The sequence below is a fragment of the Lampris incognitus genome, chromosome 3, assembly GCF_029633865.1.
Source record: "Lampris incognitus isolate fLamInc1 chromosome 3, fLamInc1.hap2, whole genome shotgun sequence".
NCBI lineage: Eukaryota > Metazoa > Chordata > Actinopteri > Lampriformes > Lampridae > Lampris > Lampris incognitus.
Genome location: NC_079213.1, coordinates 100,395,454 through 100,467,542, shown reverse-complemented (window position 1 = coordinate 100,467,542; position 72,089 = coordinate 100,395,454). Strand labels below are relative to the sequence as shown.

General features: G+C 45.3%; 2 protein-coding genes across 2 annotated transcripts; both read left to right on the top strand.

The window, feature by feature from the left end:
- The first annotated feature begins 28,304 nt into the window (after positions 1-28,304).
- zranb2 (zinc finger, RAN-binding domain containing 2) lies at positions 28,305-34,688 on the top strand. Its single transcript, XM_056277165.1, has 10 exons — positions 28,305-28,423; positions 29,469-29,521; positions 29,635-29,743; positions 30,087-30,169; positions 30,255-30,331; positions 30,540-30,698; positions 31,083-31,261; positions 31,816-31,875; positions 33,131-33,274; positions 33,508-34,688. Exons 1-10 carry the CDS (start codon positions 28,368-28,370, stop codon positions 33,563-33,565), a joined length of 978 nt encoding a protein of 325 aa, XP_056133140.1. The 5' UTR covers positions 28,305-28,367; the 3' UTR covers positions 33,566-34,688.
- Positions 34,689-35,943: 1,255 nt separating this feature from the next.
- On the top strand, positions 35,944-65,489 carry ptger3 (prostaglandin E receptor 3 (subtype EP3)). Its single transcript, XM_056276890.1, has 2 exons — positions 35,944-36,789; positions 65,145-65,489. The coding sequence occupies exons 1-2, from the start codon at positions 35,944-35,946 to the stop codon at positions 65,487-65,489; spliced, it is 1,191 nt and encodes a 396-aa protein (XP_056132865.1).
- Positions 65,490-72,089: the final 6,600 nt, after the last annotated feature.

Below are 72,089 nucleotides of genomic sequence, written 5' to 3'. Positions count from 1 at the left end.
AAAGATTGGTCCAAAATCTTAAGAAATCCCTTGCAAAGAATAGAGCCATAGGCGGTATGACGCTTGAGCACTGTGTAGCGAATTTTCTGATTGGGTACAGAAACACACCCCATACTAAGACAGGAAAGACCCCAGCTGGGCTATTTCTGAGAAGACAAGTGCGAACCAGGTTGTGTCTTATCAAACCAAAGTTCTCTCAGAGAATGCAGACCGAGTCTGAACCAAATCTTCCCCGTGTTAGGTCTTTTAAGGTGGGTCAACACGTGTTGGTAAAAAATTACAGGGGAGGGGAGAAATGGTTGAATTGAGTTATAAGTGAAGTGTTGGGTCCTGTCACATACAGTGTTGAAGTAAATGGAAATTGTGTGAAAAGACATGTGAACCAGATGTTGGGTGTCAAGGGAAATCCAGATCAGACTCAAATGGGCTCTTGTGATAGAGCTTCTTGGGAGATTGATGATTTCAATGCAGACACTGATGTGTCAGAACATCCTGAACCACAGGTTGTGGAAGAACGACCTGTAGAACCACCACCGCCAGTTGTGGAAAGGAACGATCGTCCTGTGAGAGACAGACGTCCTCCTGATAGACTGAACTTGTGACTGATATGCAGATTGGTTATTAAAAAAAAAGAGAAAAGAAATCTGTTGTTGTTGTTGTAATGGTGGAAGGAATAAATGGTGCACGTTGTGTAGCCGAAAGAGAAAGTTGTCACGACTCCTGCTTGAGTTCCTCTACACTGGTGACCCCGACGTTTGTCTCTTGGTAGTTATCAGAGACAATCTTTCGAACGAACATGGTTGACGAAATCAACGCGGTTTCTCTCAAATTGCCAGAGTTCTGGGAGTCATCGGCAACGACATGGTTCGCCCAGGCGGAAGCGCAGTTTGCTATCCGCAAAATAACGGATGATGCTACTAAATACTACTACGTGGTATCGGCGCTCGGATGTTCGACTGCAGCTAGAGTGGTGAGTCTCCTTACAGATCCTCCGGCGGCAGACAAATACAAGGGGCTCAAAGATCACCTCTTGAAGATTTTTTGACTTTCCGACGCCGAGAGGGCCCCCCGTCTCTTTTCTCTGCAAGGCTTGGGTGACAGCAAGCCATCCGAGCTCATGGACAAAATGCTGAATCTGCTGGGACCGGCGCACACACCTGATTTCCTCTTTGTCCAACTGTTTCTGCGACAACTGCCTGCTCAGGTGCGGACCGCTTTGGCTAACACCAGCATTACCGATTGCCGCAAGCTAGCTGAAGAAGCTGACAAGTTCTTCCTGGCCAGCCAACAGCAGCACTGCGCGTCCGCGCTCACCCCTGCCCACCCCCACACGCCACCACCTGGTGACTCAATGGTGGTCGCCGCGGCAACCCCCGGTCGGCGACAGGAGCCCGGCCTGTGCTTTTACCATACAAAGTTCGGGGCCAAGGCGAAAAAGTGCACCTCCCCGTGCAATTTCAGCTCGTCGGGAAACGCCAAGGCCGGCGCTCACTAGTGGCCATGGGCGTCGGCGTGGAGGACAACAGGCTGCTTTTCCTGCGAGACTCCATCTCGGGGCGGCGTTTCCTATGCGACACTGGGGCGCAGAGGAGTGTTGTACCTGCATCCCATGGAAGCTGCTAACGGCAGCTCTATCCGTACGTACGGCACGAGGCACATTGACATGTGTTTTAACGGACATCGGTTCAGCTGGGATTTTGTCACCGCCGACGTGGCATTTCCCCTCCTCGGTGCAGATTTTCTTTGTGCTCATGGGCTGCTGGTGGACGTCAGGAATCGACGCCTGATTGACGCCGTCACCTTCGCTTCACACGCATGTGCACTCAGCGATACAGACTCCGTCAGGCTGTCCAGCATGCTCTCCAATGAGGACGTGTTTCTCCATCTTCTCTCCGAGTTCCCTGACCTCACTCAGCCCACATTCTCGTCATCTACGACCACATCGTCACCACCGGCCCGCCGGTGCACGCCCGAGCTCGGCGCCTCGACCCGACCAAGCTCTCTGTCGCCAAGGCGGAGTTTGAGAACATGGAGCGCCTCGGCATCATCCGTCGCTCCAGCAGCCCGTGGGCTTCGACCCTCCACATAGTGCCTAAGCCTGGCGGTGGGTGGCGTCCATGTGGTGACTACCGTCGGCTCAATGACGCAACACCGGACCGCTACCCGGTCCCTCACATCCAAGATTTCTCCGCCCACCTGGCTGGGAAAGTGATCTTTTCCAAGGTGGACCTCGTCCCTGGATACCACCAGGTGCCCGTCCATCCCGCTGATGTCCCCAAAACGGCTGTGAAAACTCCGTTCGGACTGTTCGAGTTCCTGCGCATGCCGTTTGGGCTTAAGAACGCAGTCCTTCCAACGCCTCATGGACTCAGTGTTGCGGGACCTGCCTTTCCTCTTTGTGTACCTGGATGACATCCTGGTCGCTAGCACCTCCGTGTCCGAGCACTTGTCCCACCTCAGAGCCCTTTTCGAGAGACTCAGCCTGCACGGGTTGATAGTTAACCCGGCCAAATGCCAGTTTGGTCTGAGCACCATCGACTTCCTGGGCCACCGGGTCACCAAGGACGGGCGGCCCCCCTTCCATCTAAGGTGGAGGCCGTCGCAGACTTTCCACGCCCACACACGGCCCAGTCCCTCCGGGAGTTCATTGGCATGGTGTCCTTCTACCACGGTTTATCCCCCAGGCTGCCGATCTCCTCCGCCCCCTATATGAGGCTCTGAAGGGCACAGCCCCAAACACGCTGTGGACTGGCCTGCAGAGAGGGACACGGCTTTTAAGGATGTGAAGGCCGCCCTGGCTGACGCGGCGATGCTGGCACACCCTGTGTCTGGAGCGCCCATTGCCATCACGACGGATGCTTCGGACTACGCTGTCGGCGCGGTTTACGAGCAGTGGGTGAGCAGTGCGTGGCAGCCGCTTGCCTTCTTCAGCCGGCAGTTGAACCTGAGAGAGCACAAATACAGCACCTTTGATCGTGAGCTGCTTGGCCCTTTCCTCGCTGTTAGGCACTTTCGTTTCCTACTGGAGGGCCGTCAGTTCACGGCTTTCGTCGATCACAAACCGCTGGTGTTCGCGATGGCCAAGGTGGCAGAGCCGTGGTCAGCCCGCCAGCAGCGACAGTTGGCCTACATCTCAGAGTTTACCACCAACGTGAGGCATGTCGCTGGGAAGTCCAACCCGGTCGCTGACTGTCTCTCCCGGGCCATCGCTGGTGCCGCCCATTTGGAACTCGACTACAGCCAGATGGCGGCTGATCAGGCCGCTGACCCAGGAGTGCAGGCATGCAGGACCGCCGACACAGGGCTGCAGTTGGAGGATGTGGCTTTCGACGACGCTGGCGCCACGCTCCTGTGCGACGTCTCTACGGGTCAGCCCCGACCAGTTGTTCCGACTGCTTGGAGGCGACGGGTCTTCGACGCAGTCCATGGGCTGTCTCACCCTGGCAGAAAGCCTTCACAGAGGTTGGTGGCGGCAAAGTTTGTCTGGCATGGACTCAAAAAGGATGTGAGGGACTGGGCTGACACCTGTGTGGAGTGCCAACGCTCCAAAGTGCTCCGGCACGTCAAAGCGCCCCCGATACCTTTCACGGTACCTGAGAGGAGGTTCGACCACATGAATGTGGACCTGGTAGGCCCCCTACCCCCCTCCCGTGGTTTCACATACCTGCTCACCATGGTCGACAGGACCACGCGATGGCCAGAGGCCGTCCCGCTTTCGTCCACGACAGCGCCTGAGGTTGCCCGAGCGTTCATCGGAACCTGGGTCGCCCGCTTTGGCACCCCATCTGACCTCTCCTCGGACAGAGGGCCGCAATTCACGTCAGCGCTCCGGGAGGAGATCGCCGCGGGTTTAGGGGTGAGGCTCCATCGCACCACAGCATATCACCCTCAGGCGAATGGATTGGTCGAGAGGTTCCATCGCTCAATGAAGGCCGCATTGCGGGCTACCCTCAAGGACGACCGCTGGGTCGACAAACTGCCTTGGGTCATGCTTGGGCTCAGGACGGCTCCCAAGGAGGACCTCCAGTCCTCATCCGCCGAACTGGTCTACGGACAGCCACTTCGGGCCCCGGGGGATTTCCTTCCCACCGCCACAGCTCCCTGGTCCGCCAGATGCCAACGGACTACGCTGAAGGAGGAAGCCAGGGCTTTTGCACCGGTCCCCACTTCTCAGCATGGCGGCTCTCAGTCCTATGTCCCCACGGAGCTGCGGTCGGCGGAGTATGTTTTCATCCGTCACGACGCGCACCGCGCACCGCGGTCCCCTGCAGCCACCCTACGACGGCCCATTTCGGGTACGGGACACTGGAGATAAGCACTTTGTGGTGGAGGTTGGCAGCAGGCTGGAGCGGGTTTCTGTGGACCGCCTCAAGCCTGCTCACCTGGACTTAGACCGCCCTGTTGGTCTTGCCCTGCCCCCACGGCGGGGGCGCCCCCCGGCTCTGCCCCCCTCCCCCGGCGAGCCCCCCCTGCTTCCCCAGCCCCTCCCTTTCCCCGGTCCAGTTGTGAGGACTCTGCTGCTTTGCCTGCGGTTAACCAGCCCCCAGCTCCTGTTCAGCGGAGCCGTTGGGGCAGAGAGATCCGCCCCCCTCGCCACACTGACTTTTCGTATTAAGGCGAATTCTGGGGGGACGTGTGTAGTGGTTGTAATGGTGGAAGGAATAAATGGTGCACGTTGTGTAGCCGAAAGAGAAAGTTGTCACGACTCCTGCTTGAGCTCCTCTACACTGTAATGTAATGTATGGTTACTGTTGAAGAAATACTGTACATGGTTATGAGCTTAAGAGCAAAAAGGATATGTTAGAATCCTAGAAAAAAAAGAATGTTTGAATTTACAGGGGAGGAGCTGTGGTGTTCCCAACACAGAATATTAACCAGTGTGGGTTGGTTAGTTTTGAATGTGCACATTCAAATGTGATTGGTGCTGAGTGAGGTGGAGGTCAGCTATTGGTTGTTCCTGAAGAGTATATAATGCAGAATCGCCACCAGGGCGTTCTCTTGGTACTCCGCTCTACTCGGGATAGCTAGGTTGTTACAGCGTAAAAATAAATACTACGTTACTGTCATAAGTCTGCCGTGTGCACTTCCCAGTTATCTACTTAAACAGTTTAGAACAGTATTTGTATTTCATACACGACAGTGCACATCCTCATCGTTGAATAATAACAACTTTATTTGTAAAGCACTTTTCTAAAACAATGTTACAAAGTTCTTTACAAAGGAATTAAACCAGACAAGGCAAAAATAAGAATAAGACCAAATAAGTAAGAGTAAAAATAAAAACAGTATCTACTACTACTACTTTCGGCTGCTCCCGTTAGGGGTCGCCACAGTGGATCATCCGTTTCCATTTCTTCCTGTCTTCTGCGTCTTCCTCTGTCACACCAGCCACCTGCATGTCTTCCCTCACCACATCCATAAACCTCCTCTTTGGCCTTCCTCTTCTCCTCTTCCCTGGCAGCTCCATATTCAGCATCCTTCTCCCAATATACTCAGCATCTCTCCTCCACACATGTCCAAGCCATCTCAATCTTGCCTCTCTTGCTTTGTCTCCAAACCGTCCAACCTGAGCGGTCCCTCTAATATAATCGTTCCTAATCCTGTCCTTCTTCGTTACTCCCAGTGAAAATCTTAGCATCTTCAACTCTGCCACCTCCAGCTCCGCCTCCTGTCTTTTCGTCAGTGCCACTGTCTCCAAACCATATAACATAGCTGGTCTCACAACCATCTTGTAAACTTTCCCTTTAACTCTTGCTGATACCCTTCTGTCGCAAATCACTCCTGACACACTTCTCCACCCACTCCAACCTGCCTGCACTCTCTTTTTCACCTCTCTACTGCACTCCCCGTTACTTTGGACAGTTGACCCCAAGTATTTAAACTCAAATGCCTTTGTCACCTCCACTCCTTGCATCCTGACCATTCCACTGTCCTCTCTCTCATTCACGCATAGGTATTCCGTCTTGCTCCTACTGACTTTCATTCCTCTTCTCTCCAGTGCATACCTCCACCTCTCCAGGCTCTCCTCAACCTGCACCCTACTCTCGCTACAGATCACAATGTCATCCGCGAACATCATCGTCCATGGAGACTCCTGCCTGATCTTGTCCGTCAACCTGTCCATCACCATTGCAAACAAGAAAGGGCTAAGAGCCGATCCTTGATGTAATCCCACCTCCACCTTGAACCCATCTGTCATTCCAACCGCACACCTCACCATTGTCACACCTCCCTCATACGTATCCTGCACCACTCCTACATACTTCTCTGCAACTCCTGACTTCCTCATACAATACCAAACCTCCTCTCTCGGCACTCTGTCATAAGCTTTCTCTAAATCTACAAAGACACAATGCAACTCTTTCTGGCCTTCTCTATACTTCTCAATCAACATTCTCAAAGCAAACATCGCATCTGTGGTGCTCTTTCGTGGCATGAAACCATACTGCTGCTCGCTGATCGTCACCTCTCCTCTTAACCTAGCTTCTATTACTCTTTCCCAAATCTTCATGCTGTGGCTGATCAACTTTATACCTCTGTAGTTGTTACAGTTCTGCACATCGCTCTTGTTCTTGAAAATCGGTACCAGTATGCTTCTTCTCCACTCCTCAGGCATCCTCTCACTTTCCAGGATGGTGTTAAACAATCTAGTTAAAAACTCCACTGCCATCTCTCCTAAACATCTCCATGCCTCCACAGGTATGTCATCAGGACCAACTGCCTTTCCATTCTTCATCCTCTTCATAGCTGCCCTCACTTCCTCCTTGCTAATCCGCTGAACTTCCTGATTCACTATCCCTACATCATCCAACCTTCTCTCTCTCTCATTTTCTTGATTCATCAGCCCCTCAAAGTATTCCTTCCACCTTCTTGGCACACTCTCCTCGCTTGTCAGCACATTTCCATCTCTATCCTTGATCACCCTAACTTGCTGCACATCCTTTGCAGCTTGGTCCCTCTGTCTAGCCAATCGGTACAAGTGCTTTTCTCCTTCCTTAGTGTCTAATCTGTCATACAACTCACCATACGCCTTTTCCTTTGCCTTTGCCACCTCTCTCTTTGCTTTACGCTGCATCTCCTTGTACTCCTGTCTACTTTCTTCATCTCTCTGACTATCCCACTTCTTCTTTGCCAACCTTTTCCTCTGTATAATTTGCTGTACTTCCTCATTCCACCACCAAGTCTCCTTGTCTTCCTTCCTCTGTCCTGATGACACACCAAGTACCTTCCTAGCTGTCTCCCTCACTATTTCTGCAGTGGTTTTCCAGCCATCTGGCAACTCTTCACTACCACCCAGTGCCTGTCTTAACTCCTGCCTGAACTCCACACAACAGTCTTCCTTCTTCAACTTCCACCATTTGATCTTCGGCTGTGTCTTCACTCGCTTCCTCTTCTTGGTCTCCAAAGTCATCCTACAGACCACCATCCGATGCTGCCTAGCTACGCTCTCCCCTGTCACCACCTTGCAGTCTCCAATCCCTTTTAGATGGTGCCTTCTACATAAGATATAGTCCACCTGTGTGCACTTTCCTCCACTCTTGTACGTCACCCTGTGTTCCTCCCTCTTCTTGAAATATGTATTCACCACAGCCATTTCCATCCTTTTCGCAAAATCAACCACCATCTGTCCTTCCACATTTCTCTTCTTGACTCCATACCTTCCCATCACCTCCTCATCACCTCTGTTCCCTTCACCAACATGTCCATTGAAGTCCGCTCCAATCACCACTCTCTCCTCCTTGGGTACCCTCTCCACCATGTCGTCCAACTCACTCCAGAATTCTTCTTTTTCATCCATCTCACACCCAACGTGCGGGGCATATGCGCTGATAACATTCAGCAATAAACCTTCAATTTCCAGCTTCATACTCATCACTCTGTCTGACACTCTCTTCACCTCCAGCACGCTCTTGACATACTCTTCCTTCAGAATTACCCCTACCCCATTTCTCCTCCCATTCACACCATGGTAGAAGAGTTTGAACCCACCTCCGATACTCCTGGCCTTACTCCCCTTCCACCTGGTCTCTTGCACACACAGTATGCCTACCTTTCTTCTTTCCATCATGTCAGCCAGCTCTCTCCCTTTACCAGTCATAGTGCCAACATTCAAAGTTCCAACTCTCACCTCCACATGCCTACCCTTCCTCCTCTCTAGCTGCCTCTGGACATGCTTTCCCCCTCTCCTTCTCCTTCGCCCAACAGTAGCATAGTTTCCACCGACACCCTGCTGGTTAACAGTACCGGTGGCGGTCGTTGGTAACCCGGGCCTCGACCGATCCGGTATGTAAGTCTTATTTATGATCCGCATATTTGATTTGGCAAAGATTTTACGCCGGATGCCCTTCATGACGCAACCCTCCCCATTTGTCCGGGCTTGGGACCGGCACTAAGGATGCACTGGCTTGTGCATCCTCAGTGGCTGGGTTAAAAAATAAAAACAGTATAAATGAATAAAAACAATTATCAAACATCTGTAAAAGCTTTCATAAAAAGAAAAGTTTTAAGAAGAGATATAAAAAAAGAGGCTGGAGACTTGGTTAGTCTTAGTTCGACAGTAAGAGAGTTCCATAGTGTGGGGGCTCTAACAGCAAAAGCCCGGTCACCCTTTGTGACAAACCGAGATCTAGGACGAACCAGCAGGGCTCCATCTGCGGATCTTAATGGTCAAGAGGACGTATACCAGGTCAATAAATCAGAAATGTATGTAGGAGCAAATCAATTTAAAGCCTTAAAAAGTGAACAATAACCAAACACAGGGATCGCCGGTTCGGGCGTCCCTACAGACACAATTGGCCGTGTCTGCGGGTGGCAAGCCGGATGTGGGCATGTGTCCTGGTTGCAGCACTAGCGCCTCCTCTGGTCGGTCGGGGCGCCTGTTCGGGGGGGGGACTGGGGGAATAGCGTGATCCTCCCACGCACTACGTCCCCCTGGCGAAACTCCTCACTGTCAGGTGAAAAGAAGAGGCTGGCGACTCCACATATATCGGAGGAAGCATGTGGTAGTCTGCAGCCCTCCCCGGATCGGCAGAGGGGGTGGAGCAGCGACCGGGACGGCTGGGAAGAGTTGGGTAATTCGCCAGACACAACTGGGGAGGGGAAAAAGGAGGGGGGGGGGGTGAGCAATAAAATGTTTAAATAAATTCGAAATATAACAGGGAGCCAGTGTAGGGAGGCAAGCGCAGGACTGATTTGGTCATGCCTCTTTTTGCCGGTAATGAACTGAACAGTGGTGTTTTTTACCTCTGCAGACTGTGGAGGGAGTCCTTGCTGATACCAAAGTAAAGTGAGTTACAATAGTCAATCCGAGAATATATAAAAGCATGTAGAACTTTTTGCAGATCGGCAATTGATAAAAATGACCTCATTTTGGAGATTAGCTTGAGTTGGAGAAACCATGACTGAACAACATGTTTGATTTGATTATCAAAACCGAGGTTAGCATCAAATATTACCACAAGACTCCTGGTAGCCTGTTTAAGATGAGCTGACAGACCACAAGAATTAGTAACAAAAGGGCTGATGGAATTTTTGGGACCGAACAGAATGACTTCAGACTTATCATCATTAAATTTGAGAAATTTTTCAGACATCAGAATCAGAATCAGAATACTTTATTCATCTCTGAGGGAAAATTGGGTTTTATCATCCAGGATTTAATGTCAGAGAGGCAAGTTGTGAGATTTGCTGGAGAGCTAGGATCTGTGAGTTTTTGTGGCATGTATAACTGAGTGTCATCGGCATAAAAATGGTAAAGTACATCGTGATTTTGAATGATCTGGCCAAGGGGCAGCATGTATATACAAAAGAGAAGGGGGCCAAGAACTGAGCCTTGAGGGACATATTTCAAAGCCAGGAAAACGCCCAAACAGTGCACCAGCCGATCGAAGAGAGGAGAAGGACAACAGCTGCCTAAACGTAAACCAGTGATGATTCCATATGTGGCGGGAGTGTCTGAACAGTTGAGACACGTATTTTCCAAACACCGTGTCTCAGTCGCTTTCAAAACCCCAAAACACACTGCGCCAGAAATTGGTCCACCCCAAGGATAAGCCATCAGCTACAACATGAGCCCCATATTTTTAGGCTACATTTGTTTACATTTTGGAAAATAAAATAAGCCTGATTAGCTATTATGAGTTCCTGTTTGCTATGTACCATTAGATGCACTGACAATTATCACTGACTGATACTCAACTCAACTCAAAACTTCATTGCAGACTCAGGGTCAATAAACAAACAGACAAGGTTCAAAAAAATTAAAAATTAAAAAAAACAGAAGAAGAAAGAATAAAGCTATAAAAGATAAGAACCATTGGTAAAAGACAAACACTAGACAATACATAAAGTAAACACAATAAAATAACATAAAAGGAACAAATCAGTTTCTTACAAGGAGGCAGCTACCGATAGTCCCACTGCCGGGATTGGTGGCGTGTGGCACTTAATCTTATATTAGTTAAACCCTTCATGATTGCATTATCAGAGTCATTGAGCCGGCAAATAAATTTATACATGAGATTTCTTAGAACAGCCTGAAAGATATTGGCTCCTGCAGCCACAAACATTTCACTTGCACCACACCATCTAGGTCTTTTTAGTAGTATTCTTTCTGTAAGCTTGCTTTTTTGTAGTTTGACCACAGGTGTGCAATATAAAGTGGTGCACAATATGCTCTGAACAGAGACATCTTCATACAAAGTGAACACATACCAAACTTGTGTGAGAGCGTGTTTGCTTGTGCATACATCATGCACATTACCTCTAAATATCAATCGTCTGTCATTTGTTCAGTAATATAATGTCCAAAATATTTCACCTTATTACATACACCTTATTATCAGACAATTTAAAATTAGGAAATTTTAGATAAATTACCTCTTTGGTTCTGAAGATCATGACAACACTCTTACTAGCATTGTATTTGATATCATGCTCTGCACCATATACAGAACATACGTATATTAAGGAGCTGCTTCGAAACGTGATGATTCCCAGGTAAGTTCTGGAGTTACAAGGAACTTTTTCTAAGCATATTTATGTATATTTATTTGCATCGGACATAATCCTCTCTGTGCATAATTGTAGTCCATTAACTTCTGGTTTCTACTGCAGCGGTCATACCAGTTTCCTGTTGTCAGCGTATGCTATTGACAATGGCATATTTTTCGCGATGCCTGCAAGATTTGCCATGGCTAAATGTCAACGACATGCACAGAATTGTCGACAAACTTTCACCTGCACCTACCGGCAAACAGGTGAAAAGTTGTACATATCAACTTATGTCCGTCTGTCCATCCGCTCATCCTCATTATTGTGGATGTAACTTGATATGTACAACTTGAAACTTTTCACCCATTTGCTGCTAGGTGCAGGTGAACGTTTGGCGACAATTCTGTGCATGTCGTTGACATTTATTCATGGTAAATTTTGCAGGCATCGCGGAAAATATGCCATTGTCAATAGCACATGCCAACAAAGAGGAAACTGGTATGACCACTGCAGTAGAAACCGGAAGTCAGTGGACTACAGTTATGCACAGAGGCCAATGTATTCTTGGAAAGTGTAAGTCACACTGAATCTAAAAATATCTGTATTATGTCTGTATGGACAAGGAAGGAGGAAAAGAGAACAGAGTGACCAGGAGTAGCTCAAATAAAGTCTACTACTACTACTTTCGGCTGCTCCCGTTAGGAGTCGCCACAGCGGATCATCCGTTTCCATTTCTTCCTGTCTTCTGCGTCTTCCTCTGTCACACCAGCCACCTGCATGTCCTCCCTCACCACATCCATAAACCTCCTCTTTGGCCTTCCTCTTCTCCTCTTCCCTGGCAGCTCCATATTCAGCATCCTTCTCCCAGTATACTCTCCTCCACACATGTCCAAGCGATCTCAATCTTGCCTCTCTTGCTTTGTCTCCAAACCGTCCAACCTGAGCGGTCCCTCTAATATAATCGTTCCTAATCCTGCCCTTCTTCGTTACTCCCAATGAAAATCTTAGCATCTTCAACTCTGCCACCTCCAGCTCGGCCTCCTGTCTTTTCGTCAGTGCCACTGTCTCCAAACCATATAATATAGCTGGTCTCACAACCATCTTGTAAACTTTCCCTTTAACTCTTGCTGGTACCCTTCTTTCGCAAATCACTCCTGACACACTTCTCCACCCTCTCCACCCTGCCTGCACTCTCTTTTTCACCTCTCTACTGCACTCCCCATTACTTTGGACAGTTGACCCCAAGTATTTAAACTCAAATGCCTTTGTCACCTCCACTCCTTGCATCCTGACCATTCCACTGTCCTCTCTCTCATTCACGCATAGGTATTCCGTCTTGCTCCTACTGACTTTCATTCCTCTTCTCTCCAGTGCATACCTCCACCTCTCCAGGCTCTCCTCAACCTGCACCCTACTCTCGCTACAGATCACAATGTCATCCGCGAACATCATCGTCCATGGAGACTCCTGCCTGATCTTGTCCATCAACCTGTCCATCACCATTGCAAACAAGAAAGTGCTCAGAGCCGATCCTTGATGTAATCCCACCTCCACCGTGAACCCATCTGTCATTCCAACTGCACACCTCACCATTGTCACACTTCCCTCATACGTATTCTGCACCACTCCTACATACTTCTCTGCAACTCCTGACTTCCTCATACAATACCACACCTCCTCTCTCGGCACTCTGTCATAAGCTTTCTCTAAATCTACAAAGACACAATGCAACTCTTTCTGGCCTTCTCTATACTTCTCAAAGCAAACATCGCATCTGTGGTGCTCTTTCGTGGCATGAAACCATACTGCTGCTAGCTGATCATCACCTCTCCTCTTAACCTAGCTTCTATTACTCTTTCCCAATCTTCATGCTGTGGCTGATCAACTTTATACCTCTGTAGTTGTTACAGTTCTGCACATCGCCCTTGTTCTTGAAAATCGGTACCAGTATGCTTCTTCTCCACTCCTCAGGCATCCTCTCACTTTCAAGGATTGTGTTAAACAATCTAGTTAAAAACTCCACTGCCATCTCTCCTAAACATCTCCATGCCTCCACAGGTATGTCATCAGGACCAACTGCCTTTCCATTCTTCATCCTCTTCATAGCTGCCCTCACTTCCTCCTCGTTAATCCGCTGAACTTCCTGATTCACTATCCCTACATCATCCAACCTTCTCTCTCTCTCATTTTCTTCATTCATCAGCCCCTCAAAGTATTCCTTCCACCTTCTTAGCACACTCTCCTCGCTTGTCAGCACATTTCCATCTCTATCCTTGATCGCCCTAACTTGCTGCACATCCTTTGCAGCTTGGTCCCTCTGTCTAGCCAATCGGTAGAAGTCCTTTTCTCCTTCCTTAGTGTCTAACCTGTCATACAACTCACCATACGCCTTTTCCTTTACCTTTGCCACCTCTCTCTTTGCTTTATGCTGCATCTCCTTGTACTCCTGTCTACTTTCTTCATCTCTCTTACTATCCCACTTCTTCTTTGCCAACCTTTTCCTCTGTATAATTTGCTGTACTTCTTCATTCCACCACCAAGTCTCCTTGTCTTCCTTCCTCTGTCCTGATGACACACCAAGTACCTTCCTAGCTGTCTCCCTCACTATTTCTGCAGTGGTTGTCCAACCATCTGGCAACTCTTCACTACCACCCAGTGCCTGTCTTAACTCCTACCTGAACTCCACACAACAGTCTTCCTTCTTCAACTTCCACCATTTGATCTTCGGCTGTGTCTTCACTCGCTTCCTCTTCTTGGTCTCCAAAGTCATCCTACAGACCACCATCCGATGCTGCCTAGCTACGTTCTCCCCTGTCACCACTTTGCAGTCTCCAATCCCTTTTAGATGGCGCCTTCTACATAAGATATAGTCCACCTGTGTGCACTTTCCTCCACTCTTGTACGTCACCCTGTGTTCCTCCCTCTTGAAATATGTATTCACCACAGCCATTTCCATCCTTTTCGCAAAATTGACCACCATCTGTCCTTCCACATTTCTCTTCTTGACTCCATACCTTCCCATCACCTCCTCATCACCTCTGTTCCCTTCACCAACATGTCCATTGAAGTCCACTCCAATCATCACTCTCTCCTCCTTGGGTACCCTCTCCACCATGTCGTCCAACTCACTCCAGAATTCTTCTTTTTCATCCATCTCACACCCAACGTGTGGGGCATATGCGCTGATAACATTCAGCAATAAACCTTCAATTTCCAGCTTCATACTCATCACTCTGTCTGACACTCTCTTCACCTTCAGCACGCTCTTGACATACTCTTCCTTCAGAATTACCCCTACCCCATTACTCCTCCCATTCACACCATGGTAGAAGAGTTTGAACCCACCTCCGATACTCCTGGCCTTACTCCCCTTCCACCTGGTCTCTTGCACACACAGTATGCCTACCTTTCTTCTTTCCATCATGTCAGCCAGCTCTCTCCCTTTACCAGTCATAGTGCCAACATTCAAAGTTCCAACTCTCACCTCCACATGCCTACCCTTCCTCCTCTCTAGCTGCCTCTGGACATGCTTTCCCCCTCTCCTTCTCCTTCGCCCAACAGTAGCATAGTTTCCACCGACACCCTGCTGGTTAACAGTACCGGTGGCGGTCGTTGGTAACCTGAGCCTCGACCGATCCGGTATGTAAGTCTTATTTATGATCCGCATATTTGATTTGGCAAAGATTTTACGCCGGATGCCCTTCCTGACGCAACCCTCCCTATTTGTCCGGGCTTGGGACCGGCACTAAGGATGCACTGGCTTGTGCATCCTCAGTGGCTGGGTTAGTAGCTCAAATAATGTAACGTAAGATAATAATATATGTCCATGTTGTTTATCCTGTTATGCTATTCCCCAAAGGAATCTAATATAATTTGAGTAAATGTTCTTCTGTTGGCCTAATGTTCAGTATCGAAGACCACATTCGTTTGGCATTGTTGGAGATCCTTGATTTGCAGTTAGTGCAGTCCAGATTACTATTATGGCATGGATTCAAATGTGCAGATTTGTCAGCTAAATAGTTATCCTGTAAACTCTTCTCCATCATAGTATAACAAAAATAGGTTTCAAGATTAATAACACTGTTTATGCCAAATTAAACCCCTACCTATGTTATGTAACTGAAAGATAGTAACATCAGACAATTTTTGCCTCTTTTTAGGTTGCAGGAGTGAAAATTAGTCATCCTCCACGTTTGTTGTGTTGTGGTTTCAGAATGATGAAGACAGCTGGAGCACAATTAGATACTAAACAGAATGTAGGCTCTACAGGAGGATTGATTTCCTTGGCAACTATCATGTTTTTCCCAAATGATGTACAGATTTTTAGGCATTCTATTAGTTCAAATGGCTTGAAAAACAGTGCATAGCTGCTGTAAATGGGGAAAAAAAGATATTCCCCGAAGGAGCATGCCCCCAGGGCCCCCCTAGCTTTGGGCTATGCCCCAAATGTTTACAACGTTTGGCTCCACCCCTGGTCAGACTCACCGGTGAAAGGAAACTTGGGCCTGAGGGTGGAGGATCTCTGTCACTCCCTTCTAGAGCAATTGTCATTCTCAGCGAGCCCTCGGTGGGAGCAAGCTGCCGAGAGGTAGGCGTGATGGGCCCAATTTAACGCTCCATTATGCAAATTGATCATCTCAATTGACCATCGCTCCGGTAATGGGACGGGCCGACGGTGTGGAGGTGGGGTGCAGTTATGAGGTGTACCTTTTATAAGTTTGTGGAAAAAAAGAAACAGGCAAACCCAAAGTCCTGAGTGCTGAACGTAAAGGAGGTGAGTAAAAAAAAAAAAAACACGATAAAAAAACAAAAACACAAAGAAATGACTCTTTGGTCAATGAGGCGTGACGGTGATGAGTGACAGGAAGTTAATGGTGGTCTTGGTGACCTCTCCGACGACTGATCACATCTGAAAGTCACCTGTCTCCTCTCCTCAGACAGTGGCATAGACGTTGATGCGGTGGTAGAGCATTTGCATGATAAAGTTTGCGCCCCCACCTTTTCTCCCATTGGTGAAAGTGTCCCACTCAACTTCCCATGCTAAACCAACTCCATTATCAGCATTTCCCCAATTGATCATTTGTAAATTCTAAACAAACAGTATAAAACACGAATATTTGTATAAATTTTAGTTAAATTTGAATAATAGGCACTGGAACAAATGCAAACCTAAAAGGGATGTTTGCAGTTCTTCCACTAAGCCTCTCACTCAAACTGAAGAGAAATCTTTTAGAAAAGCTCTACAATATGGCCAAATTAATTTTGTCAGTCTCTAATTGTATTCATTGGTCCTGCCTGGCACCTCCTAATCCTGGATTATAATGATGCATTCACAGCTGTGACTGGCTGTTTACAAGGCATTTATCAGCCGGTGTCAACATAATGAGACAAACTCCACCTATCACATTAATCACTAGTCTGTTAGGACTGTGTCACTGCCAAGAGCCATACCAGATGAGACACAGGCCATAGACACACCAAGGCTGAGGCCACGTCTGCTTATTTCCCTGCACTGGTTACCAGTCAGGTGACCCAATAGGCAACTGCTTATCAGGCCAAAGATGAGGTTGTGACTTGAAACTTAAAGTGGATGAATTTAATTTTTAATGTTTTGGTGGATTTGGCATCATATGGTGGTCAAAATAGTTAATTTTCATGCCACAAATTCCAGCGTTCCAGTCAAAATGGATGCGATCCTAAGCTCACAGCAGTGGTGGAATGTAACTAGGTACATTTACTCAGGTACTGTACTTAAGTACAATTTTGAGATAAGTGTACTTTGCTTGAGTATTTCCATTTTATGCTACTTTATACTTTTACTCCACTACATTTCAGAGGGAAATATGGTACTTTTTACTCCACTACATTTGACAGCTTTAGTTACTAGTTACTTTGCAGATTTAGATTATTAATACAAAGTATAGATCAACTAATAATGATACATTTTTATAGACTAAGCTACCCGGCAGTATATAAAGTAATTGAAATTAGGTCCACATTTACTTTTGTACTTAAGTACGATTTTGAATGCAGGACTTTTACTTTTAACCAAGTATTTTTACACTGTGGTATTGCTATTTTATTTAAATAAAAGTTCTGAATACTTCTTCCACCACTGGCCCACAGTTGAACGTCCACGTGCAGGCTGTGCACCACAACAACAGAAGGATATGGAGTAGACAACCCTGTGGTGGCGTGTGTGTTTTGGAGGAAGAAGACTGATCAACAATGCCACCTGACAAAGTAATGTTGAACAGCAACACAAGCCATATCAAATGTTTTAAATGTGAGATGATTTTTTTTTTTTGATATGCTTTAAGGATCCTCGTAGGGAAATTCCTCTCTGCATTTCACCCATCCTAACTGTGTAGCTAGGAGCAGTGGACCAGCCGCTGTGGAACCCCGGTTCGGCTTGCCATGCCTAGGTCAGGGGCACAGACAGGAGTACTAACCCTAACATGCATGTCTTTTTGATGGTGGGGGAAACCGCAGCACCTGGAGAAAACCCACTGCAGACACGGGGAGAACATGCAAACTCCACACAGAGGACGACCTAGGATGACCCCCAAGGTTGGACAACCCCGGGGTTCAAACCCAGGACCTTCTTGATGTGCGGCAACAGCATTAACCACTGCACCACTGTGCCGCCCAACAATGATGTTTAGTTTTGTATTTTAGCGCCATCACTACTAGTACTACTACTACCACTACTACTACTTCTTTTTCCTTCTTTTTCTTCTTCTACTTCTTCTTCTTTTCCTCTTTTGGAGGAGTAACTACAGATTTCTAATACGCTTGAATAGCTGTTGCTGAAAAAAGGACAGCGGGAAAAGGTACCAAATATGTCATTAATGATACAGAACATTATGAATTGCATCTCTAAATCCAGGGAAGAATGGTTCAAATAAAAAGAGGTGTAAAAAAATAACTGAAGGTTAACTTTGGAAGGTGTACGGCTGAGTGTGGCAAATCAGAAAAACAAAACAAAACACAATTTCCCTACATAGTGGCTGCTAATGGATAATGTCAGGCCATCTAATTAGAGTCTGCTTCTCTTAAGCTCTCTCTCTTCCCTCGTCTTCTTGCTCGCCCACCTGTCTGTTGTCTCTCTTTTCCTCACCTATTTACATTTTCTTTCTTTCTCTCATGGCGAGGTGACGCACCTTTGGAGAGCTATCAGAGCTTTGTGTGTGTGTATGTGTGTGTGTTGAGCCCTCTATGTAAAGATGCATCACACTGAGCCAGCGGTATGAATATTAGGTGGGCCGCGGGTCCAATGGTGTTTTATAACTGATGACCTTCAGGCTTCTTTTATTACCATCTGAATGTAAACAGCATCAGGCGAGAAAGAGAATGTCTGCGTTTGAATATCTCTCGCGTCTATCCACAGCAAACCTGATGCACCTTCTATATAAAGCTCAAAATGTCGCCCAGTCATGCAAAATATGTTTCATTCTTTTGAGAGCAGCATTTTCTTTTCTTTTTTTGGGGGGGGGTGCTCCCTTTTTCTACCCAATTGTATCTGGCCATATTGTTGTATGTGGCACAGTGGCGCAGTGGTTAGTGCGGTCGCCTCACAGCAAGAAGGTTCTGGGTTTGAACCCCGGGGTAGTCCAACCTTGGGGTTGTCCCGGGTCATCCTCTGTGTGGAGTTTGCATGTTCTCCCTGTATCTGCGTGGGTTTCCTCCGGGTGCTCCAGTTTCCTCCCACAGTCCAAAGACATGTAGGTCAGGTGAATCGACCATACTAAATTGCCCCTAGGTAGTATGTGTGTGTGTGTGTCTTCCCTGTGATGGCCTGGCGGCCTGTCCAGGGTGTCTCCCCACCTGCCGCCCAGTGACTGCTGGGATAGGCTCCCGCATCCCCGCGACCCTGAGAGCAGGATAAGCGGTTTGGATAATGAATGAATGTATCCGGCCAATTACCCCACTCTTCCGAGCCATCCGGGTCACTGCTCCACCCCCTCTGCCGATCCGGGGAGGGCTGCAGACTACCACATGCCTCCTCCGATATGTGTGGAGTCACCAGCCACTCATTTTCACCTGACAGTCAGGAGTTTCACCAGGGGGACATAGCACGTGGGAGGATCACGCTATTCCCCCCAGTCCCCCCCCCCAAACAGGTGCCTCGACCGACCAGACCCAAATAGCAAAATTGCTGTGGCCCGGACCACCCCACATCCGACACTTCATCCAGCCTACATACCGTGTGGAATGATGGCACTTGGGCCGTCCGCTCCTGTTTTCCAGATCTGGGCCAGAACCAAGCCATAGCAATGCCACATGTGCCACATATTTGCCAAAGGTGGCCCATATTTGTTTTGTGATATTTGGTCCATATTCACCATTTACCACACGGGCCACTTCAGGGTCACAGCCAGATCACATGTTGCCGAGAGCACCACATCTTTGCCAAAAAAGGCCCACATTTGATTTGGCATATTTGGGCCATATTTGCTATTATACATGTGGGCCACTTCAGGCTCACATCCATTTTGTCAGGGCCAGAAGAAGGCCGTCAGCGCCACATCATTGCCTGAAATGGCCCACATCCGGATGCTATCTGGGGAAGAGGCGCTAGTGCAGCAACCAGGACACATACCAACATCTGGCTTCCCACCCGCAGACATGGCCAATTGTGTCTGTAGGGACACCCGACCAAGCCGGAGGTAACACAGGGATTTGAACTGGCGATCCCCATGTTGGCAGGCAATGGAATAGACCGCTATGCTACCTGGATGCTCTGAGAGTGGCATTTTTTGATGTTATGTTTTTTTCTGTTAATTTTACAAATTAACTCCTCTAATAATAACTACTCTACTAAACTCTACTAATAACTGCGGACTCCTCAGCCAGGAGCGCTCTGTTCTCTCATCACGTAGGAAATAGGTCACGAAACAGATGAATTCACTGTGTTGTTCTATTCTACCGTCTATTCTGCCAGCCTCTTCAAAACATTGTAATTTAGTTTTGGTAAGAATATTAAAATTAGTTCCTCCAAACGGTTCTCCAGTCCAGTCGGTTTTAACTGATTAAATATGATCACAGAGCAGGAGTGTGTGAGCCCCCGGAGGACACCCACGCAGACACGGGGAGAACATGTAAACTCCACACAGAGGCCGACCCAGGAGGACCCCCAAGGGCGGCACGGTGGCACAGTGGTTAGCGCCGTCACCTCACAGCAAGAAGGTCCTGGGTTCGAGCCCCGGGGTAGTCCAACCTTGGCGGTCGTCCTCTGTGTGGAGTTTGCATGTTCTCCCCATGTCTGCGTGGGTGTCCTCTGGGGGCATTGGTTTCCTCCCACAGTCCAAAGACATGTAAGTCAGGTGAATCAGCCATGCTAAATTAGGTATGAATGTGTGCGTGTGCGTGTGTGTTTGTGAATGTGTGTCTGTCGGTCCTGTGATGGCCTGGCGGCCTGTCCAGGGTGTCTCCTGCTGGGACAGGCTCCAGCATCCCCACAACCCTGAGAGCAGGCTAAGCGGTTGGGATAATGGATGGATGGATGTATTTTGCAAAGCAGCATGGCTGGTTTGAAGGGACGGGGGAAGGTAATACTGAGATGCTTCATCCTTACGGGGGGGGGGGCTCTGTATTGACTTCTACGCCCTTTCAGGCAGTCCCCCCAAAAAGTGACGCATAGCAATTAAACAGGAGCCCACATAACAGGCTGACAAACACGTCTGACAAACGACACTGGAGAGAGTCCCAGTGGCCTTGCCTTCATGGAGCCTGGCAGTTTTTTTTGGATATTGCGTTTTTCGTAGCCACACAGCAGTCGTCGTTTGAGATCGCTTTTCAATCCGTGAATCTCTTTATCTGTGGAAGTCCCCGGGTTCTGCTCGCAGAACAAAGTCTGGTCTCAGACAGCGTGCCAACTTCACTCCTCCAGCTCTGTGTCCTGTCAAAATCTTTGTTGAATCTGACACATCAATGGTGGAGGAGACAAACGATAAAAAAATCACATGCAACCTCAAAGCAACAGAGAGAACACAAACCCCTGCAAAGGGGGATTCGCAAAAATCGGCTTCACACAAAGACGGCCTTTATGGAAGCTCAGCCAAAAGACGGTTTTATTGAATTTGGATAATCTGCAAAATAGTAATTTAGAAGGAGATGGAATGATGCCAGACAGATTAACAAGAAATTCCCAAATGACAGACTGGTGTCGGGGCTGGTTGTAAACCATTAACCCCAGAGGGCCTTGACAAAAGATGCTATTTGAAGCCAAACCAGCGAGGCTTTGTGGGGAGGGAAGCCTCTTGCGTTCCGTTTTATATGTGTACTTGTTCTGTTTCTTTTCAAGTCTACAAATACTATATTGCATTTGTTTTTGTAGACATCTTCTCTTTTTTTTATACAAATGTTGGAAAAACTGGAATAGTAAGAGGCATACTGTCTGCATCCGCTTTAATATAAGTGCCCATGTGTTCAGGGGCAGATGTGCAGGAGCGTGCAACGGCACATCTGGCTGAGCTCGCTGCTCGGCTGACTGCTGCTGTGGCTGAATAGTTCTGGTGAGGTCTGCTGGTGTCTCTCAGTCCACTCATCACTGCCAAAGTGTGAACACGGGGTCACACTGTCCTCTGTTCAGCACACACACACACACACACACACACACGTTGTTAGGTGTGTGTGTGTGTGTGTGTCAGTGTGTGAGAGAGAGAGAAAGAGAGAGAGAGAAACAACAGAGATTTGAAACAAACTGCAGGAAACATGTTATTAAATTTCAACATTCCCTGAATTATATATGTGTGTGTGTGTGTGTGTGTGTGTGTGTGTGTGTGTGTGTGTGTGTGTGTGTGTGTGTGTGTGTGTGTGTGTGTGTGTGTGTGTGCTGTTCTTGTTTTCTTCGTGAAAGCTTAAAATGTGGACGGGGCTGTCCAATATCCCATGCTATTACATGAAAGACAGAATCTGTTGTGGACGTTACAAACGTGGGAAAATCAAGGTGTGAGTAAAGCATGATGCAGAATTGCTAAGTCTTCTTTTTTCCCCAGTTAGGTAAAACTGGGTCAAGTGGTGTAGACGGTTGTGACCATTTTTTGGCCGTTCATACAGTTCTTTTTTTGTTATGTAACATTGTAATAATTGTGGGCAGCACGGTGGCGCAGTGGTTATCGCAGTCGCCTCACAGTAAGAAGGTCCTGGGTTCGAGCCACAGGGTAGTCCATCCTGGGGTGTTGTCCAGGGTCGTCCTCTGTGTGGAGTTTGCATGTTCTCCCCGTGTCTGCGTGGGTTTCCTCCAGGTGCTCCGATTTCCTCCCATAGTCCACAGACATGTAGGTCAGGGGAATCAGCCGTACTGAAATTGTCCCTGAGTGTGAATTTATCCAAACCGCTTACCCCGCTGTCAGGGTCGCGGGGATGCTGGAGCCTATCCCAGCAGTCATTGGGTGGCTGGCGAGGAGACACCCTGGACAGGCCGCCAGGCCATCACAGGGCATTTCTTTAGCTATTCTTCTCAAGAGCCTAAAAAACCCCTGAAGCTGAAGCTAAAAATTTAACCTTCAATCTCAGTCTGTGGAAGATCCAGAGTATGAAGAATGAGCAGAATATGTCAAATGCCCACTGTCCTCAAAACTCACAACACCTGCATCTAACACTTGGACTAAATCATTGGCTTTTTTCCCTCATCAATATTGAATGTTCATCATTCTAACTTCATTATTTAGAGCTAATAAGGAGTTATCAATTCATGTCAGATTGTAACTGACAACTAATGCTCCACATTATTGGAGACTGCATCTCGGGTTTGAGAAAGCATCCTAAAACTGAGGGCATGAATTGGGGTAACACAAGTTCAATAAATACAAACTACTATATGCTGTAAAACACAACACTAGGGCATCATGAAAACAAGCAGACAGCATGAATTGAAGATCCTTCATCACATCTCTTCCTGTCCTCTGACTTCATCGCAGCTTCTAGGAGCAGGGGGGTATTCTGCTGCGGCCGAAGCTGCTAAATACGGTAGTATGAATTAACATGCAAATATCTGCCATATTCAGTCTGCTCATTGAAATGCCTGCTCAAGATCTCCCAGCTTCTCATATACCATAATATATATATATATATATATGTGTGTGTGTGTGTGTGTGTGTGTGTGTGTGTGTGTGTGTGTGTGTGTGTGTGTGTGTGTGTGTATATATATATATATATATATATATATATATATATATATATCAACACAGATACAGGGGAAAAAGTTTTAATACACTGCAGTGTATAAAAAAAGTTTTAATACACTGCAGTGTATTAAAACTTTTTTCCTGTATCTGTGTTGATATTCTGCTCCTCATTAGTTGAGCACTTATAACACCATTGACGGTTTCGGGAAAAAAATTCTATGTATATATATATATATATATATATACACACACACACACACAAGCAGGTGCTGGCTAACCAACCAGACATTGTGGTGGTCGACAAGGGACAGCAGACAGCAGTAGTGATCGATGTAGCAATCCCAAGCGACAGCATCATCAGGATGAAAGAGCACAGGAAGCTGGAGAAATACCAAGGGACGAGGGAAGAACTAGATCAGATGTGAAAGGTGAAATCCACAGTAGTTCCAGTGGTAACAGGAGCACTAGGGGTTGTGACACCCAAACTGGGAGAGTGGCTCCAGCAGAATCCAGGAGCAACATTTGAGATCTCTGTCCAGAAGAGTGTGGTCCTAGGAACAGCTGAGATACTGCACAGAACCCTCAAACTCCCAGGCCTCTGGTAGAGGACCCGAGCTTGAGGAAGACACACACCACCCAAAAAAGGGTGACAAGGAGACTATATTTATAGATAGATAGAGCGATAGATAGACAGACAGACAGACAGACAGACAGACAGATAGATAGATAGATAGATAGATAGATAGATAGATAGATAGATAGATAGATAGATAGATAGATAGATAGATAGATAGATAGATAGATAGATAGATAGATAGATAGATAGATAGATAGATAGATAATTAGATAATTAGATAGATAGATAGACCACCAGCCCTGCTGAAGTTTTCGTTGCATGTGGGGGAAATCTGTTCCCTGGTTTGTGCTGAATCATGATGCTGAGATGGGAGAGATGTGCTGCAGAGTGCCAACTTTCCTCCAAAAGAAAAAAAAAGCTGTTTAGGAACGACTCCCTGCCATCTGTCAGTATTGGAGGGCCCCGGTTGGCTTACAGCAGTATTTTTTTCCGAGCCTACATCCACGGCTTCCTCTTCTTGTCAGGGATGCAGCTGTGTGTGAGCTGCAGAACCTCGGCTGTAACTGTCCACTGGGCTGGAACACGCTCCAGCCCAGCCAAAGCCTCATTGACACCCATGAAAAATCCCTCCTATTAGTGTTATTGACCCAGACCGTAATCAGCTGGTGGGCTGTGCATCGGCCGGAAAGGACACAGTGGAAATTAAGAAAGCGTTACAGCCAGCAAGGGCCACCCTAATGTCTTTGGACATTGTTTACTTAAGAGCTGTTTAATTGGCTGACTTCTCCCTGAATCTTTTATGCAACTCTTGTGTGGCAAACAAACACACCCCTACATCGGCGGTGTCTCCTCATGACTTATTCATGGCCTCATTTGCTTCATATCACCCCTCATTCTTCCCCTTGCGGATGACGAGAGTGAGCAGAAAGCAGGTCTTCAGCTGAAACCTGCTGCAATGACTCCCCACACAATCAGCCAGAAGAAAGGAGGCTCCCTCCGTGAAAAATGACTCCCATGAAACACGGCTCGTGCAGGGCAGAAATGACAGCGTTTCGTGAACGAAATAATGCAGTGTGAGGCGCATGAGGCACTTGTTCTCATGCAACATCAAACTTTTAAACCCTGCCTGTGGAAATAGCATTGATGACGGTCCAAGAGTCCCCCCCCCTTTAATAAACCCAAGCTGAGCCACTACATCTCTCTCTCTCTCTCTCTCTCTCTCTCTCTCTCTCTCTCTCTCTCTCTCTCATCTCTGACACCTAATCTCCCCTTGCCACCTACTCCCCCTCCCCCTAATAAACCTCATCACAAGCCAGGATCATAAATCATGTGTGTGTCTCCCTCACAGACATTCAACGATGAAAACGCAACACGAATTAAAGGCTTGTTCATTTCATCTAAAGAGAACTCGATTAAATGTTTCTTGTTCTGGGTAGAAGGGAAAGGCCTCGACAGCAGCCTTTGCCCTCTCCAGAAACAACAGTCAAAAAGCCAGGAAAAGATACAGTCGAAGACAGTAACAACCTTTTTAACGAAAAAAAAAGGTGGCCACCGGTGTGGCCTCGGGGTCGAGCAACAGCTGTAATGAAGACCTCCTGGGCTCACTGCTTTGACAAAAACCAGACTGGATGATGAAGGACAGCTGTGGAGAAACCTGAACTCTGGTTGGAGTCGACCCTGGACTGTGCCAGTTATTTGACAGAAGTCAGTGTTGTTACTTCTTCCTTGTTAATAACCAACAATGTTTAGTGTTTTTACTGTGGACGATGCGATTGTCATGACTCATAACGTATCATGATATTTCCTAAATATTATAGTTCTTGAAAAAATAACTATAGTCCACTGACTTTGGGTTTCTACTGCAGCGGTCATACCAGTTTCCTGTTTGTTGGCGCGTGCTATTGAGAATGGCATATTTTTTCGAGATGCCTGCAAGATTTACCATGGATAAATGTCAACGACATGCACAGAATTGTCAACAAACTTTCACCTGCACCTACCAGCAAACGGGTGAAAAGTTTCAACTTGTACATATCAACTTACGTCAACAATTATGAGGATGAGGATACTCATCCCCAGATAGCAAAATTGCTGTGGCCCGGACCCGTCCCACACCCGACTTTCATCTTTCTTTCATCCGGCCCACATACTGCGTGGAATGATGGCACTTGGGCCATCCACTCCTGTTTGCCAGATCTGGGCCAGAACCAAGCCATAGCAATGCCACATGTGCCACATATTTGCCAAAGGTGGCCCATATTTGTTTTGTGATATTTGGGCCATATTCACCATTTATCACACGGGCCACTTCAGGGTCACAGCCAGATTACATGTTGTCGAGAGCACCACATCTTTGCCAAAAAGGCCCACATTTGATTTGGCATATTTGGGCCATATTTGCTATATTACATGTGGGCCACTTCAGGCTCACATCCACTTTGTCAGGGCCAGAAGAAGGCCACCAGTGCCGCATCATTGCCTGAAGTGGCCCACATCTGGATGCTATCTGGGTTCGCACCTACCACCCATTTGCTGGTAGGTGCAGGTGAAAGTGTGTCGACAATTCTGTGCATGTTGTTGACATTTATCCATGGTAAATCTTGCAGGCTTCACAAAAAATATGCCATTGTCAATAGCACACGCCAACAAACAGGAAACTGGTAGGACCGCTGCAGTAGAAACCAGAAGTCAGTGGACTACAGTTATGCACAGGGTCGATTGTACATTGCTTTAAACTGGCATGTTCAGTTACACAGCAGCAGTGCTTCACCCATACTGGCTGAAAGTTTAACAGGTAAGGCCTGAACTTGCAGGGTGATGCTGAAACTGTTGTCTCTAAAAGCCTGGCTTGCGCAGATCCTGAACGATTTCTAAATTCAACAACAACAACTTGAATTTAGTAATTGGCAAGAAGTTATAATAAATGCTCTTGTGAATGTTTTTTTGCGAGGCACAAAAAATAACAGCTGTGGTAAAACTCGTGCAAAAGGGATATTTTGCAATCAAATCCAATCATATAGGGATTTGTGAGCTATTATAAAAATAATCTCGGGATTTTTTCCAAAATATCTATTATTGGACTTCTTATGCGGCTCTCGGAGTGGTGCGTACACAAACTCAGATGAAAATTGTCTGTGTTATCTAGATGAATAAGCATTTTTTTCAAGAACCTAGTGGGCGACGACAGAATAAAGAGAGATTCTGGCAACATTCTCAGTTTTAAGACTTGGCATTAACTGCCATCTAGTGGCCATAAGCGGAGTTGCGGAATACAGAACAAGTAAAACCAGCATGTGAATCTGAAGGGAAAGAATAAAGGTTATATGCATGTACCCAGCGGCGACGTGGGGGGGGGGGGGCTACCAAGGGCCTAGAAGGGAGGGGGGGGGTCGGGAAGCCTGGAATTAAAAGTTTGTTTTGTTTGCAAATTTGTATTTCTAATTAATTAGTGTCATAACTTCAGTTAAATTTGGCTCAATACATCGGTCGAGGGACTTCAAAAAATAGGGGAGGCTCTCTGAGGGCCCTCTCACCCCTTACAAAAGACCTAATCAATGACTTTGCAAACAAGAAGTCACGTCTGTGGGCATTTACTGTGGAATAAACACCATGGGTATCAGCATCAGTACCCTAAGGTGCATCAAAGTTTGAAGTGATACTATACATTTTTTCAATCACTGCAAGATAGTTAGGTTAAGGTTAGGTTAAAATAGATTAATGTACTGGTTGTAAATAATATACGGTATGCTAGAACTAAAAAAAAAATGATGCGTGAGAGACAAAAGGGGAAAGGGGCCCACAGAGACTGCTTATGTATAGAGCCAGGAATGTTGTACTACACCCCTGCATGTACTACCAGTCAAATTTATTATATTGACAGAAACTCTGTCACCAGTCATAAACCCAGATGCCATCGCCTGCGCTTCCATTTTTACAATCTAATTCGCCTCTTTTTTTATTAAATGTGTTTTATTATTATTTATTTATCCCAGTTATACACCGGCTGCCTCCTCGATCTCTATTCATTCTGCTCAACGTCCCCCCCACTGCATCCTTCTTGGACAGATGTACATGAGGGTGACGTATCGTTCAGACATGACTGAACCTGGTTGCACAACTCCATCATTAATCTATCTCGATAACTATCATAACTGAAAATACCAGAGATTAGTTTGAATCAGATGAACAAAATATGTTTATACTGCGAAGGAAAAAATGACTTGGCATCGTAAGCAGCGTAGTTCCACTAAAGGCCACAGGGACAGTGGGGAGACTCACCCCGCCGCTAGTAGTCACTAGTTCACCAATCTATATCGGACGGAAGCCCTATCTTCTTTTCTGAAATCCGTCGCGGGGACGCCGCCACTCCGAACGTATCATTACTGAGTAATTGCTTATAAACACGAGTCTATAAATGTATAGTGCACCGCGTTATGGTAGAGTTTTCATTTAGAGTTTCGGGCAGGGGATTTAGTGTTTTATCTTAAGGGAAGGGTTAGCACTGAGGTAAACGCTCATTGAAATGACACTGATGAGGGCGGGATTTCCGTCTTATCCGGGTTGGTGACGTAGTAACAAGCCTCCCTCCCGCTGCATTGTGTCAGCTCCTCCAGAGTGAACGCTCCCTGCTAGCTGCGCTTAGCCGGTCGGAATAAATAGACACAAAAATGTCGGGAAAGAGTTTTCGAGTGAGCGACGGGGACTGGATTTGCCCTGATAAAAAGTAAGTGGTCTGTATTTACGAATTACATAGTTTACTAAAACGTTAATTGTTAAGTTGTTTTTTTTTGGGGGGGGGGGTTGTAGGAGTACGTCGCTGGCTAGGCTAACGTTAGCAAGAAAGGCCTAATGAAGTGTCAACGAGTTGTTAGCCGTTAGCTGTTAACTGTTCTCCCAAGTTTTGGCTTCACTTCGGTTTCTAGCTGTTAGTTGTCATCTTAATTTCGGCGAGTTGACACAGTTCATTCTGCGACTTCTAAAAAGCAGTAATAAACCTTAGTCTGTCTGATCAGGAATTAAAGGGAGGGGTGTTGCAGGAGGTGGAATGGGTGACGGTGTGCCAACCTGCAAATAACTAGCATGTTAGCCTTCTAGTTTTGCTGGAAAGGAATTGCTTTACTGCAGATAATTAGTTTATTTTCTCCTTTTTCTTTTTGGTATAGCACATATCGTACTTTAAAATGTAGCACGGTGCGCTTAACATTCTGTCAGAATAGAAAAGAAAAATAACTGGGTGAAGAAACCGAATAATGATAGAATTACTGGAATCAAAATAAGGAGATAAAATAAAAACATGCAAATATAAGTAGCTGATAAAACTGATTAAAGGATGTGCTTTGAGTAAAAGTTGTTGTCCGATGAGGGTGTCTGATGACGAGATGTGGGTGTCTGATGACGATGAAGCGACGGGCAAGTTGTCCTGGAGAGACTTCAAGTCAAGCCAAGTCAATTTTATTGGTATAGCCCAATATCACAAATTTGCCTCAAGGGGCTTTACAGCAACACAGCATTCTGTCTTTCAAGACAATCAGCAATATCAGGTTATAAGTAATCGGCATCTAAATGTTAGGTGACAAAACAGGCCAGCTGCAGTTGTCAGTGGAAAAAATACAGGCTTGCTTCACTGGGAATCCAACATTTTGTAATTGAAATTAAAAGCAAGTCAGTTGTCATAGTTTTTAGTATATGACTGAAATCACATATTTGAATGTTGAAGCATCTGACTCGAGCCCAAATTATGCCTGTTTTGATTTTGTATGTACTTGCAGGTGTGGAAATGTGAATTTCGCTAGGAGAACAAGTTGTAACAGATGTGGGAGGGGTAAGTCACTCAGCACTGTATTTGGCAAACTGTCGCTTTGCTGTTTGTCAAAAGCACTTTAGGCCCTTCTTTTACAACTGTTACAGTCACAGATGCTTTTCTGCTTCCTACAGAGAAAACAACAGAAGCAAAGATGATGAAAGCAGGAGGGACAGAGATCGGGAAAACCCTGGCTGAGAAGAGCAGGGGACTGTTCAGTGCAAATGACTGGCAATGCAAAACGTATGTAACGGTGGTACAGGTCTTCATCAGTTCGTGTTGTGAAAACTACCAGACAAATGCCTGTAAATATATCAAACCTATCAGTCCCTCGGCTTGTGTTCTCTAAAGTCTGTGGAAAGGCTGTTGAAATCGAACTTTATCTGGGAAATAAAAATCAGTGGAATGATAAAATATTTTAATTTAATTGAAACTGGGAAGTAGAGAAAAAAAATTGTTGATTAGATTATACAAAGAGCAAAACTAACATGAATGTTGTAGTTTACATGTTATGTATATAGATCATTGAATGGAATTTCTTTTTCTTTTTTTTAAAATTATTTATTTATCTTTTCCTCCCCCGAAGGTGTGGTAATGTCAATTGGGCGAGGAGGTCAGAGTGTAACATGTGCAACACGCCTAAATATGCCAAGCTCGAAGAGAGAACAGGTAACTACATGCAAACCTGGACCATCTGCCTGCATTGGGTATCTCAGTGCACATGCTCATTTTGCCTTCCCCTTTCTGTTTTCAGGCTATGGTGGAGGTTTCAATGAAAGGGAAAACGTGGAATACATTGAACGAGAGGAATCAGACGGTGAATACGATGAGGTGAGTATAGACTGCCATGGAACCATTAGTGTAATCCAAAATTAAGCATTTTAAATGCAGTTCAGCTTCGCCCGAGTCTGAACGCAAAGGTTTGAACGCACCTTGTCTTAAAAGCTAAGCGTACTAGTTGCAATTGACAAGCAGCATGTCTGTGTGTTCAAAGGCAGGGACTTATGACGTTTACTCTGCTCTCTCTATGGTGTCATAGTTTGGCAGAAAAAAGAAAAAGTATCGTGGGAAAACCAACAGCACATCATCTTCTAAGGAAAGCGAGAAGAAGGAAGAAGCAAAGGGAAACGTTGATGATGATGAAGAGGAGGAAGAGGAGGAGGATGAAGATGGAGATCTCTCCAAGTACAAGTTAGATGTATGTTTGTGATGGCAGAAGCTGTTAGTTTAGCAGAATGAATTTCTCTTATCAGGAGCAAACCTTGTAACTCCAGCCTTGGTGATATATTCCAGTTTTCTGTGAATATGATCGAAAACATTGAGATCCTTGGGTTGAAAAACTTGTGCGGCTCATCCTTAAGATAGCAACAATCCCAAGCCTACTATAAATAATTTATACTTTGAAAAAGTATTATTGACTAGTTGTTTTTCTTTTAAGTTTGAATTTAGATGATTTCAGGTTTTTCAGTCAATATTGTTGGGAAAAAATTGCAACTTTCAGTCCTCATCTTATAACTACCACTTATGAGTTACTATGAAGCGTAGTCATTTTTATTGTTTAACATTCAATCTTCCTCCTCAGGATGATGATGAAGAAGATGATGAAGATGGAGACCTGTCCAAATACGACCTAGATGCCAGCGATGATGAAGCGAAGCCGACCAAGAAGAAGGGTAGTCGTTCGGGCTCGTCACAGTCCCGCTCCCGCTCCCGGTCCAACTCGTCCTCGCACTCTAGCTCCAGCTCACGGTCGAGGTCCAGGTAAAAGGTTACAGGTCAAAGGGTAACTCCAGGCAAAATGTCAGTATCAGCTCAATCTTCTATTGATTTCCCTTCAATTACATGTCCTATTTCACTGATTTTTGTTGTTTGTTTTTCCTTTTAATCCCCATTTCCCTGTTGTGGTGTAAAAAGACTGTGCGCAGTTGAAATACCCCTCCGTTGTTACTGAGTTCTTTTTCCTGTTTGGATTGTCATCTTTGCATAATGTTAACTTTGGATGACTGGAATCTCCATTTTCTATATTGTTTCTTGAACTTGAAATCCTCTAGTTGTGTTGTAATCCAGGTGTTAATTTTGTCTGTTTTTCACCAAGTGTGTTAATTTTCTACTTTGATTACACCTTAACACTTATCGTTCCTTGTAACTCAGCCAGTGTTGTACAGGAAAGGGAAAAGTTTCTCTCTGGGTCTTACCAGATACTAATTTACCACTACAGGTGTATTCTGTCTGCTGTCGCACACACAACATAAAGCCCCTTGCATTCCTTTGCTTGGAAAATACTGGAAAAAGTTGTCTCTGTTTGTGTCTTTCAGGTCCCAGACGAGGAGCTCATCCAGTTCCAGATCTGGGTCTCGCTCGAGGTCGCACTCCAGGTGAATGAGGTGACATGCACTCTCTCTCCATAAAGAGAGTGTATGTATCTGGGCCCAGGGCTCCTCAGCTGGCGTAGCCCTAGCTGAAGTATAGGAGATGGGCGAGGCTGCTCATTGATGAGCTACTAAACCAGAGCCTCCCCCCGCTTCTGCTTTGCACAGCCAAACGTAGTTTTGAACCAAAGAGAAGATTATGTTTTAAGGTTTTCATTCTCCTGAAATAATTTCTTGCTCACAGTTAGGCCTGACTGTTGATACTTTGGACATTACCGTTTTCTCTGACTAGCTGACATTATGATTTATCTAAATCTCAGAGCTCTTGTGTAGAGATCTTCTGAGTCTAAATTTATCCAGCGTCTCTGAATGGTAGTGCTGAAACACAGCTGCAGGTTCAGGTCCTCTTTTCGAATTACTGTGTTTTGAGAAACCAATCTGCCCCTGAATCACCTTTTATTTGGTGGAGGCTTAAAGGGAAACTCCCCCCCCCCCCATCCCAATTTTCCAATTGCTAGGAGTTGAATTGAGCGGTGTGTTGCAGTCTTTTAAACTGATTTAGTAGTGAACAAGCTAGCACCCACTCACTGCTGTGCACCAAGCTGCAATGTAATCCTTTGCCAAATAACAGCCACTAAAAACATCCACATTGTGCACAGAATGTTTTAAGCATCTGAAAACACCTTCCATTATGAAAAGACAGTCCCAGGACAGCCAGTCAGCATAACAATGGACCTTTTTTACATTTTCTTAACACTTTGTCTTCGTGTAACGTCTCACTCCTCACCAGATTACAGAACGAGACTTCAGAAATGGATTGATATCTATGTAATTGAATGATGGCTAAGGCTCTTTAGATTCCTTTCATATCATTATGAGTCAGTTTATGCCAAAAAGGAGCTCTTTTAGTGGATGGTATTTGGTGAAGCTGCTTCACCAAATACCATCCACTAAAGACAGATTGGTAAAAGGTACATGGCAGCCTTGGGCATAGCAGTCTGCTGACGTTAGATTGTTCAATACTGAATTCATTTAAAAATGTCTGCCCATCATTCAAGTTTGACTCCTAACAATTGGAAAACAGTGCTTAGATGAAAAAACACCAGAAATTGCTGACTGTGTCCCCTATAAAAGCTCCTAACAGTGCTGCGAGTGCGTGGGTCAGCACTGTTGTTTGGAGACGCTTGGTAAACACCTGCACCGGTCAAGACCTGTCTTGACCTCACTGACGTTGCCGCCTGATTTATCCTCCCTCCAAAAGATCCAGCTCTAGGTCTGGAAAGGGATCCTCTCCCCCGAAGAGATCCCGCTCGCCCTCTTCCTCACCAGAGAGGAGACAGAAACGCAGCCGCTCCAGGTCCTCATCTGGAGGGAGGAAACGGAGGCGCTCTAGATCGTCCGAAAGGTTTGGGTTTCTGTAGAACGCCATAATGGCGCACTAACTGAATATTATTAGATCTCCAACGCTTGGCTTACGGGAGTTCAACGTAGTCAAATATCTTCATGTACTAGCTCACAATGCTCTTTATTTTCTTTTTTTTAACCATGTGCATATTTTTAATGTGCGCAAGTGAAGTGTTGGTAGTTTGACCCTGCTCACCTTACTTTTCTTCCCTTTGGTGTTTTGTCTGATTTCAGGCGCCGTGGCCACTCCTCTGGATCCTCCAATTCCGGCTCCAGTTCGAAAAAGAAATAAATTTAAAATGACCCCTAAAACAGGAAAAAAAGGAACCATTAGTACAAATGCATGTTGTGTTTTAAGATAAAACAACCGGGTCCGATCTTTATGCTGTTCAGTCCTGTTGAACCTTGCAGTAACATCCTACGCCCCTAAAAAAAGAAAATTATTCTCATGTTACCTGTCATGTCACACTGCCTTCCTCCAAATCAACCTCCATCCCAGTCGCTGCCCAAGTGTGTGTGTAACGTTAGGTGTCCAACAAACTTAACAGATGTCTGATCCATGCACATAAACAGAAGAATACTGTGAGCAGGGTATAGCCCCATCCCAAACTTAATGTCATTACGGCACTACATTTTATTCCTCTCATTTTGGGGAAACTAAAGCTTTAACATAAATTACAACTTTGATGACTTGAAGCTGTTGAGATGGCAGTTTGACAACAACATTGGTTTTTCAAACGAATTCAGAAGGAAAAGGTTTCTTCCACCGCAATTATAGCATGTTAAAGTGTTAAAGTTTCTATAATTGACGAATTTTCTTTTTTTTGTGTGTGTGTGTTTAAGGTAAGTATTTTTATTTCTCTGTAATGTCCCATGCTAAATGAAAGTAATTTCAACAAATTAAGATTGGAACGTTTTTTCCTCAACACAGTTTTGGCCTGTAAAAATGTTGATTTACAGTCTGTTGGAGTAATTTAATTACACTCCTCAATTCAGTTACCTGTTAAAGGTCGCTGTTCATTTTTAATTCGAAGTCTGATAAAGTGCAGCGGGAACAGCGTCAGACATTTCCTGTGAATAGAAAGTGGGCGTGGCTTCTTGTTGTTGGACGAACTGTAAACCACATGTAAATAAACGCTGTCAGTCTTTGTCCGTGTGTCTGAACATAACTCGGGAGACTCCTCGACACATTTTGAGAGCGATGTCTTTAATTTAAACGTATTGTCTTGAGCATTAATACCCATAAGATGTGTGATATTGAAGAGTTTGGTCACATTCGTGGGAAATTCGCTTCCGTTCAGTGTTTGAATTCAGATGACATCAGGTGTCAACCTGGCCGCCTCTAAGGTTGTTTGGCAAAGTTTTTACTCAGTTTTTACTCATTTAAAATATCCACTTTCGATATCAGGCTTAATTCCGGGTATAATATACAATTCAATATATTTAATATGTTAAACATATATAATTATATATATTATATATAATTGTTATATTTAATATATAATTCAGTTTTAACAAGTTGGAATGCTAATTTTTTTTAAATTCTATTTTTGAGAAACTTTAATCAAAATTGGAATTTCCAATATCAAAGACGTGCATTTTAACGACGAGCAAACCAGAACTAGCTGTAATTTCTGATTAATTGATATTTTAAGTAGGGAAAATTGAATTGACGACATGGGGGGAAAAAAGGAATAAAAGCTTCTTATAAAACTTGGCAGGGTTTTTGACACGTTTATTTCTCAACGTTGCCAGTTGTGGAAAGCATCTGTTGATATGAAGAAGCAGCTCTCGAAGCTTTTCACACTACGTTTCCCCTCGGGGAAGGTGGCGTGGAACACCGCTACTACTACAACCGTCAGTCTCCACCCACACAACGCTGCCAGCTTCAGCGAATCATCCTTAAAACGACCCAGTCCGGTTTTACAGCGAGGATAAAGATGAGACATCGCTCAGCCAATCACATGAACGCGTTCGTTTCCATGGTATTGTGATGAAGGTGCGCTCCCTCATCCAAAGTGTCGCCCGAACAGGAAGCTGCTGTCGCTCCCTGACTGATTGATTGATCGATCATCGGTAATGTTAATTGACGTGTAAAACACACCCACGATTTAATTTTCTGTTGAGAAAGACGTAAAATGCGTATTTTTTAACTTGAAATGTGCATGTATATATGAATCATGTATGACTCAACTGCTGCGGTGACTTTTTATTCTTAATTTATCCCCACAACTTTCATAAAATAAAGGCTCTTCTCGTGTCTTCTTGAAAGAGTCCGCCTGTACTTTGGTTGGTTATGCAATAAGAATGTGATTTCATATCTAGTCGGAATGTGAGCGAACCGGCCCTGCGTCCACCCTGTCAGAATGATGTCTGGCACCTCCACTCGCACTGCGCGCGTCAACCGTGTCCAACCAGCGAGCCGACAGATTTGTTTACAGTCTTCTCTAAACAGGCGTGTTAGCGCTGTTATTGATGGTATTTTCATACTGCAGCCACGTGCAGCGGGTTGGTTTCATACCCCGGCCGGGTGTCCGGGCTGTCCCGCCTCTTAAAGGATCCGACGCGCTTTTACGCACAGCAGTTCGCTGGAAACACTCGGGACTGGTGGATGATGTCGGACGCGCACGCAGCCTGTCTGCTGTACTTGAGACTGTCCTCGTGTAGAAGATGACTTCGGACAGCTGCGTTTCTCTCGGCGACCGGCAAACTCCGCGGGGAGGCATGCTGCACCCCAACGTCTCCGGACCAGTGCGCGACACCAATGTCACCAAGAGCTGCGGATACGTGTCGGTCGGTTTCCCGATTTCCATGATGGTCACCGGCATGGTCGGCAACTCTCTTGCCCTTATCCTGGTGTACATTTCTTATAGGAAGAAGGAAAACAAAAGGAAAAAGTCTTTCTTGCTTTGCATCGGATCCCTGGCGCTGACTGATCTGTTCGGGCAGCTGCTGACGAGCCCGATCGTCATCTCGGTGTACAGAGCCGACCTCATCTGGGAGCGCATCGACTCGTCCGGTCAGCTGTGCGCCTTTTTCGGGGTGTGCATGACCACTTTTGGCCTGTGCTCGCTGTTTCTGGCCAGTGCCATGGCCATAGAGAGGGCCCTGGCCATCACCAGTCCCCACTGGTACTCCAACAACATGAAGACCAGCGTCACCAAGCAGACCCTGGCCGTCATCTGGTGTCTGGTGCTGCTCTTCGCGCTGCTGCCCATCGCAGGTGTGGGCAAGTACACGCTGCAGTGGCCGGGGACGTGGTGCTTCATCAGCACTGGCGACCGGGAGGTGCCCGGTAACACCTTCTTCTCCATCACTTTCGCCGTGCTCGGGATTTTCTCTCTGCTCGTAACTTTTTCCTGCAACGTGGCGACGATCCGGGGATTAATAATCCGCTGCAAAACCAAATCCGGCACCTCTCAGTCCTCCAAACAGTGGGAACGGCTCACCACGGAGACTGTCATCCAGCTGTTGGGGATCATGTGCGTCCTGCTCATCTGCTGGTCTCCGTTACTGGTACGTTGCACTGCATATTTCCCTATCCAGATGTCCCCCAATAATAAAGTTTTGCCCTGCTGTAGCTGGAGACAATAGGCGGCTGTACCCGAATAACTACAGGTCCATAAAGTCCTTTAGTTATGTGGCTGTAGGTAAGGTGACTGCTGCGTCACGCACCACACTACAGTGTGTATTTATTGTATGAAGCATCAGTCACCTTACGGGAACAACACCAGCTCATAGTCACCATACGATGTTTTAAGGCCTGGTCTATTCATTATTTTACTATCCTTCCTCTAAATTACACGTTTTAGATAAGGTTAAGCAATAAAAAAAATTTTACTATTGCCTTTTAAAGGTGTTGTAGGAGATGAAAATCTTTATATTTTCATATTGTGACACACACTTTTGCTGATGACGAAAGTCTGTCATCCAAATTTTTCACACCTCACCAAACGAGGTGTGAAATATCTGAGGGGTTGCTCTTTGAAAGCTATCTCTGGTTTGATATTCTACTTACGTAACATTACCAAAAAGTTCCACATGATGAACTGCAGTTGGATTCTTAAACACGGTGTTTTTTCGCCATTGTATATTAACATTGTGTAAAATTCCACGTGATCATCACTAAAATATGTTCCACACTGGCCACACTACTTTTAGTTTGACATACAGTATAGGGTATTTGTGGCCATACTAGGTCAAAGGTCATCTTGTATAAGGTAGCGATGCTGTTTTGGATAAAAAGCTCCACTTTTGGGAAGAGTGGGCTGACTGCAGGATGTCTCATAGCAGACTGGGACTTCATACAAGGTGTGAATTATTGGGGGGGGGGGGTCTTGGAGGGCTAAGTACCCCTGAATGACATTTCAGCCCTTTAACCCTTGTGTTGTCCACACAATTCTGTATACTGCCCTTGTCTTAAGGGTCATTTATGACCCGCCTTCATTAAACCTCTAAATTAAAGCAACTTAATTCAATTTTAAACCCCAAATCTATTTTGCGTGAAGAAACAAGCTGTCATTCATCACAAACTGTGTGACTATCTGGGTTCTCGCTCTTCACAGTGCAGAAAGACTACATTTAGTCAGTGGACAACCCTTGTTTTTATAGGGTCAAACATGACCCAAACACATCTTAGGGTCAAACATGACCCTAAGAAAAATCTTAGTGCCCAAGTGGTGTACAGCTTTCATGGAAATATGAACAAAAACAGTGTTTCACTTTTACTAACGTTAGAAAAGTCATCAAATTTCAGGTTGGAAAAAAAAACTATTTAGTCTCTTTGCTGTTAAATACTGTTATCGGTCATTTTGACCTGTAAGAAGACAACAGAAGGCTTAATACATAGAGTGACTTAGAGTATTTCAAAGTTGACGACCTTGAAGTTCAGTGAATTTATAAATGTCAGTGAAAATCCGCTACTTGCATGATTCCTGCAATAGGCCAACAGTTATTCACAAACCCAAGAGCCAGCCTAAACTATATGTGTTCCAGTCAGTTGCCTGGTTGGCTGTATGGCCCCTTGTTATCTTCATCAAATATTTGGTAGTTGATAATGGGAACAGAGGTTCTATTGTTCTAGTTTTCATGTTTTAAATGGAGTGAATTTTTCTGTTTACTCAGTCATTCATATTCACTCTCGCTCGATCAGTCCCTCGCCCACCCACTCCACACACACACACACACACACACACGTTCTCATACTTCTGTCTTTGCAAGGACCCTCATTGACTCCATTTATTCCCTAGCCCTTCAGAACCTAACCTTAATCTTTACCCTAATTTTAACCTAATCCTAATTCTAACCTCAACAGTAAACCCAAGTCCTAACCCCTAAAAAAGACCATTAAAGAAGTGATGACCAGCCAAAATGTCCCGACTTTCCTACATTTCTGAGGACCATGAATCCCCACAAGTGTAGGAATATGAAGTACACACACACACACAAACACACACATGCTTACATAAAGACAGCATTATGCAGTCCTACATGCTTCCTTTGAAAGGCTGATGCCATTCATCATTATGAGAGAATCCACTTAGCCGAGTCTGTTTTTGGGGCCTGCTCAGTGTGCTATGAGCTCATATGCTGTCAGTCACACGTCTAATAGTCCCACTGAGGATATTAATAGAAGCCGCAGGGCACTGGTGTGTAATGGGGAGTATGTAAGTGCTGAGAGTGTTGATGATAATGTTTCTCTCGATAGCTGCACCATGCAATCCCACTGACTCAGCCTGATGTATATTCTGGCCCACTGGAGAGATTTGAACATGCCATCGTTTTTATTTTCAAAACTCAGTCTTTCATAAAAAATAATTCCAATCTCATGTTAGCAGTGAAACGCTCTCTTTACGGATTTACTACATCAAGAGCTCGGATTCAGAAACTGAATCTCTTTCCTTACCAACTTTCTTAGATACCAGGAATTTGACACGATACATTTTTCATTGTGACGCGTGGACATGACAATGATTATGTCTGAACATATTTTCATTTGTACGTATATAATAAATAATAATAAATCAATCTTGTATAGCGCTTTTCTAAAACTCAAAGTCGCTTTACAATAAACGAGGTGAAACAAGATATGGCATTGGTGCAAGTAATAGTCTATGTCAAGAAAGATGAGGTAGTATGAAAAACTATATCCATGTATGGATATGTCAAGATTGCACATTATTAATAGAATAGAATAAAATACTCTTTACTCTCTGCATTTAACCCATCCTAGCTGTGTAGCTAGAAGCAGTGGGCAGCCGCCGTGCAGCACTTGGGGACCAACTCCAGTTATTTCTTCCTATTGCCTTGGTCAAGGGCACAGGCAGAAGTATTAACCCTAACATGCATGTCTTTTTTGATGGTGGGAGGAAACCAGAGCACCCGAAGGCAACCCACGCAGACACAGGGAGAAGATACAAACTCCACACAGAAAGTACTTGGGACGACCCGGGGTTAAAACCCAGGACCCTCTTGCTGTGAGGCAACAGCGCTAACCATTGGGCCACACTGTTGCCCTAATTCATTAATTATTTAATCATTAATGAATGAATTATTAATCATAAATGAATGATTGAGTCAAATTGATGAAAATAATATTGTTGGTGCTGTCTTGGTAGACTTCAGTGCTGCTTTTGATGTTACTGACCATAAACCATTACTGAAAAACTTTCGGCATATGGCTTCAGTGCAAATACTGTCAGCTGGATGAAAAGTTACTTGAATAACAGTATGTAGTGTGTTTACTTTAATGGTAGTTTTTCAGCTACAAGAAATTTAGAATGTGGGGTTCCCCAAGGAAGTTGCCTGGGTTCTCCTCTCTTCTCAATTTTTACTAATAACCTACCTCGTTTTGAATAGGGCAATTATGGCAATGTATGCTGATGATTCAAAATTATATAAGTTGGGGGCGTCTGCGTAGTGTTGCGGGCTATTCCGTTGCCTACCAACACGGGGATCGCTGGATCGAATCCCCATGTTACCTCCGGCTTGGTCGGGCGTCCCTGCAGACACAATTGGCCGTGTCTGTGGGTGGGAAGCTGAATGCGGATATGGGTCCTGGTCACTGCACTAGCACCTCCTCTCTAACCCGGTATCACGCCAAAGCGTGTAATACATCCGCTGGTCCAGCATGTCAGTGCCACGGTTTTTCTCACTCAGGCGTGAAAAGTACACGCGTGTATGAAGGTGCAGTGCCAGCATGGGGCGATGATTAACAGGTGAAGGCAGGTTAGGGTTAGAGTTAAGGTTAAGGTTAGGGTTAGGGTTGGGTTAGGGTTATGGTTATGGTTAGATTTAGAGTTGGGTTAGGGTTATGGTTAGGGTTGGGTTAGGGTTATGGTTGGGTTAGGGTTAGGGTTAGGCGAGGGATTTTGGAAAATGCTGTATGCTTCTTTTCCTCCGTGGGGAGTTGCTGGCATTGAGTTAATCATCGCCCCCTGCTGGCACTGCACCTTCATACACGCGTGTACTTTTCACGCCTGAGCGAGGCAAACCGTGACACTGACACGCTGGACCAGCGTGTATATTACACACCTTGGCGTGATACCGGGCTGTCCTCTCAACGGTCGGGGTGCCTGTTCAGGGGGGAGGGAGGGAACTGGGGGGAATCCTCCCATGCGCTACGTCCCCCTGGTGAAACTCCTCACTGTCAGGTAAAAAGAAGCGGCTGGTGACTCCACATGTATTGGAGGAGACGTGATAGTCTGCAGCCCGCCCCAGATCAGCAGAGGGGGTGGAGCAGTGACTGGGACGGCTCGGAAGAGTGGGGTAATTGGCCGGATACAATTGGGGAGAAAGGGGGGGGGGCCAAAAAACTTTTTTTTTTAATATAAGTCCACTGATGGTCTAGATAAAAAAGAAGAAGTTTGCAAATTAAGTAAGTAAAATTGTATTTACAAAGCACTTTTAAAAACACAATTACAAAGGGCTTTACACTCAATATAGAAAATATGAATCTACTACTACTACTTTCGGCTGCTCCCGTTAGGGGTCGCCACAGCGGATCATCCGTTTCCATTTCTTCCTGTCTTCTGCGTCTTCCTCTGTCACACCAGCCACCTGCATGTCTTCCCTCACCACATCCATAAGCCTCCTCTTTGGCCTTCCTCTTTTCCTCTTCCCTGGCAGCTCCATATTCAGCATCCTTCTCCCAATATACTCAGCATCTCTCCTCCACACATGTCCAAGCCATCTCAATCTTGCCTCTCTTGCTTTGTCTCCAAACCGTCCAACCTGAGCGGTCCCTCTAATATAATTGTTCCTAATCCTGTCCTTCTTCGTTACTCCCAGTAAAAATCTTAGCATCTTCAACTCTGCCACCTCCAGCTCCGCCTCCTGTCTTTTCGTCAGTGCCACTGTCTCCAAACCATATAACATAGCTGGTCTCACAACCATCTTGTAAACTTTCCCTTTAACTCTTGCTGATACCCTTCTGTCGCAAATCACTCCTGACACACTTCTCCACCCACTCCAACCTGCCTGCACTCTCTTTTTCACCTCTCTACTGCACTCCCCGTTACTTTGGACAGTTGACCCCAAGTATTTAAACTCAAATGCCTTTGTCACCTCCACTCCTTGCATCCTGTCCATTCCACTGTCCTCTCTCTCATTCACGCATAAGTATTCCGTCTTGCTCCTACTGACTTTCATCCCTCTTCTCTCCAGTGCATACCTCCACCTCTCCAGGCTCTCCTCAACCTGCACCCTACTCTCGCTACAGATCACAATGTCATCCGCGAACATCATCGTCCATGGAGACTCCTGCCTGATCTTGTCCGTCAACCTGTCCATCACCATTGCAAACAAGAAAGGGCTCAGAGCCGATCCTTGATGTAATCCCACCTCCACCTTGAACCCATCTGTCATTCCAACCGCACACCTCACCATTGTCACACTTCCCTCATACGTATCCTGCACCACTCCTACATACTTCTCTGCAACTCCTGACTTCCTCATACAATACCACACCTCCTCTCTCGGCACTCTGTCATAAGCTTTCTCTAAATCTACAAAGACACAATGCAACTCTTTCTGGCCTTCTCTATACTTCTCAATCAACATTCTCAAAGCAAACATCGCATCTGTGGTGCTCTTTCGTGGCATGAAACCATACTGCTGCTCGCTGATCGTCACCTCTCCTCTTAACCTAGCTTCTATTACTCTTTCCCAAATCTTCATGCTGTGGCTGATCAACTTTATACCTCTGTAGTTGTTACAGTTCTGCACATTGCCCTTGTTCTTGAAAATCGGTACCAGTATGCTTCTTCTCCACTCCTCAGGCATCCTCTCACTTTCCAGGATTGTGTTAAACAATCTAGTTAAAAACTCCACTGCCATCTCTCCTAAACATCTCCATGCCTCCACAGGTATGTCATCAGGACCAACTGCCTTTCCACTCTTCATCCTCTTCATAGCTGCCCTCACTTCCTCCTTGTTAATCCGCTGAACTTCCTGATTCACTATCCCTACATCATTCAACCTTCTCTCTCTCTCATTTTCTTCATTCATCAGCCCCTCAAAGTACTCCTTCCACCTTCTTAGCACACTCTCCTCGCTTGTCAGCACATTTCCATCTCTATCCTTGATCGCCCTAACTTGCTGCACATCCTTTGCAGCTTGGTCCCTCTGTCTAGCCAATCGGTACAAGTCCTTTTCTCCTTCCTTAGTGTCTTACCTGTCATACAACTCACCATATGCCTTTTCCTTTGCCACCTCTCTCTTCACTTTATGATGCATGTCCTTGTACTCCTGTCTACTTTCTTCATCTCTCTCCCTATCCCACTTCTTCTTTGCCAACCTCTTCCTCTGTATACTTTGCTGTACTTCGTTCCACCACCAAGTCTCCTTGTCTCCCTTCCTCTGTCCTGATGACACACCAAGTACCTTCCTAGCTGTCTCCCTCACGAATTCGGCAGTGCATGCCCAGCCATCTGGCAACTCTTCACTACCACCCAGTGCCTGTCTTAACTCCTGCCTGAACTCCACACAACAGTCTTCCTTCAACTTCCACCATTTGATCTTCGGCTGTGTCTTCACTCGCTTCCTCTTCTTGGTCTCCAAAGTTATCCTACAGACCACCATCCGATGCTGCCTAGCTACGTTCTCCCCTGTCACCACCTTGCAGTCTCCAATCCCTTTTAGATGGCGCCTTCTACATAAGATATAGTCCACCTGTGTGCACTTTCCTCCACTCTTGTATGTCACCCTGTGTTCCTCCCTCTTCTTGAAATATGTATTCACCACAGCTATTTCCATCCTTTTCGCAAAATCGACCACCATCTGTCCTTCCACATTTCTCTTCTTGACTCCATACCTTCCCATCACCTCCTCATCACCTCTGTTCCCTTCACCAACATGTCCATTGAAGTCCGCTCCAATCACCACTCTCTCCTCCTTGGGTACCCTCTCCACCATGTCGTCCAACTCACTCCAGAATTCTTCTTTTTCATCCATCTCACACCCAACTTGCGGGGCATATGCGCTGATAACATTCAGCAATAAACCTTCAATTTCCAGCTTCATACTCATAACTCTGTCTGACGCTCTCTTCACCTCCAGCACGCTCTTGACATACTCTTCCTTCAGAATTACCCCTACCCCATTACTCCTCCCTCCGATACTCCTGGCCTTACTCCCCTTCCACCTGGTCTCTTGCACACACAGTATGCCTACCTTTCTTCTTTCCATCATGTCAGCCAGCTCTCTCCCTTTACCAGTCATAGTGCCAACATTCAAAGTTCCAACTCTCACCTCCACATGCCTACCCTTCCTCCTCTCTAGCTGCCTCTGGACATGCTTTCCCCCTCTCCTTCTCCTTCGCCCAACAGTAGCATAGTTTCCACCGACACCCTGCTGGTTAACAGTACTGGTGGCGGTCGTTGGTAACCCGGGCCTCGACCGATCCGGTATGTAAGTCTTATTTATGATCCGCATATTTGATTTGGCAAAGATTTTACGCCGGATGCCCTTCCTGACGCAACCCTCTCCATTTGTCCGGGCTTGGGACCGGCACTAAGGATGCACTGGCTTGTGCATCCTCAGTGGCTGGGTTAATATAGAAAATATGAATACATACATAAAATAAATTGAATGAATATAAAACATGGCATAGGGAGTAACAGACCAAGCTGAAAATTAAACAAAACAGAAGGCAGGGATGGGGATCTATGAAAAGACAGGTTTTTAGAAGCCACTTAAAACAGTCCAAAGATTTAGAAAATCTAATGGCTTGGGGAAGATTATTCCAGAGGCTTGTGGCTAAAACTGCAAAGGCGCGGTCACGTTTTGTTTTGCAGCTGGAGTAAGGGATGGATAAAAGACCGAGGTTTGAGGATCGTAGCGGTCGGGGAGTGCAATGAGAATATCAGAAACGTAACTGGGGGCAAGATCATGCAGTACTTTAAATGTAATCAATAAGATTTTATAGATTATTCTGAATATTACGTGAAGCCAATGGAGGGATGCAAGAATAGGGGCAATATGGGACCTACGGCTAGTTCTAGTTAGTGGTTTAGCAGCTGCATTCTGAACCAACCGTAGACGTGAACTTGAATGTGTGTATAATTGGGCGGAAAATAATAAGCTTGTACTAAATGTATCTAAAACAAATGTCTGTGAATGTTCTCATTCATCCAGGTCATGGTTATCCAAAGGAATTGAATCAAGTGCAACTGGACTTGGTATATATCTGTGAAGACGTTTCGCCTCTCATCCAAGAGGCTTTATCAGTTCGTGCCTTTCTGACTAGACCAAGCTAGTCTGACTGGCTGGTGATGAAACTCAAGATATTTAACCTCTTTGGAGTCGTTATCAGAGCTATTGATGTCCATGGCCCTTTGTGTTCCAATGTTTAGTAACGCCCGTCGTTATCAGAGATATTGTGTGGCTCTTTTGTGTTCCTATGTTTAGCCACACCCGTCGTTATCAGAGCTATTGATGTGCATGGCTCTTTGTGATCCGATGTTTAGCAGCAACGGTCATTGGGGGTGTTAGTTTCGACTTCGTTAGTGATCCATTCAGTGGTCATGAGTCGTTGGAGCCGTTAGTGACCGACTGTTGTTCTTGGAGGCTAAGCTTCTTAAGTCTCCTGGGTAGAGATGAAAGGACGGCATTGTAAGTGGGAGATAGGTGGTGTCGCAGACCTCCTCCTCTGTTGAGGGATGGTTTTTCCAGTTTCGCATAGATGGCTTCCTTCACCCCTCGTTCAAACCATCTATCTTCCCTGTCCAAAATGTGTATGTTGCTGTCCTCGAAGGAGTGTGTCTTCTGCTTTAGGTGTAGATAGACTGCTGAGTCTTGTCCTGAGGAGTTTTGCCTTCTGTGTTGGGCCATCCGATTCTGTAGTGGTTGTTTGGTTTCTCCTATGTAACTCCTTCTGTATAGGTCAGTGCACTGACCTATACATAGGCGAAACCAAACAACCACTACCACCACTAGCTCTAATAACGACTCCAAAGAGGTTAAATATCTGAGTTTCATCACCAGCCAGTCAGACTAGCTTGCTCTAGTCAGAAAGGCACGAACTGATGAAGCCTCTTGGATGAGAGGCGAAACGTCTTCACGGATATATACCAAGTCCAGTTGCACTTGACTCAATTCCTTTGGATATCTAAAACAAAGTTATCTTTGGTTCGAATTATGCATTGAGAAGTGAGTTTCTACTCTCCCAAGGATATAGCCCTAGAGCAGGTCCATGTAGTGAAGCTTTAAGGTGTCACCCTGGACAAACTGGTCTATTTATAAGTTTGTTGCTAAAATGGGAAGGGCAGTGTCTGTTATTAGGAGGTGTGCTTTTTTTCCCTGACTGATCACGCAATTAGACAGGTTATATGTGCTGGTTTTGTCTCATCTTTACTATTGTTCGGTTGTTTGGTCAATTGCAACAAAAGAGATCTGCACAAGCTTCAACTTGTGCAGAACGAAGCTGCACATCTAGCTCTTCACTGTTCATCCAGTGCAAGTGTTGAGGGTATGCATGATGTTCTCTCCTGGCTAAAAGTTGAGGGCACATTTTTAAGCAATCTGCTAGTTTTCTTTTGAAACATTTGCCCTCTAGCTAGGCCTAAAAGCTTATAGTCAAAGATTTCGTATGTTATTGACATACACAGTCACACTACCAGACAGATAACACAAGGTCATGTAGTAGTTGCTACCAGACAGATAACACAACGTCATGTAGTAGTTTCGTGTAGTAGGAAGAGAGCTGACTGATATGATGGAAGGAAGAAAGGTAGGTATACTGTGTGTGCAAGAGGCCAGGTGGAAGGGGAGTAAGGCCAGGAGTATCGGAGGTGGGTTCAAACTCTTCTACCATGGTGTGAATGGGAGGAGAAATGGGGTAGGGGTAATTCTGAAGGAAGAGTATGTCAAGAGTGTGCTGGAGGTGAATAGAGTGTCAGACAGAGTGATGAGTATGAAGCTGGAAATCGAAGGGGTGAGGATGAAAGTTATGCCCTGCAAGTTGGGTGTGAGATGGAAGAGAAGGAAAATTTCTGGAGTGAGTTGGATGAAGTGGTGGAGAGGTGAGGAGAGTGGTGTACCCATGAAGGAAAGAGCGGTGAATTGGGCGGACGTCAATGGGCATGTTGGTGAAGGGAAGAGGTGATGGGTGGGTATGGGTCAAGGAGAGGAATGTGGAAGGACAGATGGTGGTGGATTTTGCAAAAAGGATGGAAATGTCTGTGGTGAATACATATTTCAAGAAGAGGGAGGAACACAGGGTGATGTATAAGAGTGGAGGAAAGTGCACACGTTGACTATAGGGGGCACAATCTGAAAGGGACTGGAGACTGCAAGGTGGTGACAGGGGAGAATGTAGCTAGGCAGCATCAGATGGTGGTCTGTAGGATGATTTTGGAGCTCAAGAAGAGGGAGCAAGTGAAGGCAGAGCCAAGTATCAAATGGTGGAAGTTGAAGGAAGACAACTTTACATTACTTTTATCTTTTAACAACTTCTAACAACTTTTTTTGTAATTTATTTATAAGAGTTTTCAGTTATACAGAATTGCAAATATTGACAGCATGTATAATTATTGAATGAATAAAGATTGTTTTAACATTGGCTCAATTCACCCCAAAACCCAACCCATCTTAGCCTAAAGTACAATGTCACTTAAGAATTAAGCTGTGTCTCCTCACCTTGAGGGTGGCAAATCTATCAATCACATTTTGGTGACTGACTCTCTCAAGCACCTCCTTCTCGAATGACACCACAGCCAGCTGCTGGAGTCTACTTTGACCCACGGTCCTCCTGAGCCAGGTATGGAGCAGACGCAAGGCGCTAAAAGAACTTTTGCAGCAACAGCTGCTAACTGGTATGGTCGAGGCACCCTGAATAATAGCTTTCAACGAAGGGAACATATCTGAATCCAGCAAGGTTGTACATGGTGAGCATGTCTTGAACAGCACCAGCGTCTCTCTTGCACCTCAGATAGTTTTTGGCAACCATCACTTCCTCTGACTTAAGGTCAATACGATAATGCATTGCCAGTTCTGACAAAGGTGGCTCAGACAAGAAGTGGTCTGATGTTGGACTGCACGCCTGAATTCCATTAAGCAATTCTTCATTCACATCAGCAAAATGCTTCTCAAGTTCAGAGATCATTCTGTCCAGACAAGGAAATAACAATTTCCTTTTAGTTCTTCTGACTCAGAAGAACCACTGACTTCACTATCTGCCCCAAAAGTTAACTCAAAAACAAATCCATCCATTTGCTTTGTCTTGCACCTCTGTCCAGAAGATGGCTCTGGGACTGCTATCTGGTTAGCCTCAAATAAGGCCTTTGTTCTGGGATGAAGAACTGCAACAGTGGCATCACTGCGTTTCTCCTTAAGGGAGTCAATCACTGCATCTTCGTATGTCACTGCTTGGTAAAAATCAATGGTCTCCTTCTTTAGGCATCTGTGTAAACATGCTGTTACAGACAGGTGAGCCTGGAATACGAACAACAAATACACCGAGGAGAATTTACTGAGTTTTGCCTTCAATCCCACTGCCATAGGTGCGTTGATGGTAGAGAGGCACTCACTGATGGCACAGAAATTGTCAAGCACTGCATTTACTGAACAAAGGTGGCATGCCCAACATGTGTTTGACAACTGCACAAACTCACTTGGCTGCAATCCTAACTTCCTTTGAGTGTCTACAAACGTATGGTGGTTAACAAGCGAGATGCTAAAAAAAGAATGGACATTTGCCAGCATGTCAAAAAACTCTGTGGCCTCAGAAACCGCTCTGCATGTGTGACACAAGACAAGATTCAACTCATGTGCATAACAATGCACATATATTGCTTCAGGGTGCTGCTTTCAAAAATGGGCTTGCACACCCCCCCACTGCCCCACTCATGACTGCTGCCCCATCATAAGTTTGTGCCACACACTTCAACTAATCAATTCCTTTCTCTACCAGTTGATTCTCAATGGCAGCGGTTATTGATATAGTATCAAAATATGTCATCTCTGTAAGGGCTAGGAACCTCTCCTTCACTCTACCCTCCATAGACACATACCTCACACAGTGCCAACTGTTCTGTCTTGCCATCTTTGGCATCATCAGCCATAATGGCGTACATCTTTGATTCCCTCATCTCTCTGACAATAGTTACAGTTACCTCTTGGGAACAACACTCATCATTTCATTCTGACTGGCAGATGAGAGGTAGGTGCTGCTTGTGCTGCTAACTCTCAAACAAGCCCCGCAGCTGAGGCGAGGATGAACAGGACGTCACTCTATGGTCGAAAATTTCTTTATTTTTAACCAACAGGTTACGAACCTTGAAAAAGAAAACACACAAAATACAAACATACATCATTCAAGTACCCTCAACTCAAAGCTAACACACAATATAACTCACTCACTCTTCTAATCACTCACCAGTCCGTCCTCGTCCAGTCATGATAAAGAGTCCCCGCTCTGAAGCTGTATTAACTTTCTTGACGTCACCCCCAGAACGTAAATCAGCCAATCACAGCAGCTCCCTAACTGAGACCCCGGATGCACGCATTTCTCGCCAATAGAATTTCGCAATAAAAGTCCTTATCAAGCACACAGAAATCACATACAATCGGAACTGGAATAAATCTCATTATTATTATCAATACTCAGATTCACTTATGTAACTAACAATTCAAACAATGTTACAATTTAACTACATGTAAACGAAATAACTTTCACAAGTTTGTACTTAAACTAAACAAAAATCTCTGACTAAACACAACTCAAATCCAACCACCCCATAGAAAGTAACACACCTCCCACTTGGTCTACTGGACTCTAGACCTAAGGAGACCACACTAATAACCACCGCTTTCTCTTTGGTGGTGTTTCTTCGGTCAACTCTTTAATTTCTTCTTTAAGTCTTTAACGACCCCGGAGCCAGGTCCCCCCGAAGAGGCACGGCCAGCATCACAGGGTCGCTCGCTGTCAGCAGGGTGCTCATCCATGCTCCATACGGAACCAGCGGCACTCCTGTCTCTCCTGTGGTCTGGACCCTTCCATAGCACAACAGTAGTCCTGACATCTCTTCTCTGACGACTACAAGCCTGTTCAATGCAGACTCAGGGAAAGCTACCCCCTCTTGGGCTGCCAAGCATAGGTCCCAAAAGGCAGCTCTGACCTCCCCCACATCGAGAACTGGCTTGCCCACCTTCTCTCTCGAGTGCTGCTCTCTCCATGGCTCTCCCGCGAATCATCCGTCTCTAAACAGCTCGGCGAACCCAACCGATCACCCCACAGAGCTTGGCCAAGCTACTGAACTTTTCAGGCTCAACCAGATCAATGATAGCCACGCCCCAGAGCCTCTCCTTGTTTTCAATCTCAGCGGAGGTCGACTCTTCCTCCTTCACCGTGTGCACAGGAGCCTCGTCAGTTCCATCCAGAGGCCCCTGGACAGGATTTGCCGTCTTCTTCCACTGGGCTCTAGTGAAAGCCACTGTGAATGCCCTCTGCTGGAGCTTACTCACAGCCTCTCTGGTGCTGGCCGCCACCTCCGCCGTGGACTCCATGGGACACTCTTCTACCGGCCTCACTTGGAACTCAGGACCCTTTTGCCAAATGGAGCCCTCACCCAGGTCTTCTTGAGGACCTCCTCGGGTGATAAGGTCGGCGACGTTCAGATCTCCTGAGATCCACCACCAGTCAACTACTGGCCCAGCCTTCTGAAACTCCCCGACCCTGTTCGCGAATAACGTCTGATACCCGTAACTCTCCCTCTGGATAGCTCCCAGGATAGTCTGGCTGTCTACGAAGTGGAACCATCTCTCCACCTCAAGTCGACCCTGCCTCTCCCAGAACCCTCTCAGCCTGGCAGCGAAGACAGCGCCGCAGAACTCTGCTTTGACCACGTCGCCCTTCTGGTCAAGGGGCGCCAGCTTGGCCTTTGACTCAACAAGGCAGATGTCCGCCTCTGTAGACGTCTCCCACCTCAGGTACAGAACAGCTCCGAAGGCATCATCACTCCCATCTGAAAACGTGATGCCCCACGGCCTCCCCCTCCATCCAGGAAAAGTAAGGCTCCTTTCGAAACTGATTTGACGAAGCCGCACATACTCTTCAAAAAGCTTGATGGCATCTGCCCAGAGGTCTGTCAGAAGGGGACTGTCCCACGTGTCTTTCTTGGAGTCTCCTCCCCCAGTCTCCTGGAAGGCTCTCCTTACCAAGATGGCCCCTCTCTCTTTGGCCGGGGTAGCTACACCAACAGGGTCGTAGAGCCCTGCTACCTGGCTTAGGAGCTCCCGTCTGGTCTGAGGGTTTAGCGTTTTCTCCTTGATCTCCTTCTCTGAGAGGTCGACCCCCGTCCTCATCTTCTGCTTTCTTTTGGAGAAGTTGATTGAAACCATCAGGAAGAGTCTGTCGCTGTCCACGTAGTATCCAACACCAAGAGCCTTGTTGTCTTCCTGCCCTAGCTGGTTGGGCAACACCAGGGTTCCGGACTCTGGACTTGGGCTTTTAACAGCTTGCCCAACCTGACTACCCTCGCACCTCCCACTTTGACCAGACCGAACCCACGGTTTGAGTGAGAAGCCTCCGGCCCAGAGTATCTCCTCCACTCCTCTTGTGATCTTGTCCAGCTTCCCTGGGTCATTGTGGGACGTGAAGATGTCGTCCAAATAGCTTTCCTCTTCAAGCTCTCTTCTCTCGTCGCTCATGTGAGAGAACCTGGGCAGTCTCGCGGTTTCCCTCATGGCCAACTGCGCTATGCATCCCGCTGGCCTGTCTCCAATATTGACCCGAGTGATAGCGAAGTCTCTGATCTCTTCCTCGAGTGAGTCCCTCCAGAGGAACTGATGAAGGTGAACCTCTCTTTCGTTCAGCCACACAGAATTGTACATCTTCTTGATGTCTCCTATGGCCGCATGCTCTCCTGCTCTGAATGTGAGCAGAACCGCCCGGATTGGGTTTAGCACATCCGGACCCTTCAGCAGGATGTTGTTCATGCTCGTCCCTTTGAACTCTTGGCTACTGTTCCAGACGAGCCGCACTGGCGTGGTGACAGAGTGAGGGTTCGGTGCGATTAGGTGACTTATGTACCAAACTGGCCCTCTCCAACTGTTGATTGTGTCCTTCTTTAACTCGATGGCTGCTCCTCTTTCCACCATCTCGTGTACTTGGGCTGCGTAAGCAGCTCTCCACAATGGGTCCTTCATGAGGCGCTTTTCGGTTCTCAAGAATGTCGCTTCCACCAGTTTCCTGTTATTTGGAAGTGAAGCCAGGTCTTCAGTCCAGGGGTATCCCGCGTTCCAGTGCGGCGAGTCACTGTGGTCGTCAGTAGCCACATAGGTCAGGCCTTCCTTGATCTTTTCTAGTTCCTTCCCTTCAGCTAGAGTCATTTCCTTCCCCCCTGGCCGGCATTTCCCGCACCGGCATCCTCCACACTTCGGCTCACAGGCAGCTCCGATGCTGTCCCATTTCCACCACTCAAGAACTTCCTTGCTGGTTGTGGCCATGTTCCTGATCTACTCACCACTCTCTTGCTCCAGGAACAGCGTTTCCTCTCTGGAGCTATTTGGCTCTCTGGAAATCTCTTCGACCTTGATCACTTTTGCTCTCATTGAGCGTGCAAAATGTGTCTTTGAGTTGTGAATGGATACCTTCACCTCTTCGAACAGATCAGGGTGTGCTCCCCCCACAATCTTGCCCAGTGGGCCGTCCCACAACACCAGGTCTCCCACTGTCTTCATCTGCTGCGGAGCAAGCCTACCCTCTCGGTGGCTGATTAAGAGTTAAATTTTCTTTGGCCTGACCAGTTCCTCTGTCTTGACCTCCAGGAAGAACTTCTTGAGCTGCCGCGGGCTAACGACACGGTCTGCTTGTGCGATCTCGTCCAGTCCATAACAGACGATCTGGTGGGGACTCAACTCATTCTCTGAAGTCCACATTCTGACTTTGAGCAAGTACCTTTTTGTCTGGACTCTTACTTTCATTCCACCAATTCCATGTACGACCAGCATTACCTTCTCTCTTTTCAGTCGGAGTCTGTTGGCGGCTTGGTGGGTAATGTAATTAGTGTCAGACGCAAGGTCCATCAGGGTCCCAATAGTTTGTCCTCCATTGGCTTTGACCTCCATGATCATCCTAAGCACTGGATGCTCTGTCAAACCCCTTTCTTCAAGGAGACCATCACCGTTTGTGCTCGCTCTCATTGACGCTGTTGTCTTGTTGGTAAATGCCCTTATTACCCTTTCCGCTACTTCAGGGGAGACATTAGCTAGGGCCTTCTCTTGTTCTTTTCAGAGCCTTCCTGCCTTTGTGTCTCTCTTTCCCCCTTCTTGCTCTTCCCTCTTTTTCTCATCACTTTTGTGCCCTCCTTCCACGGAGCACAAGAGGTAGTGGTGGTCTGAGCCGTCTCTTTTCTGGCAGCACTTCTTCTTGCAGAGGAACTTGTTACTACATTCTCCATCCGCACCATGGGATGCCAAGCATCTCCTGCAGGCTCCATTTCTTTCGACGACGTCTTTCTTTTCGGCTAGGCTGATCCCTTTGAACGTCTCGCAGAAGAAGATCCTGCCTCCGTGTTTCTCATCTCCACACACGCTGCACTCTTCTTTTGCCAAATTCCTACCTGTGGCCCTTGTGAACGCCCTCCTTTCCGGTTTGCTCGATTTCTCAGGCTCTTCTGACACTCTTAACTGCTCCAGCCTTTCGAAAACCGCTTCTTGCTCCTTTAGGAACTTTAAGAGAGCATTAAAGCGACCATCAGCGGTGACACTGTTCTCGGGTTTGGTTTCGAATTTGAGCCAGTCCATCTTCACACTGTCAGGTAGTTTGCTCTCTATAGTTTCCATTGCCAGCGGATTCTTTATGGCATCGGTATTTCCGAGATCCGTCAGATCAGTCAGGGCCTTCTCCACAGCTTGAATCAGATCAATTGTCTTTCTTGGTTGGTTTCCTTTCACCGCTGGAAACTTCTCCAACTCCCTGATTATCTGAATCGCGATGGTAGTCTTGTTCCCAAACCGGTTCTCCAGGACCCTGCACATTTGTCCTGCAGTATCGCAGCTCGAAAGTCTGAGGTCTTTGGCAATTTTTTCTTCCACGCTGTCTAGGAGCTGGAATTTTTTCACTTCCGGTGACTCTGACAGATCTCCCTGCCTCTGCAGACTTTCCCAGTCTCTTCACCATTGATGGAAGTCTCTCATGCAACCGCTGAATGTCGGTAGTCTTGTTGGTTGGAGGCGCACTCTCGGTTTGGCTGCTGCTTGCGCGCCTCCCGCTCCCAGGCTTGCCATACTGGCGCTATGTGCTTCCTCCCATGCTTTCCGCTGAGCCTTAGCTAGCTCAGCACACTCTTCTTCGGCAGCTTCTGTCATCCTTTGCTGAGCTTCAGCAGCCTTTTTCCTGGCCTCCGCAGCCCTCTCCTCAGACTCGGCGCTAACTTCGGCAGCCTTTAGCCTGGCCTCGGCAGCTCTTTTCTCAGTCTCGGCGATCTCATCAGCCTCCTTTTTCCTGGCCCTGCCGAATTATTACGAGACGAGAGCTCGTTTCTCTTGTCCTCCAGCACCCGAAGCCGCTTACTCATGTCGCGCGTAACACCTTCAGGGATCCACTCTTCCCAGACAGCCAGCAGATTTTCTGCCTTGGCAATGAGACCTTCCAAGAGTGCGTTTTGCTCCTTACCGTTGTTGTAGGTTACTCCTTTCAGGCTGACTCCTTCAGCGCTTTCATAGCTTCTTTCTGCCCGTCCAATGGCAGATATTAGCTCGGTCTCCGTGTATCTCGACCAAAGGCTGGACTTGACTGCCCGTCTCACCTCTTCAACTTTGAGCTCACACTCTCTGGTTACTCTCTCTATGTCTGCTTTGAGCTGCCCATCCAGTGCCTCCGCGTCATCGTTCGCTTCAGCTAGCAAGCCAGCCTCATAGTCATCATTTGCAGCAAGAACCCTTTTTGCATCATCAGAAAATGATTTCCACTCAACTCGAACCATGGTTGTTGCCATTCTAAGGATGTGAACGCTGTCTTCACTTTGGTCCTCTCTTTCTTTAGTGATTCCATTTTTATTGATTTACCTTGGATGCTAAGCCCTGAGCGTACCTGTATCTCCTTTTCTAACTCAAAGTCTTTCGCCCTCTCTAGCTGCCTACACTAGCTCAGAATCTTCTGCCCTGACTAGCTCAGCCTGACTAGTCTTCAGCGGCGTTACCGGGCTCACCAGGGGTCCCCCCGGGGATACCGCCCAAAATAGAAAACAACACAAATAAATAAAGTGGGGAAGGTCTCACCTTCCCCCGCTGGCTTGCTACACAGTTACGCTCAAAACTAAGCTAAAGCTTAGGTCATTAATTTAGACGGCTGCTAAATGTGATCACTGGCATCAGCAGTTACCTGTTTAGTTAACCAGCTCCTATTCTACTGGCTGGGCTAGCTTTCCTTGCTAGCTCACGTCAGCTTTTGTTATGGTAATTACGTTAGCTTCCGATGCAAACTCACGTTAGCTTTCCCTTGCTAACTCTCATAATTGCTAGCTAGCACACTAGCTTCATAGCCTACTAGCTGTGCTTACTTTAGCTAGCAGCGTTAGCTTCCTAAACTGCTAGCTGAGCCCTTACTTTAGTTAGCTACACGGACCTGAGCTAGCATGCTAGCTACAAACAGGTACGTTGTTGAAAGGGAAATTTCACCACCTGCTCGCTGACCCTAGTGGCCTTATGTGCGGGTTTATTACGTTTACACCAACAACATGGACACCACAACCTTTCTCTTCCAGGCGACGGTTCAGCAACTCTTCTGCCGTCGTGGTGGTTCGTAACTGTGCTGCTAACTCTCAAACAAGCCCCGCAGCTGAGGCGAGGATGAACAGGACATCACTCTATGGTCGAAAATTTCTTTATTTTTAACCAACAGGTTACGAACCTTGAAAAAGAAAACACACAAAATACAAACATACATCATTCAAGTACCCTCAACTCAAAGCTAACACACAATATAACTCACTCACTCTTCTAATCACTCACCACTCCGTCCTCGTCCAGTCATACTAAAGAGTCCCCGCTCTGAAGCTGTATTAACTTTCTTGACGTCACCCCCAGAACGTAAATCAGCCAATCACAGCAGCTCCCTAACTGAGATCAAGGATGCACGCATTTCTCGCCAATAGAATTTCGCAATAAAAGTCCTTATCAAGCACACAGAAATCACATACAATCGGAACTGGAATAAATCTCATTATTATTATCAATACTCAGATTCACTTATGTAACTAACAATTCAAACAATGTTACAATTTAACTACATGTAAACGAAATAACTTTCACAAGTTTGTACTTAAACTGAACAAAAATCTCTGACTAAACACAACTCAAATCCAACCACCCCATAGAAAGTAACACACTGCTTGATGGGGGTGTACCTCTTCAAGAAAGGATCAAACTGTCTCAAAAGTGTCATGCACTCGAGGGAACTGCCTTTATTTTGGCTTTCAGCTGTTTCGTCATGACTTCGAAATGGTATTTCTTGCTTCCCCAACATGCAAGTCACCGTCACAACACGTTGCAGGTACTTCCTTCTTTCACTAATTTCAGTGGAACTCAGTCTCTATCTGCTGTACAACACTGCCTTGTGATAGACTTGCTTTGTAGCTATTCCAGCAAATTACACTGTCTTGTGTGATTGGGTGATTTCATGCTTTTGAAACATGCTCAGTGCTTTTCTCCAATTCTTAACTCCACCATTCGCAAATACCTTCTTTATAAGGTTTTTACCAAATACTTGGCAAGCGAAGCAGAAAGCAGCATTTTTCCTAGAGGAGTATTCCAGCCATTTAAAATTCTGAAACCAGTTTTGTTGGAAGGCTCTTCTTTGCATGCCAAACTGATCCTGTGGGTACTGAGACAGCTTTAACTGCTTAGGACCCGTGTCCTTATCCCCTAAATCAAAACAAACATCTTGTAATCCTGCTGCTTTGGCTTGGTGGCCGGTATGCTGCACTCCCTGTCTCTTCAGTTGTCTCTCTGGTCTGCTCTCTCTCTCCCTCATCTCCCAGAGACTCTCCCTGTTCTCTTTCTCCTTGTACAGTGGAATGAAACAAATAACATACACTACCGTTCAAAAGTTTGGGATCACCCAAACAATTTTGTGTTTTCCATGAAAAGTCACACTTATTCACCACCATATGTTGTGAAATGAATAGAAAATAGAGTCAAGACATTGACAAGGTTAGAAATAATGATTTGTATTTGAAATATGATTTTTTTTACATCAAACTTTGCTTTCGTCAAAGAATCCTCCATTTGCAGCAATTACAGCATTGCAGACCTTTGGCATTCTAGCTGTTAATTTGTTGAGGTAATCTGGAGAAATTGCACCCCACGCTTCCAGAAGCAGCTCCCACAAGTTGGATTGGTTGGATGGGCACTTCTTGCGTACCATACGGTCAAGCTGCTCCCACAACAGCTCAATGGGGTTCAGATCTGGTGACTGTGCTGGCCACTCCATTACCGATAGAATACCAGCTGCCTGCTTCTGCTCTAAATAGTTCTTGCACAATTTGGAGGTGTGTTTAGGGTCATTGTCCTGTTGTAGGATGAAATTGGCTCCAATCAAGCGCTGTCCACTGGGTATGGCATGGCGTTGCAAAATGGAGTGATAGCCTTCCTTATTCAGAATCCCTTTTACCCTGTACAAATCTCCCACCTTACCAGCACCAAAGCAACCCCAGACCATCACATTACCTCCACCATGCTTAACAGATGGCGTCAGGCATTCTTCCAGCATCTTTTCATTTGTTCTGCGTCTCACAAACGTTCTTCTTTGTGATCCAAACACCTCAAACTTGGATTCATCCGTCCACAACACTTTTTTCCAGTCTTCCTCTGTCCAATATCTGTGTTCTTTTGCCCATCTTAATCTTTTTCTTTTATTGGTCAGTCTCAGATATGGCTTTTTCTTTGCCACTCTGCCCTGAAGCCCAGAATCCCGCAGCCGCCTCTTCACTGTAGATGTTGACACTGGTGTTTTGCGGGTACTATTTAATGAAGATGCCAGTTGGGGACCTGTGAGGCGTCTGTTTCTCAAACTAGAGACTCTAATGTACTTATCTTCTTGCTCAGTTGTGCAACGCGGCCTCCCACTTCTTTTTCTACTCTGGTTAGAGCCTGTTTGTGCTGTCCTCTGAAGGGAGTAGTACACACCGGTGTAGGAAATCTTTAATTTCTTAGCAATTTCTCGCATGGAATAGCCTTCATTTCTAAGAACAAGAATAGACTGTCGAGTTTCAGATGAAAGTTCTCTTTTTCTGGCCATTTTGAGCGTTTAATTGACCCCACAAATGTGATGCTCCAGAAACTCAATCTGCTCAAAGGAAGGTCAGTTTTGTAGCTTCTGTAACAAGCTAAACTGTTTTCAGATGTGTGAACATGATTGCACAAGGGTTTTCTAATCATCAATTAGCCTTCTGAGCCAATGAGCAAACACATTGTACCATTAGAACACTGGAGTGATAGTTGCTTGAAATGGGCCTCTATACACCTATGTAGATATTGCACCAAAAACCAGACATTTGCAGCTAGAATAGTCATTTACCACATTAGCAATGTATAGAGTGTATTTCTTTAAAGTTAAGACTAGTTTAAAGTTATCTTCATTGAAAAGTACAGTGCTTTTCCTTCAAAAATATGGACATTTCAATGTGATCCCAAACTTTTGAACGGTAGTGTATATGGTTAAATAGGATAGCGTTTTAATGAAGATGTCCCGTTTACACTGACGTGTTCAGTGTACTTCTGGAAAGCATTTAATGTGGGAAAAAACACATCGTATCCATGAAATACATGTAAAATCATATTGTGAATGGAATGCTTTTTTCTCGGTTTAAAGTGATACTGACATCAAAATCTGAAAATTCCTATTGACAGGCTGTGTTCCGAGTTGGAATGTGACCACGGAGAAATTCAGTGGCCAAAACAGCGCGTCTGCGGCCACTCGAGAGAGATCTGTGATTGACTGTAGATGGTGTCCAATGACAAACTGTGCCGGTGGATACGTAGACACCAGTCAATTTGCATATAGGGTTATACAGCCCTCTACACTACGTATGAGAACTGTGGATAACTGGATCCATGTCAAACATCACCGCGCTACCGCTCATGTTTAAAACCCTAAAATAAAAACTTTATATCCACGTACCTGTGTGTTATTGTTGTTTGTAACAGACTTTGAGTTATGAAGTCAAAATAATCACCGAATTGTGATATTAATCGACGTTTATCGGTCAGTTATCATGTCGGCGGACATGAGCGGTATGAGCGGTAGCGCGGTGACGTCAGGAAGACAGTAGCCAATAGCTTTGAAGTCATAAAACCACACCTATGTTCAGTTATGATTCAAACTCCCAATGTTAAAAAATGTGTTCAAAAAGGGCATGTCAGTCTCTCTTTACTTACTGTTTTGCCACTATAACAAATTTGACTTCAGTATCGGTCCACTTTCTCACCTGGTTCTTCCTGCTCGTGCTCTCTCTCTCTCTCTCTCTCTCTCTCTTCATCTCTCTGCATCATCCTCTCTCCATCTCTCTGCATCATCCTCTCTCCCTCTTTGCACTGACAATCACACACACAAAAATGTTGTATTCAACTGGAAAATGACATTGGCCTATACTCTGTTAATAAATAAACCAAAGGTAAAGGTCAGGTATTTAGCAGATGCTTTTATCCAAAGCAACGACCAAAGACACAAACAGAGTATTTGTGGTGTAAATAAATGTAAGGGGAGGTTGATGAGAATACACATTCAATAACAGTACATCAATACACTGCTTAGTGATGTGAATTCATTGTGGAGTCCACTGCAATGAATTTGGGCAAAACAGCAGCTGCCTTGGCATTATAAAGGGTCTTTCTTGACTTCCTGTCCATTTTCTCACCTGGTTCTTCTTCCTCTCTGTCTCTCTCTTTCTGCTGACTCCATCCTGTTCTCTCTCCCTCTCTCTCCTCCTCCCCCCCTCTTTGTGCTGTCAACCAAAAGGAAAACGTAACAACCAAACAGAGAATTTGTAATCTAATAGAAGCTAAATTGATGACCTTACTCTCTCACCTGACGCTGGCTGTTTTCCTTTAAAAAATTTTTTCGTATATCCATTATGAAAAAAACTCGAGTCAGGGTTTGTTCCATTGTTTCAATTCACTGTCCATAAAAATACTGTAACACCAGTTAGCTCCTTAGCTGGAAACTGTGCAAGCAGACTAGCTCAGAGAGCTAATATTAGCCGATGACCTCGAGCGAACTGTGTCAGCTAACGTTCTTTGACACAAAATGGAAGTAACCAGTCCAGACACTTTCTGTTATGATGCCAATTTGACCCAACGTTCTCAGAACATTCAGCAATTTTATTTGCTAACGTTTCAACTTACTTGTGTTTTTAATCTGCAACATGACACCCACTAGCAAGCCATTTAAAGTAAATCGCGGGCTCTTCTTCTTCTTTGTGGTTTATTGGCTAAGAATTGCGGGCTCCTTTTTCTTCTTCTCCTTTCACTGAGGTGGCGGAGTACAGGTGCATACCCCCACCTACTGTACCGGAGTGTGTAACGTCATGACTTATAAAGAATAGGTTACTGGACAACAGGCATAACGCGTTTAATCAAAGCCATTTGAACTTGTCTCTAACAGACAAGTTCGCAAAATTTAACGTAAGAGGGCTAAACTAATTTCAGAAAATCACAATAATGCTAATTAATTATTATTATCATTCTGATTGTTTTTAGGGGGTGCTGAGATGAAATTTAAAAAGGGTCTAAAATCGTCAATGTTCTTAACCTCTCAATACACCAGCAGGCCCTCGCGATCCAAGTCTCCCCCTCCAATCCCCGAACCCCAGAGGAAAGAAAGAAGAAATAATAATAACAATAATAATAACAATTAAAGCCGCAAGCGGCGTTGGGAGGGGTCCAAGCATTGGCACTGTTGCGCCCCCTATGGAGCAATTTGAATGGTTTTGTCCTCATGATCATATACCTTCACCCAACGTAAATAATTAATGCTATGATACGTAGGGGCCTTTTATACACCTAGCCTGTAATAGACTACATGAGACCCAATGGTAAAGTTGTTGAGCACATTGAGATGCATGGGTCGATTAAGTTTTGTGTTGATCTGACTTATGCTGTGGGAGTTATGGCCTTTTAAGCATGACCCTTTGTTATAGCGCCACCATCTGGCTGACATGGTTGATTTGTAGTGCCAGAGTAGTGGGGGGCCGTATGAATCCACCTACCAAATTTGGTTGGTCTAGGACTTATGGTTGCTGAGCCTCAGACACTTTTAGTTGAGAAACCGCGCCCAAACTAATACAAGTCAAAATGGTGGGCAAACTATATGGCTGACATATGTGGTCCCGATAACAAAGTTGTAGAGCACATTCAGATGCATAGGTCTGTGCAGTTTTCTGTTGATCTGACTTATGGTGTGGGAATTACGCATGACCCTTTGTTATAGCGCCACCATCTGGCTGACATAGGTGATTTGTGGTGCCTGAGTACTGGGGGGCCATAGGAATCCACGTACCAAAGTTGGTTGGTCTAGGACTTACGGTTGCTGAGCCTCACACACTTTTTGCGGAGAAAAATAACAATAATCCTAACAAATATAATAGGGTTCCACCAGCTTCGCTGCTTGGACCCCTAATAATCCATCCATTAGCCAAGCCGCGTATCTGAAGTCGGGTCGCGGGGATGCTGGAGCCTATCCCAGCAGTCATTGGGTGGCAGGCGGGGAGACACCCTGGACAGGCGTCACAGGCTGCCAGTCCATCACAGGGAATAATAATACTCAAAATGGAAACGCATATCTCCCCCAACCTATGACAAATGGATAAAAGAAGTTTTAAGTAATATATCTACCACTACTATTACTACTACTTTAAGGTGCTCCCGTTGGGAGCAATCTCATCGTTCCTGTAGGAGTAAAGTTTTAAGTAATATATAATTAGAAAAAAGAATCAGATTCTCATTGCAGGGTTCTTTAAAAACCATTGAAAAAACCTGGAGACTAGTTATCGATTAGACAAGGACGCTCTCCATTGTACCAGACGTTGATGATGATGATGATTAGCAGGCGTATCCGTCCTAATATGACACACACACACAATTCCACCCTACCTTTATCTATACATTTGTTTATTCTTTCCCTGCTTTTTTGTTATCATTATTACTATTATTTATTATTATTATTAGGAAACACGAAATAATAATAATAATTAATAGTAATAACAATAATAAAAAGGGGGAAAAAATAAACAAATTTATAGATAAAGGTAGGGTGGAATTGTGTGTGTGTATGTGTGTGTGTGTGTGTGTGCGTGCGTGTGTGTGTGTCATATTACGACTGATACTCCTGCTAATCCTAATTATCATCAACGTCTGGTACAATGGAGAGCGTCCTTGTGCGGTCAATAACTGGTCTCCAGGTTTTTTCAAATGTTTGTAAAGAACCTTTCAACCAGAATCTGTTTTTTTTTAAATTATTATTATTATATATTACTTAAAACTTAACTCCTAATGGAACGTTACTCCTAACGGGAGCAGCCGAAAGTAGTAGTAGAAGATATACACTACCGTTCAAAAGTTTGGGATCACCCAAACAATTTCGTGTTTTCCATGAAAAGTCACACTTATTCACCACCATATGTTGTGAAATGAATAGAAAATAGAGTCAAGACATTGACAAGGTTAGAAATAATGATTTGTATTTGAAATATGATTTTTTTTACATCAAACTTTGCTTTCGTCAAAGAATCCTCCATTTGCAGCAATTACAGCATTGCAGACCTTTGGCATTCTAGCTGTTAATTTGTTGAGGTAATCTGGAGAAATTGCACCCCACGCTTCCAGAAGCAGCTCCCACAAGTTGGATTGGTTGGATGGGCACTTCTTTGAGCAGATTGAGTTTCTGGAGCATCACATTTGTGGGGTCAATTAAACGCTCAAAATGGCCAGAAAAAGAGAACTTTCATCTGAAACTCGACAGTCTATTCTTGTTCTTAGAAATGAAGGCTATTCCATGCGAGAAATTGCTAAGAAATTGAAGATTTCCTACACCGGTGTGTACTACTCCCTTCAGAGGACAGCACAAACAGGCTCTAACAGGTACTATTTAATGAAGATGCCAGTTGGGGACCTGTGAGGCGTCTGTTTCTCAAACTAGAGACTCTAATGTACTTATCTTCTTGCTCAGTTGTGCAACGCGGCCTTACACTTCTTTTTCTACTCTGGTTAGAGCCTGTTTGTGCTGTCCTCTGAAGGGAGTAGTACACACCGGTGTAGGAAATCTTCAATTTCTTAGCAATTTCTCGCATGGAATAGCCTTCATTTCTAAGAACAAGAATAGACTGTCGAGTTTCAGATGAAAGTTCTCTTTTTCTGGCCATTTTGAGCGTTTAATTGACCCCACAAATGTGATGCTCCAGAAACTCAATCTGCTCAAAGAAGTGCCCATCCAACCAATCCAACTTGTGGGAGCTGCTTCTGGAAGCGTGGGGTGCAATTTCTCCAGATTACCTCAACAAATTAACAGCTAGAATGCCAAAGGTCTGCAATGCTGTAATTGCTGCAAATGGAGGATTCTTTGACGAAAGCAAAGTTTGATGTAAAAAAAATCTTATTTCAAATACAAATCATTATTTCTAACCTTGTCAATGTCTTGACTCTATTTTCTATTCATTTCACAACATATGGTGGTGAATAAGTGTGACTTTTCATGGAAAACACAAAATTGTTTGGGTGATCCCAAACTTTTGAACGGTAGTGTATTACTTAAAAAACTTCCTTGATCCATTTGTCATAGGTTGGGGGAGATATGCATTTCCATTTGAGGAGTATAAGACGTTTAACTGGGAGTGTAATGAAACGTATCGTTCTTTGGAATGAAGGAGGTAAATTAGCGTTGGGGGAAATGCCAAATAGAGCTGTAAGTGGATTGGGAGTGATTTGTGTGCCAGCTAGTTCCTCAAAGGGTTTTAACATATTAATCCAATAGTCATGCCTTTTGGGACAGGACCAAAACATTCACATTCAGATTCAGACAACTTTATTTATCCCAGAAAGGCAAGCCAGTTTTACAATCTACCCAGACCATACACAAACTCACAGACAAGCGGTGTCGGTACTTGATCTACTCGCCCTACCGGATGTGCTTGGGGTCTTGGGACTACAGATGACATCACTACTTCACGCATTATGATTGGGTAGGGGCTTGGGTAGGGGCTAGTTCAGTTTAGGAAGAGCGGGAAACAGTAGATTGACGTTAGACGCAGCTCGGGCCTCCGGCCCTTGCATGTATTCGCTCATCCAGGTCCTGAGCCTGCGGCCTCGCTCCTTAGACACAGCTTGGGCCTTCCGCCCTTGTACCTTTACTAACCAACTCTGTCAACGTGGATTATAAAAACACACAGCTAAATAACTATAAAGCTAGCGTTAAACAACGCTAGCTAGCAACATAATCCATGACATCATATGTAGTCGAAGGACCCCGAGTCGATATTGTACCCAAGCAGAAATGGAACTCACACTGGCAATCAGCAGTATGTCAAAGACAACAGACAGATCAGTACATGGGCAAGAGATGCATAGTGGCACCCTGGTGTGGCCATGCATGCAGACTCACACAAGGACCAGGTGAAAGCTAAAAATTCGCATAAGTTAAAAGAATAAATAAATAAATAAATGGAGCATCCTAAGATGCATTGCACGTTACATTCCATTACTACATTCAGTGAACGTAGAGGCTACAAGCCATGTGAAAAACAGACAAAGTTATAAATCAACTATTGTGGTTTGAGCCTTGGGGTAGTCCAACCTTGGAGGTCGTCCTGGACCCCTAAAGGGAGCAGCCGAAAGCAGTAGTCGTAGTAATAGTAGATTTAGTAGTTCCTTCACCTAGAACTTATGCAGGCCAGATAATTGTTTTGTACAGAGCTACCACTCAGTGGAATGTTACCATGTTCAAAAAAGTTGATTCTCTTAAAATGGTAATATGATCTTGCTTGTTGGTTTGATGACGACCAGTATATTGTTGTCTGATCTAGTAAAACTGTATCACTGAATCTTGTTATTATCATAATATAGACCTTCCTAAGGATCATGTTTTTAAATTTATTTGTTTTATTTTGCACCATAGAAATTTAATTTCCTCTGGTAAAAACAAAGTTTTGTTTTGTCCCATTTGTTAATGTTCATTTGTCCCATCTCTTGTGATGTTTTGTGGCTATTCATAACTGGACTAGTGGGATTTGATGAAACTTGTTTACTCCATTCTCACATTGGTGGTGTCTCTATACAGGTTAGAGTCTCTGTTTCATGTTAGTGTACATCATACATAACATAGAACTACATCTCTCATTCATAAAATAAATTAATAATTGTAAATGGCTCTCCTTTTCCAGGTGTTGATGCTGAGAATGGTCTTCACGCAGACATCCTCTCATCACTGCAACACGTCGATGGTGGCAGCGACGGCGGTGGTAGCGGGTTCCTCCCTTTCTCCCAGCCGCAACCTGGACTGCAACTTTTTCCTGATGGCAATCCGCCTGGCATCCCTGAACCAGATCCTGGACCCATGGGTCTACCTGCTCCTGCGGGAGATCCTGCTCCGCAAATTCTGCATGGTGGCCAATGCCGTGTCAAATTGCTCCATCGATGGACAGAAGGAAAGCAGCCCCACTGCCCTGGATGCCCTCACCAAGCAGAACTATGACACCAGCAGCCTCCAGAAACAGCAGACTCAGTAGGGGGTAAATTCTTTAGACAGAGTAGATCGACAAAGTAAAACATGGAATGAGCATCATGGTTTCGACCATTTTGGACTGCAGGAAATGTTCGGTAGAGCCATCCTCAAACCAACTAGCAGGTGATTATTTTTCGGTGACTGCCTCCTCAGCTGGACAGATGTTTGGATGTGAAGATCGAGGTTGAGCAGAACAATGCAAAGATTGTGATGAAAATTGCTGTTCTACGTCCCAGAAGAAATTTGTGCATCCAGCAGGCAGGTTGGTCTTTAGTGCGGCATTGATGGATGGCAGCCAAATCTTTTCCGTGTGGACTTGCTTCTGCTTTGCTTGAAGCACATTCCATTTAAAGTCACCTAACCAGCATGACCCCATCAACTCTCACTGACGACTAGCAGAATGAATCTACTCCTATAGGGATTATGTACATGGACACTCCATTAGACATAGTACTAAATATGGTAAAATAGGAAACAGCGGCAGTGTGGGTGCACAGAAATATCTCAGTCCTCTGTTTTACACAAGCAAACCCCCAGGCTCAAGGATCTCACCAACAGTTATTTATCTGAACTGTCTGAATACAGACAATTATAAAGCTGTGGCTGTTGATGTTTTGTTTATTTCCAGTGCCTGCTGCATCCAGTTGCTAGTTTTCTGTAGCATGCAAAACAAAGGGCAAACTTCAACGACCACTTGATTGTGAGAGTCATGTCATCATCAGCTTAGCCAGATGCTGACATTTTGCTAAAAGCTCTGAAGAGCAGATGCAAACCCAAAAACTGGAGCCAGCTGTCGAGTACTGCATTTGTTGTTCCTGATGATTGTAACATTTATTTATTTAAAATTTTGATTAATTGTACAATAGCTCTGTGGTTTTTGTGGTGAATGTTGAAGATGCTACCTTATGGGCAAACATTGCCATAACCGTTAAAATGTCTGCGTGCTTGCGTGCGTTGTTTCCGAGTTTCCACCAACCAACCAATGAAATGTGAAAGTTCAACTTTGTCATCATCCATTCTCCCTGCTGACACTGGTGGGGACGGGGAGGACACTTGGCAAAAATTGACTCTGTAATGATGTTCTCAAGGGAATAACTTCAAGGTTAACTCGTGCCGACACCAGAGTGCTCTGACAGACGGTTTGCTCTCTTGTACTGGTTAACTCTGCTGGGTAACTGGGTGCCGGGCGGGCCTCTCGCTAAAAAGATATATTCTAACCTCGTTGGGGTCAGCAATTTGGCCTTTATTAGATAGGAAAATGGAGAGTGACAGGAAAGATAGGCCAGGGAGAGAGGGGACGAAAAAAGAGCTTTAATTCAAATTTAAGATTCAAAAGCTGAGCCAACACAGTTCACATTAACTAGTTGAGTATCCATGAAACCCCAAATGCTGTTTAATGGATTTCTATCCGGTGAACATTTTTACCCTGCACTTTAAATCCCATTAGTGTACAGATCTTTTTTTTTTTTTTTGGCCACATAGATCTTTATTATAAGTGTGCAACTGGCCATACAGCACTTTCTAGAGAAACATTATGTAAAATATGATGCTACTGTTTCTCAGAGATGAAGATACCACATTATCTTGGTAGATGGATGTCTTTGGGACTCAGACTAGAGTTCACTATGGCGTGCAAAATATCTGGCTACAGCAATCCATCTACTGTGCAGTCATAAACTTAGAAACATTTTTCTTTTGCATATCTCTTTCTGAGGGTCATCCTCACATCTGTGGAGAAGGCAATATGTATACAAGAGCTTAGCATCCAGATAAAGGATAAGTCACCCCCCCTCCCCCATCACCATCACCACCACCACCACAGATGGTGACTTACACAGAAATCAAACCTGCATCAGTCTGGATGCTGGACACTCTCTATACGGTATACATTTACCACCCAACCATATGCATCAGCTCCCGCTCACACCAGCATTTATTACTGACATTTCAAACAGAAAGAAACTCGTTTGAATGGAATCATCACAATCAGTGGATTTGCCTTCGGAAGTAAATTTGCGTGATGCCTTCTTATAGAGTTCAACCTTGGTGAACTTTGACACATGAAGCTGCACCGTCAAACGACAGCAAAACTGCTTTGACTGAATTGAGCAATGACAAGATGGTCACTAGGGAGAACCCAAAGTGGAGGAAGCTAACATTTCAGCACTGTCACGTCATCCAAATTTATACCATTGTGCTCCAACAAGAATTTGAATGACTACACAAAATGTATGCAGCATGGTTTGTAGTCAGTTGTGAAGCAGGAGTCAGTGTTATAACTATTAGTGTTTTTGGTTACCGAGCTTATAAATAAATGATGAATAAATTTAGCTGGGTGAGAGCAGAGCCTAAGACCGAGGTGGGCTACTTTTTTTACATACCTCATCTACCTTTTGAATGGGAGAATACATTCAAGCTCAGAGGTAAAAACCCCCATAGAGCACCTGTACGTAGCTGAGTCAGCCATCATCGTGTCAGTGATGGTTGTCCACCTTGCCAACAGAGATGGTACTGACGCTGAGTGTCTCTTTCAATGACTGCCAGTCCCCCTCGCCTCACTAAGCAGCTTCAAAGCTTTAGCTTGGCCGGTGAGTGGGAAGTGAAGCCTTGAAATACTCAACACTGAATCATAGGCCTGTTCTCTGCTGTTTATTTGGAGTGTTATTTTACCACCAAAACAAAATGATTTGTTTAAGAGTGGGTGAGACTTGTGTGTCGCCAAGCTCATTGCCTGTAATGAATATGCAATCAGGTATACATTACATGTACCAATAGATTACAAAGGTACTGTATTTTTATTAATTTTCTTTCACAAAGGCCCAGCCTTCCTTATTTTGAGTGTTACGACAGTCCAGTTTAATGACGACCAAATTAATTTCGTGTCACCGCATCAAGGATGCCAATTCCAAGCATATGTCTGTTATATGTGGCTGATAATGTACAATTTCTATTCAGCATTAAGACCCATGGTTACCGTCGAACATCTACCATGCTTGTTATCATGCTGCTCCTGTTACCCAGAGAACATGATTAGGGTTTAAATTGAGTTGGGGTCGTGTAATTAGCTCAGATGTCTGTCTGACACTCTCCTAGGCCTTCTGGTCCTTCAGTTTCTGTTGTTTAAGAAATCACTTTTCAAATTCTGGTTACACTTAACAGCACAAATACTTTCGGTAACCCTTTCAGGCCATTCACTACTTAGAAATAACCAAGTAGTCTCCGGGTTAAATAGATGTAATTGGGGGTCCAGGTGGTGTGGCAGTCTATCCCGTGGCCTACCAACACAGGGATCGCCGGTTTGAATTCCCGTGTTACCTCTGGCTTGGTCAGGCGTCCCTACAGACACAATTGGCCGTGTCTGCAGGTGGGAAGCAGGATGTGGGTATCTGTCCTGGTCGCTGCACTAGCGCCTCCTCTGGTCGGTCGGGCATCTGTTCAAGGGGGGAAGGGGGAACTGAGAGCAATAGTGTGATCCTTCCATGTATTAAGTCCCCCTGGTGAAACTCCTCATTGTCCAGTGAAAAAAGCGGCTGGCGACTCCACATATATCGGAAGAGGCATGTGGTAGTCTGCAGCCCTCCCCGGATAAGCAGAGGGGGTGGAGCAGTGACCGGGACTGCTCGGAAGAGTGAGGTAGTTGGCCAAATTCAATTGGGGAGAAAAATGTAAAAAAAAGAAAAGAAAAAGATAGATGTAATTGAACTCTGATGAGTGGTGTTTACTGAGTACCATGAATAAAATGGAGGCTTTTCTATATCTCTAGTTTGCATAGACGTCATTTCACTGTAGTGTCCAGTAACTGGTCAGTAACATAACCATCGTAAACATATATACCTTATTCACCAATTAAGGATGCGAAATCAGCATACTTCTGTGAACTACATTTTTTCTCGATTCCTTTGGCACATTTTTCCATTCAGTTTACTTTTTCCAAACAGCTCACACACAGCCCTTAACAGAAGACAAAATGACCAAAACAGCATATGATGTTTGCAGAATGATACCACCTTCTCAAAACTTGTCACACGCCCATCAAAACCAAACATTTCCACCAAAACCCACAATTTGTGCTCAAATGAAAATGTATGTTTTCTCATTTATTTAACAATGGATAACAAAATTGAAACTACAGCTATCAATATCAACCTCTGCAACCATCACTTCAACTTTTGTGCAGCACCCTCACAAAAGACAACCATACTACAATTTGGGTTTTGTACCGAGCACTCTTACTTAGGGAATATACTGTCAGAAAGTATTTGAAATTGTATATTTTGAAAGTCAGTTACTCTATTGCAGGGGTCAGGAACCTTTTTGACTGGGAGAGCCATAAAAGCCAAATATTTCTAAATATATTTCATTGAGAGCCATATAGTATTTTTAACGTATAATAAATTAAATATGTCTTACTTTTAATGCGACTTCTGGTGCTGCATGGTTTTGCTGATGGCCTTGTAGTCTGGTTCATACGTGGTGAGGTTGAGCTTCATGCAGGCGTTGAGGCTTCCATCAGTTAAACGTGAGCGTAGGTTGGTCTTAATGTTCCTCATATGCGAGAATGACTGCTCACATGCATATGTAGAGCCAAACATGGTCAATACGGCAATACTCACACGCTGCATTGTGTGGTATGTCACAGGAAGCTCGTTCCAAGTTTTAAGAATCAGCTGGTCTTCAGGTTGAAGATTTTTCATTTCTGTCCACTTGTGTTCCCTCGCCATCTCTGTTCGCTGTCGCCCAAGACTTTCCAAGAGACCCCGGGGATGCATGTCAGGTCGATTTTGTCCACTGCACACTCGTGGATGAGTGATGAACTTGAAAAGACCAGTGCGCGCACGAAATTCTCCAAAACGTGCTTTGAATGACTGCAGGAGATTGGACGTAAAGCCAGCTAGCTGCTGGAGATCCAGATGTTGAGTGGAGTCACTTGCTAAGCATGCATCTCTAAATTGTTGCAGTCTTTCAAAGTGCAGAAGACGACCTGTTTCAATGTCCCTGAGAAAGACTTCCAGCTTGCTTTCAAATGCAAACACTGCTTGTTGAAGGAATGAGATTGTATTTCCAATACCTTGCATTTTCACATTGAGCTGGTTCAGATGGCCAGTTATGTCCACGAGATAGTGAAACTGCAGGAGCCAGTCAGTGTTGTCTAGCTCAGGATGCTTGACGCCTTTCATTTCAAGAAAAGTCCGGATTTCACTAAGGCAAGCTGCAAAACGGCTGAGCACCTTCCCCCTTGACAACCAATGCACGATGCTGTGTAAAAGCAGACCGGGATAATGATTCCCAACTTCTTCTAACAGAGCGTTAAACTGGCGATCATTTAAAGCTCGGGCAACAATAAAGTTGACCACTCGAATGACCAGCGACATCACCTCACCAAGCTCCTGGCCACACGTCTGAGCGCAAAGCGCCTCCTGGTGCAGGATGCCATGAAAACTTAGGATGGCTCTCTTTTCATGTTCACGGAGAAGCGCTACAAATCCTTTGTTCTTCCCCAACATACAGGGTGCACCATCAGTACAGACAGAAATAAGTTTATCCATCGGTAGTTTTTTTTCTTTAGCAAACTCCATGAAAGACGTGAATAAATCCTCTCCTCTTGTTGTCCCTTTCATTGGCAAAACAGCCAAGCTTTCCCCACGCAGTGTGTCACCTGCAGCATACCTGGCAATGATACTGCACTGAGATAGATGGCTAACGTCTGTTGACTCATCTAACGCGAGAGAAAAGTATGTCCCGGCGTTTATGTCCTTAATTTGTGTTTCCTCGACTTGATTTGCCATCACGATGCTACGATCGTGCACAGTTCTTGCTGACAGGGGCATGTCTTTTATTCGTTTGATTATCTTGTCTTTATTTGGGAAGTCATCAAACAGTTCATTGGCCACATCAAGCATGAATGTTTTGGCATACTCGCCATCTGTGAATGACTTTCCATTCCTTACTATTGCCAAAGCCCCCGCAAAGCTAGCGGAATTCCCGTCACCTTGCTTGGTCCACACACGTAGTTGCTGCTGACTCGTCTGCACTCTCCGCTGTAGCTCCTCGCATGCCCTTTTCCTGCTGTCTGTCCCCCGCTGGAGATTTCGACGCAAATGAAGCATGGTGCGTATCGAAGTGCCGCTTTATATTTGACCGTTTCATCGATGCAATTTTATCATTGCATATTAGACATACCGCAGATCCTGCTCTCTCCACAAATGCAAATTCCTCTGTCCACGCAGCCTGGAATGCACGGTAATCATCGTCTTTTTTTCTTTTCGCCATCTTTTCCGTTACAAGGGTTGAAGCGGATAAACTAGTTGGCTATCTGATAAAATTGATTTCTTCACCTTTACAATGACCCGGACATGCTCGCGAGCCATTGGTTCCCGACCCGACCCACGGGTGACCCGTGAAATTTATCTTCAAAACTAATTTCTGCTTACTTTAAAATGACACAGTATTATTAAGAAATATCACAAGTATTTTAAAATCAGTTCCAAACTGATTTAAAAAGAAAATTTTTTTTCAACTCAAAATTGTCTGGGAGCCATATGCCGTCACCGGAAGAGCCATATATGGCTCGCGAGCCATAGGTTCCCGACCACTGCTCTATTGT

Coding starts and splice junctions, on each gene's coding strand:
- zranb2 (XM_056277165.1), top strand. CDS start 28,368: ATGTCGGGAAAGAGTTTTCGAGTGAGCGACGGGGACTGGATTTGCCCT. Junction 29,744..30,086: donor AATGACTGGCAATGCAAAAC/GTATGTAACGGT, acceptor CCTCCCCCGAAG/GTGTGGTAATGTCAATTGGG. Junction 30,170..30,254: donor CAAGCTCGAAGAGAGAACAG/GTAACTACATGC, acceptor TTCTGTTTTCAG/GCTATGGTGGAGGTTTCAAT.
- ptger3 (XM_056276890.1), top strand. CDS start 35,944: ATGACTTCGGACAGCTGCGTTTCTCTCGGCGACCGGCAAACTCCGCGG. Junction 36,790..65,144: donor TCTGCTGGTCTCCGTTACTG/GTACGTTGCACT, acceptor CTCCTTTTCCAG/GTGTTGATGCTGAGAATGGT.